The sequence below is a fragment of the Dermacentor variabilis genome, chromosome 1 (genome assembly GCF_050947875.1).
Source record: "Dermacentor variabilis isolate Ectoservices chromosome 1, ASM5094787v1, whole genome shotgun sequence".
In the NCBI taxonomy this organism is placed as follows: Eukaryota; Metazoa; Arthropoda; class Arachnida; order Ixodida; family Ixodidae; genus Dermacentor; species Dermacentor variabilis.
The window spans coordinates 115573681-115645769 of NC_134568.1; the positions used below are offsets into that span (position 1 = coordinate 115573681).

The 72089-nt window shown below is 45.7% G+C and overlaps 2 protein-coding genes across 5 annotated transcripts in view; both read right to left on the reverse strand.

Moving 5' to 3' along the window:
• Window positions 1–8680: 8680 nt before the first annotated feature.
• Window positions 8681–48127, reverse strand: LOC142583310 (cytochrome P450 4c3-like). 3 transcript variants are annotated; one of them, XM_075693734.1, is made up of 11 exons: window positions 47779–48127; window positions 22204–22316; window positions 16737–16822; window positions 13801–13991; window positions 13658–13727; window positions 13171–13297; window positions 12865–13059; window positions 12120–12293; window positions 11698–11764; window positions 11399–11578; window positions 8681–9523 (listed from the first exon to the last, which is right to left on the reverse strand). In XM_075693734.1, the coding sequence occupies exons 1-11, from the start codon at window positions 48002–48004 to the stop codon at window positions 9360–9362; spliced, it is 1593 nt and encodes a 530-aa protein (XP_075549849.1). In that variant the 5' UTR covers window positions 48005–48127; the 3' UTR covers window positions 8681–9359. The 3 variants fall into 3 exon arrangements, with proteins under 3 accessions (XP_075549849.1, XP_075549862.1, XP_075549856.1); XM_075693747.1 differs by having other exon boundaries at window positions 8683–9523; window positions 47984–48126; XM_075693741.1 differs by having other exon boundaries at window positions 8683–9523; window positions 47698–47871.
• A 20136-nt stretch (window positions 48128–68263) lies between these two features.
• LOC142583298 (cytochrome P450 4c3-like) overlaps window positions 68264–72089 on the reverse strand; it is a 199778-nt gene continuing 195952 nt past the window's right edge. For both annotated transcript variants that reach the window (XM_075693722.1, XM_075693714.1), the window contains exons 9-11: window positions 71839–71905; window positions 70243–70422; window positions 68264–69481 (exon numbers count right to left, since the gene is read on the reverse strand). In XM_075693722.1, the coding sequence (XP_075549837.1) occupies window positions 69324–69481; window positions 70243–70422; window positions 71839–71905 (405 nt within the window). In that variant the 3' untranslated portion in view covers window positions 68264–69323. The remainder of the gene's footprint in view (window positions 69482–70242; window positions 70423–71838; window positions 71906–72089) is intronic.

Here is a 72089-nt window from a genome sequence, read left to right on the forward strand (position 1 = left end):
GTTCGGCGGCCGTTCGATTGGCTTACAGCTGTGCTTCTTCCGTGCGTATCTCATCGGCCCGTCGCTTCGCCTCCCGCCTCGCCACTTCGGTACGCATCGCATACCTCTGTAGTCTGTGCAGGGCGTTTGCACTCCTCTTCCGCTCGATACTTAAGCGAGGGGATCATTTTTAAGTTTTAAGGATTTTTTCAAAAAATCGCCAGTTTAGCGTAATTAATGTTGTTGAGCTGTATTATTCGAAGAGGTGGACTTGCACGAGAAATGGAAACACTTAATCAATGCATTATCGAAATTGCACTAATTACTTTTTTAATTCTTAATTTAACGACTTTTCAATTTTTAATTAATTACCGTTTACAAATTGTAGACACTGAGCTTGCAAGACCTATTTTTTCGAAGTGAATTCCAAGATTGCACCAGTTGCGAGACATTATTTCCCAAATTGGGGACGAAATCCGCCGGAGTTTCAGTTATTATTGTGCTTCAACGCATAAAAGAGCGTTTTAATAAAAAAGTAAGTAGAACAGCAGTCCATTTTTACAGCAAAGTTCGATGGCGCATATCTCCAAACTGGTGTCCATTTGGAAATTCGTTCTAAGTTGATCGCCTTGCAAATTCACCGGTTACAGTTAGGTAATTACCATATATGCCGCAAGGTAAAAAAAGTTAAATAGTCAAACTTTGTTAATTGGCTCAACATCTGTTTCAATTTGTTGTGCATGTCCGCCTCTGTGAATAATCCAGCTCAATGACTAGAATTGTGTTATCTGTAACAGCCGATTTTCAAAATTTTCGTAAAACACAGAAAGTCGCAGTTTCACCCGGAAGGCGAAGCATCGATTTCGATAACCAATTATTAGACAGCTTTACTGAGTATGAATAGTAGTTGTATCGGCCGTGTAAACTTGCCAAAATTTGTTTAATAACAAAAATTAATAAGCATGGTGGCACTCGCCTACAGGCACACATAAACACATCTCACTCGATGACCGCTGAAACTGTCAAAACGCTGACGTCAAGAAGAGCGGCAGCAGCAGCGAGCGAATTGACCTTCGTGCTGCCTCTTGTTTTAACGCAAACTAAGCGGTGAGCACACAGCGCACACGGTGCTATCAGCCCACGACCCTGTACCCATCGCAGATCGCTTTCAAGATAGGGCGCGCATGGCTGCGCTCAGCCGCGCCATATGCAGTCGCCGCCGCACTTGGACTTCATATGTAACGTCACCGCGACGACGACGGTGGAAATGCGCCTGGAGTGTTCATATAATTGCTATCCCGGTAAAATGATCACCACGTATGCTCTTACTGCCAAAGCAGTAACAACGTTTACTCTAACAATAATGCAGACCGCGCCTCTTGGCTCAGCTTTTTATAGACACATCACTTGCAAATGTATTTCAGCCTAAGTGTTCGTAGTGTCAGAGAAGCTTCGCTCTACATGTTGATCTGGACAACTGATACATATTTACATCTGTAATACAGTGTTGCATTGATTAACACTTTAGTTGCATCGTTCGTGCTTTTACTATTTTTATTTTAATAAAGTTTGTATGTTTTGGTTCCGTTTCCACACAGGAGCAGTATTTTTTTTATTTAGCAATATTTTAAGCTTTTTTACAGGCTCATACAGTATCTTGATCCTTGCGAAATTAATATTGTCAAATCAACTCATGTGCCTATCGCTCCATTCGCGAGAATTATCACGAGGTCACATATACAGAATGTTCAGCAATGAATATTCAGCAATGAAGGAAACTATAGAACATCTACTGTGCTACTGCCCATCTTTTCAAGACGAAAGACATGACCTCTGCACAGCTCTCAATCAGCTAGATAGAACACCGTTCACCTTGAAGAAGATCTTGGGACCATGGCCTCGCATATCGCAGCTACAAAAGGCCACAAAAGCTCTGCTGCGATATTTGAAGGCTACTGGATTGAATCAGCGTCTGTGATCTGGGCTCAGTGACCGAACGATATAACCAGTAGACTTTCTTTTCTTCTTTTAATCTTTCCGTCCCCTTTTCCCTTTCCCCAGTGTAGGGTAGCCAACCGGGCTCAGTCCTGGTTAACCTCCCTATCTTTCCTTTATCATTTGCTCTCTCTCTCTCTCAGCAATGAATCTAAACAAGCTACTTTTTTACGCAGTCGTCGTCCGACTGGACTTACAATGTTTTTTTTTTTTTAAGGCGTAAGCTTTTAGTGGGGCTTTTAGTGTCAGGGCGCCGTCCGTGGTGGACGTATACAGGAAAGTGGTGATCAGCGGCGAGGGGAGCAACGAGAGGAGGTGCCATGCCAGTAGCGCTGTGCGAGTGGGCGCGTGGGGGTGCGCGCACATGGGTGACAAACCTTGCAGCCACATGGCTGTGAATGCATTCCATGCGCGCGGCCACGGTGGCGTCCGTTTGCAGAACAGTTCAGACAACAGCAACAGAGGTCGTCATAGATGGGCTTTCGCCTATGACAGTTTAGCTCAGCAAAGTGCCCATAGATTCTTCTTTCGCCTTGTTGCAAATTTACCGCCTAGGTGACAGCCTAGTTCATCGTCCATGGCATGCTAATTGTGCGCAGGTTTTCTTGAGGTCACTGAAGGTAAGGAGCGTTGGACACGGTCGTGTGAGAGCGAGTACCCGGGAACGCACAAGGGCTGCGTCTCAACCCGACGTTGGGTCGACTGCTTCGAGGACTGTTTCAGTGTTTCCGCTGGGGATTATTCTCCACTTTTAGCAAGTACACATATATGCTCCTCGCCTCCAACACCAGCTCCTTAGCCCGGCTTCCTGCTGCTGCCCGATTAAGCAAGCTGGAAATAAGAGCGCCCCTGATGTCGCCACGCACGGTGCATACCGATGTCACGGCGCGTGGCCGCGATGACATGAGGGGGCGCCTTGATCGAAGTCGTATTTCCCGCGTTCATTGTGATTCGCTATGTTTACATGAACCTGACGAGAGCGGGTCGAACAATGAATGGAGCTGACATAGCCCGATGTCACCGCGTTTTATAGCGATAGCAATTACACGGACACTCCAGTCGCATTTTTGCCGTTGCCGTCGCCGTGATGTTTCGTATAAAGTCCTAAGGCGATTACACCGTCGGCGCGCGTCGTACGCTGTATGTGCGAGTGAAAGCACGCGAGGGAAGCCGACGATCGTGGCTCAATCTGGCGCGCGCGAACGTAGAAAGCGGAGAGCTAACGCGCCGTCTTCTGTCCCGAGAAAGGCCGTGTGGGGATGGGAGGGAAGGAGGGGGGGGCGGCGTTGTGCTCCGGCACCAACTGCGCACTCCGCGACCGGGCGCAAGGGAAACTGATGGTCGCGACCATGGTCGCGGCTCAATCTCGCGCGCCATTTATGGAGGAAAGCGGGGAGGCAGCGCGGGAGGGAGAGGAGGGAACGGCTTCGACTCCACCAACAAGTGCGTTCTTTCCACGGTCGCGCACGCCGTATTAATGCGACAGCGTTAAGGAACCCGTGTCGCAGAAAATCCGGCGTCAGACGTCGCATTGGCAAAAAGATTATCGAACAACTTATACCCAGGCCTTACATATGATGCAAGTAATTGACTGAACTAATTGAATTTCTGAAGCTAAAATACGCAGAAGAGAGAGAGGAATATAGGAAAGCAGTGATGTTAACCAGTCAAGAGTCTGGTTGGCTACCCTACGCTGGGGGAAGGGAGCAGGGGAAGAGAGAGAAGGGAGAGAGAAGATGTAGAGACGAGTATGGACAGTACTTGAGTTAAAGCCGCTCGCGCAAACCAGACGTTCTGAGAAAGCACAAAAGTGCCTTCACTGCCTTCTAAGCCGATGATCGGTGGGGATTGTGCTCTCAGTACTGTCTGTTCAATCAGAGGACGTTCATCTAATTTCCTCAATGTGTTGGACAAAGATTGTCTTTGTGCTTGAAATTGAGGACAATGGCACAATAAGTGTTCAATGTTTTCCTCGCATCCGCAAACATCACATGCAGGACTATCAGCCATTCCAATTAGAGCTGAGTAGGCATTCGTGAAGGTAACTCGAAGTCACAACCGACACAGAAGAGACGCTTCGCGTCGGTGCAGACCCGCGAGAGGTCTGAGTTGCAGTCACGGGTTTAGTCTGTGCTGTCTTGTGCGCCTTGTATGTGAGGTATTCCACTCTGCTAAGGAGATCGTGCGTGCTAGAATGCGAAGGTGACTCGCGGCGTCGGTCCTTGAGAGAGGAATGGGGACGCAGAGGTGAAATCATAAACTGCGACTTACGCACAACCTACAAACGTGATAGCTCTCGGATTGTAATTTAGCTATCGAGAAAACATAATTCTGTCGCGCGAAAACTCAAAGAAATCCCTTCACCCACACAAACCAGCCGCGCCGTACACACACCGGCCGCGGCGTCTTCCATTTTTCGCGCGCCGGCGCGGTGGGTGTCTTGGGGGCCACGGAGCGGCGCGCCCGGTTCCTTCCATTAACTCCAGCTAGCGCTCGCCTCCGTCGCATCGCGGCCGACGTTTCCAGGTATCTCAAAAGGGATCTGCAGACAGCTCATACATTTCTGCGCGCTGTGTTCTCGCCGCTCTTGCGTTGAAGCGATAGACGGCACGGTCACTTCGTTCGCTGCTGCTGCCGCGTTTGCTCACACCAGCGTTTTGGCAGCGCGTGTACGCGCTGTGTTCATGTTTCCCTGTGCGCGGTGACACCATGCTTGTTAATTCAATTAGTAAGTGAACGTTTCGAAGTTTACACGCCTGATAAAACTACTATCCTTCCTTCGTATAGCTCTGTGCTAATTTACTATGGCAATCGATGCTTCGCCTTTCCGGCGAAACTTGACTCGCTTCGGACTGGTCCCGACAACCGCGGCACGCAGCGTAGAGACGAAACATCAACGCGTCCGAAACAGGGCTTCCTGTTCTCGCGGCCGTTTGGAACAGATACATTTCGTAGCTCTTATCGTTGCATGGATGAGATAGCAATGCACAGGTGCTTGCCCTTGCCTTGTCCTGATACCGTTGCCGCTGGCGGCACATACAACATCGATAGTTAAGTATCCCTAAGTGATCTGAATGCGTAAGCACTAGGAATTGTCCATGTTATCACCTTAAATTTAAACAACCTTAATCCACGTTGCTGTAATTTGTACCAACCTTAATCCACTTTAATCCACCTTAATCTACTTTTGAGAGTGATCCACGGCGTCCGTCTGATGCCGTTTCTGTTCACCGTGGGATTTCGCGGTGCGAGCCGCAGCAGTTGTAGCGCCGGGAACGTGACGTCATCACTTGGTCACATGGGCATTCTTGCCATCCGATGTTAGCGCCGGACGCTCGCCGGATTTTCCGTTTCATGGGGCATATAAGGCTGTCGCCTTAAATTGTGTATGAGTGGTCTCGCGCAAGCCTCAGCGCTGGCAGGTCCGCCTCGTTGTCGCTTACATGCGCGCTCAAAATAGGTCTGGCTGGGGCAACCTACACCATGAGACTCGGCGCAACTCGATACTCGGTCAACGCGACCCGATGGTGTTTACATGAACACGAGAGGCCGATTCCAGGCTGACAACCACACTCGACCGGCTTGTGTCTTGTTGACGTAAACACCCTCATTGTGACTCTCCCCGTTTCCCCCATTTCGTTAACTTATTTTCGTTTTGATCTCATTTATCATTACTAAGACGTAAGCTTTACTTACCCCCGTTTGAAAAGAGAAAATTATCATTACACCATCATTATAATCATAATCATCTAGTCATGCGGTAACAACTATTGACGGAGAGATCGAGCAGAGTCGCCGCCTCGCGGGCACTGGCTGAACCGCGGAAAGCACGGACTTCACCGTCTGTCGTCTGCAGGTGCTCCGTTTTTACATGTGCGTGTACGGCATGAATATATTTATAGACCGTTTCTTCCTCGGTTCTAGCACATTCGTAAATGCTATAGTCTGCTTTTTTTTTTACTGTGTACCTTGCTCTATAGTCCTTGTGTTGTAATATAATCAGTGACTGCCCATGTCGAGCACGCGATATGCGATTGCTAACACCCTCCGCTCGCCTCAGATTTATGAATTTTATTGATTGAGAAAACGTATCAACAAAATGGAAGCCAGAATAGGCTATTATGAGGATCACGTGTGAAACTGCAGTCTTTAGCCACAGGACGTCATAACACTGAGTTGAAAAGCGGCTATTACAACGTCAGTGCGCTCTCCATTGCGGCGATGTCGGCTTCACGCGCGAGATAGTGAGCACTAATAACTGCAATAAAATAACCTAATGATTTTCGCTCATCAAATGTTTAAAACTTTGAAGCATCGCTATCGTGCTCGTAACCGTGCAATGATGATAAAAACAATCGTGTCTGAAGCAACCTGATGATCATCCTAACGGGCTGTCACTCGCAGTGCCCTGGCTTACTTAAAATTTACATTTCGCACCGAATAAAGAAAAGAAGTGGAGGCGTATGCGTACAATTGGCATTGCAGAGTGTCCGCTAACTTGCTACATTACCTTCGTTGTGCAGAAATAGAAACTTTATTAAGCGGGTGCAAAATTTGCAAGGAATGAGGTGTTAACTTGCGCAACAATATCAACAAACCAGGCGCGGAACGCACGCGAAACATACACAAAAAGCCCTTAGAAAGTAGCGAAACAGAGACTGTGTGGCTGAGGTCCAGTCCGCCATAGAATGACAGTTTGCGTTTTTTTTTTTCAAGCAAATAGAAACGTTCTCCGCATTTCCGAGCAAAAGGTGCGCGAATTGAGGACGACACGTGATTATATCGATATAAGCGATATAAGGCAACGCGTTCCATTACCAGTACATCGAGGCAAATCGCTCGCAGTGGTATGGCGCCGTGTTACATTTCAATGCGAGCCGCCGACCGCCTATCCGCAATAACGCGTTGACTGTGCTGCCACCTGTGGTTAAATCTCGTGGCGAATAGTGGGCCTTCGCAGCGCTAGCAGCGCCTTCCTGTTCACACCGGTTCGCACTCGGCATGACCGCGAAGTACGTGATTCTCGAAATACATCCCGTTACCAGGAAGACGCCATTTCCGCACTTATCAGACTGCCACAGCCATTCCAGTTGCTATCGCCCGTCGTCGAAATCCTTCGTTCGAGCGTGTGGTGACATCGCAACGGTCCCTGCTATACTTCCTAGGTCGTATACGAGTGTTTAGTAAGCTGCAAGTAGTCTTCCTCCTTTTTCCCGCCTCTAATATTCGGTGTTAGCATTGTTTATCAGCAGTCTTGTTGTGGGACGTCTTCCAGAGGCAGAAGCAAAGTATGCGCGGTACACTGAGCGTTAGGGGCGTTTTCCACACCTGCCACGTCAGCGGTACATAGCGTCAAGGAAGCTTACGTCAATACAAAAATCTTGCAACTCACTTTGGACATATATTTCATGCGTGTAATTTATATACTGGGTTATAGAAGCCACGAATAATAACCAATTCTTTTCCGTGGATTAGACTTGTAAAGAATCAGGTAATTCTTGGTTGTGGTGCTAATGACTATGTGCAGAATGGCAAACGCACACACACAAACGCGGGAGCGTTCGCTCATTTCGATAACATATCAGGAACGTCGTAAGTTGGCATTAATAGCCACCGAAATTCCAGGCGAATTCTTCGCCGCCTCCCCGCGTGCATGTATCTCACATCACGTGGGGTCCTTTCCACGGTGGGTAGGTAGGCTGCGCTGAGAGGGATCAGCTGCAACGTTACATCCTTCCTGGGCTCCGCAGCGTCGACCGGCCTTCACCGTGACTTGTCCTTTCTGCCCTTGGTGGTGTTAGCGGTTGTGGTTGTCAAACTGTACTCGTATACACATGCCACATCCATTAACTCGGTACTCTTCAATGCGCGACTGCCTATCCAGATGGGAGTTATGCATCCAAGCCACCCATTAGCTAATGATATATTGTGAACCAGTGTTTTGCGGTGCACCTTAAAGCGAAGCTTTCTTTGCTTACTATGCTGAGATTCACGTCCTTCCGTGCTGTCTAACGGAGTAGGACACAGTAAACTGACTTATGTTGAATTCCAATGGCGGAGTCGGAGCAAGTTTTTCTGCTCGTTTCAGAGCAAGTTTGTTCCAATGACAGAGTGAGGGCGGGGGTAAGGTGTTCCAATGAGAGAGTCGGAGGGAATTCAGAGTGGGACTCACTCCGTGGAGCAAAAAAAGATGTTCCGCCAAAATCGGCGGAGTCGACCGGAACTCTGCGTGACGTATTTCCTTTACCATGTTTGTCTGTTGGGAGGCGCCACCGGTCACGACTCGTGAGGAAGCAAAAGCTGCTGCACGCTTGGCGAGTTATCCATTCCGCACTTTTAAAAAACAACAGGTAAACAGCGCTGAAGAGACAAGTGAGTGGTGCGGCGGTGCTGGGAGCAAACAGCGGAAAGAAATGACAACACGCAAGGTATCCTGGGTAACTCGGTGATACAACTTCCGCTTCCGCCTTGCTCCGGCGCCGCAGGTTGTGTTCCACTCGCGGATCTGGAGGCGTTGCTCTGCGCCAGAGTCGAGTGCTCGCTCGCGGAGTCCGTCGGCTGGTCCGACTCCGCCATTGGAATTCAACATCATATATAGAACGCCGCTGACTCCCAAAACAATGTCAGTGAGCTCATCTGTGTTCGGCGTAATAAATCATTAAATCACGACATAAAAGCTGTCCATGAAATGTCGCCTCAGGTATATCCAAAGCACACAGAACTTTTAAACGAAAGAACGCATCATGTTCAGCGCCATGTTGGGAACCACATTTCAACAACAGCAAAAATCTACATGACCCTACGCGGACTTCGCCTTGACCTACGCTCGGCGCTACGCACTAATATATAATTGAAATACTTCGCGACACGATTTCACCCAACATGAACGTTAATAAGAAATGACGGACTGTCGAAATAAATGACCGCAACAGTTAAATAATTGAATAGGCAACGTTCTTTAATAAATGAAGTTTTTGGAACTTGCGTCACACGTACATTTACCAAGCAGTATTTTATGATCTGCGCCTATTTGAGAACCTGCGTTCAGTTTTACTTGAACCCGATAGAAAACTGGAAGTTTAAAAGCTGGAGTATCTTCTTAGCTAGTGTTCTGCGAAGTACAGTGGTAGAAATTGCCATGATTACTTTCTCTGTATGCTAACAAAGCATAAGGCCTAATGAGTGATTATTATTTCTCACTTTTGAGCATCATGCTCTCTTGTATGGCTGTATTGGCATAGTTAGTCTGTCATGCCCATCAAGGAATTCACATACCAAATTATTCAAAATGATTTACATATCTACAATTCTGCATTGGGCGCAAGCAATGAGGACGCGTTGAACAAATTCGGGGACATGCTGACAAGAGGCAACTTTCGGCGCCATCAAAAAGACCTTGGCGTAAAAGAGAGCCTGATTCCACCAGCTGCTCTCAACACAAGATCACTGGAAAGCAGTAACTTGTCACGGTGATCCAATGCCACCACGTTGAAGTTCCATAGGATGGTGGCGAGAATAATCTTCAGCTCCATTGCTGCGAACCGTTGACCTGCATTAGAAGGCAGAAAAGTGTCTTCTGAGGCTTGAGCGTGCCATCTGAACGCCTTGATGAACTACATACCTCTAGCGGTTGAGGTAGTCGTATAAACAAACATAGCCTTAACAGTATTCAGATTTTTCCCTAACATTTACGACCTTAATACCTCTGTTGCTTCCAAATACAAGTACCTTTTTTTCTGTCTTTTGTGCTTGCCAGAAAATAACTTAGGCTAGTACTCTGTGAAGGGAAGGTAAGAGAAAAATGGTGAATACTTTCTACATAGAGTAATCGCACAGGATTGCAACATTTTCTAAATGTGTAAATATGGCAGGGATTCGGAAACAAGCCTGAGCACGCGCTTTCATTAAAGCTGGAACAATTGTTAAGCAAGGGAGAGAAGCAGTAACCGCATGTAGAACAAGCAACAGAAACGTGTCAATGATTTTGAAAATTACTACATCGGTATACCGCGTATTCGCAAAATGCATATATGGCGTACCCGCCGAAGTAGCTCAATGGCAATGGCGTTGCGCTACTGAGCACTGCTGAGCTGCGGCGGCCGCATTCCGATGGGGCGGAAAGCAAAAAACGCTCGGGTGCACAATATCGCGTATCGGGTGCACAATAAAAGGCCCCGTTATCAAAGTTGATCCCGAGTATCCCACTACAGGCGCTCCTCATAATCACATCCTGGTTTTGGGAAACGAAGGCTTAGATTAAAGAAATATATACCCATGGTTATAATAGGACGGCTACGTATATAATTAAGCCTCCAACACTGAGGAGAGAAAAATGAGCGGTGGTTTGCTTTCACGTGTGCCTTGCTTGATTTTGGTTCATGCTAAACACGACACAGGCGTAATAATACAAACGAGCCGCCACAACGCGCCGTTCGACATAGCGATGCGATGGTGGTATCTCGCAGGCTGCCCGGCGGATACGCGAGGTGATTTATGTCACTCATTCGAGCCGTGTGCTATTAATGGAAGACACTCAAGTGACTGGCGTGGTGCCCATGCATAACACCTTGCATTTCTTCTCGCACTCATCTTCTTGAACGGGTCGCATTCTTTAAGTGGTTCACTATGAGAAAACTTCCTTCACTTGACCGATGATTCTCAGGTAGACAGCGAAGTTCTCTGCTCTGCAAATTTATTTTCTAGAAGAGGAATAAGTAATGATCATTCATGTAAAACCAATACTTAAGACTATACGTCGTTATATTCTAAGCAGGTTTGACAGACTGGCGAAAACGCTAAAAATTAACGTCACGTTACCACAGCTATGGCACCCTGTGTGAGAGGTATATAATGTACATTTTGATCGGCGAAAGTACTCATTCTGGATCTCGAAGATACATAAACGTATTCGCTATCCCTACAGGCCACCGACGCATCACCACATGACGAGTGAACGAACGCAAGGAATGCTAGTGCGTGTAAACCCTTACAAAACGTGTCTGCTCACATCATGACACTCAGCTGTCTACTCTACTTGCCATATTCTTCTACAGGACTCTACGGGATCTGATCGAACTGCGTGTCCAGCTTTTTTCTTCTTCTTTCAGTTAAACTTTTCAAGTAAGCCATATGTCCTCGCATATGCCCCTAATTGAAGCTTTGCAGCTTTCTTTTCATTTTCTCTTATCTACTGCCTCCCTTTCCCCTTCTCTGGTGCATGGCAGCCAACCAGACACATCAGCCGGTTAACCACTCTGTATTTCCATGACCTTTCTCTCTCTCTCTCTCTCGCTCTCTTAGGAGCACCGCCAGTTAATGCGTGATGGATTTTCAATCTTTCTTTTTGCGCATTTCTTGTTAAATTCAAGAAGTTTCGTGGCCCGATACTGCAAGAAAACTTTTTTCGTGATCGAACCGCAATTACCTATGCAGTTTCTTGAGCCAGCCGAGAAGGGGATGAAAGCGTGTGAATGACGGTTGCTGATATTCTCCGGCAGGAAGCGACTGGGGTCAAATCTCTCTGGGTCGGGGAAAACTTCTGGATCTCGATGAAGCGCGTAAATAAAAACGTCGATCGTTGTGCCTTTCGGAATTATGTGGTCTCCTGAAACAGAAGGCACACAAGTTGTGAGATGACAACAAAGTGCATGCTTATTCTTCCCTTAAGGTGGAAGCTACCCGTAGGCTCATTCCCTATTTGAAGTTAGCCTTTAAGGTCTTTACCTAGCTTGAAGTCTTCCACGCTTTCACGGCCAATAATTGGTACCGATGGGAATAGTCGCTGACATTCCTAAAAGAAAATGAGATTGTAAAACTGCTCTCACCATTACATTTGTTAACAGTAAAGTACGCGTGCACACTGGCACAGAAAAGAATGAATAACTCCAGACCCCTGGCAAAAGTTCTCAAATCTTCAGATAGATTCGCATACCCAGTGCACTATACACAGAACAAGTACGACTACTGTAGTATCACATTAGAGATAAAGCTCTAACGCAGTATGTCAGCACTAGCATGAAAATGCAGGAAAGTAGCGCCGACGCTATCGATGCCTTTTTCGATAGCGATAACGTTTCGCACAATTATTCTGTCGCTGATTGGTGACAACGTTTGCTGATATCTAAGAACAAAGTTACTTTTCGAACCTTTATAACGCACTCTAAATATTTGAGCTCCTTCATGTGCTCAGTGGTGACGTCTTTTTCGGTGTCGTTGCCCAGAACAGAGTCCAGTTCCTTGTGAATATTCCTCTGGTGGTCTTGATGCAGTCCAATCATATACAGTGACCAGCATATTGCGACAGCCGTTGTATCGTGACCCTTGAAACGGTACAGAAAAAAGAGCAATTTGAGATGGTTGGGTATTATTCTGGCTCAAAAAAATTTCCGCAAACAGATGTTTTTACAACAGTTACTATCGCTTGCTGGAAGAAGAATTATCTGCAACGTAAAAATGGATAATAGCAAGAAATTTATAGAGCTTCATTTTAGTACAAGCATTGCACGCAGACTTAAAAATATGTGCGTTGTTTTTTTATTCCGAAAACGTAGCTTTAACTACGGAGCAAATATTATCCACCAATGTTGGCTTATTCTCTCTCTCTCAAGGTTAGCATAAATTAGACTGCACATCTCTAGCTACTACAAGTCGCCCTAGTAAAAATACAAAATTTCTGTGCCAGAAACTTAAGTCTAACAGACAGAGAGCGCTTTCGGTTATGAACTTGTCCTTGCTCCTCCCGTAGGGCGTTATCCTGTGTTGCCGTCGTTCTTTTCAAGTATGTATCCATTGCAACTAGCACAATTTTATAACACACAGCTTTCCTGAATATTATTCAGTGCCTAATCACTTGCGTTCCCGCCACTTTCTGCACCGAGAAGTAGTGGTTACCTCAAACATGAACGTGTCCACTTCTTCTCTGATATCATCGTCACTGATTGAGCCGTCGTTTTCAATACTGTAGCGCAGAAGAATATCTAAGAACGTGTGCAGTCGCTTTCTATTGTAGACCCCTTCGTCCTCCTCTTCCACCACATTGTTTTCATCGCAATTTTTCATGAGCTCTTTTCGGCGTTCTCTGATAACCTGAAATAAGTATAAGAGCAATGAAGTACCAAATATAAGGACTTATGGATGTTTGACACGAGGAATAACTAATAGCGTTTGCTGCCAAGGCATATAAATTGCGTTTCTTACCCTTCCTGTGAAGTTGTGAACTATTTCTGTGTTTTTCTGGTAGACTTTTCCGTAGGAAGTTCGGAAATAAATGGCATCTACGAGTAACCACGGTGACTGCACCCGAAAAGTGATCTGACTGGACAAACTGTAGAAGTGAAAAGGAAGACATTTACAGCAACACAACGTTTACAAGCACACGGTCAGGTTGCAGAAAAGTAAGGTAAGAACCCTGAATGACACATTTCTTTTCCCGGCAGCTAGGTGTACGCGCCTCAATCTGGCATCTTGGTATGAACAGATCACTTACATTACCCATTATATGTTGATAAGCACAGATCATTACGTAATCTCCATCGAATGGTCCCTTATGTGTTCACCGGTTTTCATTTTTATTGGTGCGTTATAACAGAAAAATCAGATTCCACGATGCTTTCCTATTAGCGTAAGGTTCGAGTATCTCGCCACCATTAGGGTTGAAGAGCATTAATAATGTTCGTATACTTACTAATGAACTGCTTGAACGTAAGAACGACAGAACTTCTCGTTTTCTTCAGGAGTCACCCCCATGATGGTCTCTGAATATTGATAAAAGTTCAATGACAGTATTGGCCCGCCTGTTGAACCTGCGAACAAACACGACGCACGTACCCAACAGAATGTCCAGCGTGCATTCAGCCACCAGTGGCACAATGTTGACCCAGGGTTCTCCGCAGCGCTGTCGCAGCTTCTCCACAGTATTTCGAGCACGTGCGTTCATTGGCTGAACGAATGATTCGAGAATGCGGAAGTGAAACGAGGGTGTCAACAAGCGCCTCCTCGTCTTCCATTTTGTGCCAGCGCTGAGAGAAAAAAAAATGGTTCACGCTAATGAAGCCTTGGCAATTGTGCATCGAACACACATTAGTCCCAATCGAAAAAGCTTTCTGGTATAGGAACTTTTATAAGTAGTATAACTCTTGATTAGAAATAAAAGTTTAACGGTAGTGAAGCCTTTAGCGGTTGATCTTGTTTTGTGCTTCACACTTAGGCATATTTGCGTGATGCTACTAGAGCAAAGGTTTCGTTTTCGGACGTCCGTCAAGTATCATCGTTTCTATAAATAGATGTAGATTTAAATAATAAAGGCTACCTACCTTACAAGGTAAGGGTGGTCTTTCCGGTCTAGAAATGTGTGTTCTATTCTAAGTATACCGCGTTCTTTATTGACCAACTTATATTACAATAACAACACTGCTACAGGAAGCAGCGGTATTCGGAAGAATTCCAGCTTACCTGAAATAATTGGTTCCAAAAGATCTGCTCACTCTCACTGGCTGTTTAATCGAACTTAAAGAAGGCTCGTCTAGATTTTTCCTGACTCCGCTCCACGCTTCCCATTCGCGGGTGCGTCGCAACCTACTTCTCGTTATCACTTTACAAAGCTGTACGTGCAATTAGGAGGCCGCTTGGACGCTACAGGTGTGACTGAGTCATGGGATTGAACGTCTGAAAGAGACATTGACTGTATGAGGGCCGACGCAGAATGGGTCTCCGGGTTAATTTAGGGCAGTTATGCTTCTTTATGCTGTGCCCAAAGTTCACTACTCATCAATTTACTGCGCTCTATACGGACTTCTGAGTAGCTAACGTTCCTGTCTTCCTTATATATAGCTTTCTGTAAACGCTGTTTGGCTATCACTGTAACATTACGACTACGTGGAACATCGCTGTGTAAGTCCTATATATATATATATATATATATATATATATATATATATATATATATATATATATATATATATATAGCTTCCTTTAAACGCTGTTTGGATATCACTGTAACATTACGACTGCTTGGAACATCACTGTGGAAGCCCTGAAAAACGAAAATAATGAAAAACATGTGAACAAACTTACCTGGGATTGAACTAAGAAGCCCACGACACTGAAATGGGTGTCCTACAACTACTACACTTTAGCACTGCTTTTGCGGTGAAAAGAATTTTCATTACAGGTTTAATATTCAAGTGTACAAAATTGATTTTATGATTCACATTAAAGACTGCACCTGAAAACACAAAATATAAAAAATAGCACTCCTCCTCGTCGTATTTACCGATTTGGAAAGAGAAAAATTTGTGCCATAGCCTTACTACGCTAAAAAAATGCTTTTATTGCGTCACATCAAAGGTAGCATGGAAATATTAAAGAGCATTATTTATTTGCATTATAGCTTCAACCCACAAAAACGCAGAATAATCAATAAAAAGCGCACCCTGGCGTCTTCCGCCCTGTCATCCTTTTGCCCATGACCACGGGCCTGCCAGGCAAGTGAGGAAAGAATGCAGAAGAGTACGCATTATGGCTGGCTTGTTCATGACTTGAGCAGAAATAGTACAAAAAAAAAACACGACGTAAGAAAAGGAGAGACGACGGCGTTTTCTGTCCCTTCTTGAGTCCTGTTCTTCTGCTCTGTTTCTGTTCAAGATTAAGACCGGCATACAATAGATGAAGTTGGAAGCTCCCCAAGATTGCCTAATATACGCGCAATTATTTTATACCTCCAAATTTACCTAAGCATTGCTAATACTCGTTCTTCTCTTCTCACTTCTCTTCTCATTAGGTGGTTCCCAAACAAGAAAGGCACGGTAGTCTTATTCCTACACCACACTGCGTTGCCCGCACGCGCTGCACTTTAGTTCCTTGATCACAAACTGGTTTAATAAGTCACATTTAAGGTAGCATCACAAAACGCGGAATCGTTGTGGTGATTGTAATTATACTTTATATGTTAAGTGAAATAAACAAGTGTGCAACGCCATCGAGCAGAGATAGCAGCTTTAGCGAATTGCATGGCTTTTGAAGTTTACGACACCGCACTGTGTGTATTGGCTCGATGCTCGCCTACAAGCTCCCGCATACCTGAAGCGTACACACATCGCATAATTCCTTTCAAACGGAAGACCCCGCAAAAAATCATCATAACAGAAAACAAACAAATACCGCGGCCGTAACAGTCCCTCCTGCGCGTTCCGTTGCCGCGGTGTACATCTTTGGTGGAGCTGTCCCCATGTGTCCGCCGTGGCGGAGAACTATACACATTTCGCCATGTCACCGAGCAGCGCCTAGTGCCGTTCAACTGGAAACCAATACTGAGCATTCATGATGCAAGCATTCGTTCGATTCTATGACTGGCGTTGCTATAAAGATCATGTGGAGGTATGCATTGCAGTGGAGCTCCTTAGTGCAGGTATTGACTCAGTCATCTGGGCGAGTCACTTGCATTCCGCCTTGATCAGAATACAATCGCGGCAGCCGTTAATCGAGCCCATGACGTCTCGCCCCGCCAGCCGTAGCACGCCATAATGCCGCGGCTGGTTGGAGCAACACCCATAGCTCGCGTTATGGCAGCACGACAAAAACATCACGTCTTCATGAGGAAACAGCAAAGCAAATTCACTTTATATATTTAAATCTACATGTGCTTGAATCTTTGCATATGTAGATCTAAACATAACATATACGGCTATTTGGCTCAATGTGATTGAGTCCTGATGCTTGAACGAAACAGAGCTTAAACGCATTGTGCAGCGTGGGCCTCACTTCACCTTGTTAGAAGACCAGTGCCTAGCCAGGAATGCAGGACTTCGTAATCAACCGACTTTTCGATTGTGCTTTGACCATTGAGCACTGTCTGAAAAATATAGACATAGCAGAATAAATATCAGGTAATTGGCAAGGACGATCCGCGATTGCTAAATTAAGCTGCAAATAGCGCGTGCGCAATACACGCAGAACGCGATACTTCCCTCGCTGTAATCGCTGGATAGGCAATGGCGTCGCTCAGACCCTGCCTTGATGTAATGCTGATAGCCGGACGACTCACTTGCATTCACCACAAAGATAACACGCAAAGCCAAGGTCACACGCCAACAACAACAAAAAGAGCAGTATTGCAATGCCCTTTCACCACTTGGCAGCCATGCCAGAATGCGCTTCAATATCTACGGTTTCTTTTTGTCCTCTTAACACGCTATTAAATCTAAGCGTCTAAAATTGGGGAAATGGTCTTTTTAAAAACACCAGAGCCAAAATGAATAGTCAAAATGAGTTTTCTGATAGTAATTTCTATCAACACTCATCACAATGATCACGCTCACGTAAAAACAGATCCGCAAACTTCGTTGCTGGGCTAGTTGGTTCATACTAATAAATGAATACTGGTAAGCACAGTTTCAAGATGGGACAACAATATATAAAGAAAATCAAAATTGAGGTAAATAAAACGAGGTTTGCAATTGTCAATATAAAGGACTATCGTATTCGCTGATCGAGCCAAGAACTACACTATTAAATAGGTTTGCACCCTTTGGGGCTTATCTTGTCCTGTAACAATAATCGTCATCTATCTTGCGTCATCATTGCGCATTATCGGCGTGACATAGCATTCTCGAAAGTAATGTAGCAAACGCGGAGTTTTCAAGAAAATAAACGCAAGCAAGGCAGATGACAGTCTGCTTTGGGATAAGATAAGCCCAAAAGGGTGCACACTTTTTGAGAGTGTAGGAATTTGAAAGAACGTAGACAGATGTAACAAACTAAACAAGGCTCACGGGCCAGTTAATAACATGACCGTACGGATTAGCTGTACCTGTCTGAGCGGCAACACCGGATTGCGATTCTTCCTAGTGATGCATTAGCGTAACATTTGCGCCACTGAATTCATTCGTTGGATTTTCAGCAGTATCAATATAAAAATGGTTTGGTTTAATTCCGTTAACACTACGCACGACAGTAGGGAGCTGATATAAGCGGCAATCCAGTTATGCATGGTAAATTGTTTGGACCATTATTATACTCCCAACTGGTGCTCGTGCCGTAAAGGTCATAGTATTGCACACATATCTGTCGCAAATCTATTACAGAAGCGTGAGCCCCACATGCCTGAAAATCGGAATTCACGCGTTCACATGTTTCAACTCTTGGGCCCTTGTTTGTGCGTCGTTTGTGCGGCGATATAGAAATGATTTTACGACTAACCATCGGTAAAACGTTTGCCTGGCTTGTCAGTTTTATAGGCGAAAAATCTTCAAACAGACAATTTATGGTGAAGATTGACTCATGATTTGTTAATTCAAGAAAATTCGCGAGACCCATAATTTTTTCGACAATGGGCAAATATTTTCACTCAGCGTTTTCTCAACAAGCTGTCAGTGCGGCAGTTTTTTTTTTTCGAACATACTTCCTTTCCTTTTAGTCATGTGGAGCTAAATACAGTGGCACAAAAGGAACAGCTTGAACTCTTTCCTAACGGGCTTCAACGAGCTAAGCCCAGATATTCTTGCTTTCTAGACATGGCGTTTTGCGGTATGCGATGTATAACTTTGCAATCTGTTGCCGTAAAACACCACATTAACGCTACAGCTGGCGAATTCTATCCTGTGACCAACTATAGCCAGTATACTGCTGCTGCTGTCACATATGCTGTCATCATCAAAATCTACATCGGCAGCAGAAAGAGACATGGTACAAGGAGTCAACTATTATTTGTTTGTTTCACTCGTGACCTTGAGCCAGACGTTTACATTCACTACTTGATGTCAAGGCTTCCACGTGACTAAATAAGGAACTAGCAGCAAACCAACGGCCAAACCACGACATCTGCAGTTGCACAGATGACATTGTACAGGGATTGGTGGGGTTTCTACGAGAGGCCCATGCCTGTAGTGGACGTTAACCAACCAATCAGGATGATCATGTTTTTTTACTATCACGTATTGCAGTGTAAGAGAGCGTCCCACATACAGTATGATGAAGTGGTTGCTAAAACATCCTCCCGGCAAGTTTAGCGGCCTTTACCAGTGTTATATAGAGTTGTCACTACCTTAAACCATGCAACTTTTTAAAGCGACGCTTTAACATGGCCTTGCAGGCTCCCTAGTGCAGAAAGTGGAAACGTCAGTGTAACCCGAAAGTAAGTAATAGAGCAGAAAGTAACTAAACGTTGAGCGCAACGTAATGAGTCTTATTAAATGGATTGAAAGCGTCAAAGATATTTATCTTTATTATTTCATGAGTATTGCCGGCCTCTCATATGAAACCTTAGGCAGGAGTGGGTCATACATAAAAAAAGAACAGATATGGTAATACAAAAGTAAAACTTGCGCAACGCAAGTCCACATATGCAGATGTCACGAAAAACTTCATCACTGAACACCAGTTCATCAAACTGAACATTTTGTTGCTTTAGAACAATTTTAACTATAACGATAGTACTTCTACATTTCACAAGTTTTGCGCGCATACGCAGAGAACAAAAAGAACAGAAAAAATAACATATGAAATATTAACGGTAACAAACATCTCCTAAGTGGAGCAAGATCACTAACCTTTCAAAATGCAAAGCCGTGTAAACACGCAATAATGCAACTGACGCCAATGAAATCTTTCAAACGTACAAAAAAGCACAAAAAAGTGGAACATAAATTGGAAGGTAGTACGAATGCGTTACGTCAGCCGAAATGATGGAAGGAAAAAGAATAAGGGAAAAAGAGAAATCAAGTGCGTTTTTGTCGTCGCAGTTTTGTCATAAACGATTGGACAGTTGTACAGTTTACTAAATCTACAGACAGAGCATTCCATGCAATGCGTGACTGTGCGCGGGGAAAAAAATGAATTTTTAGAAGTTTGTGTCTTGCAGGAATACTCTCTGTTCTTTTTTATTGCTTTTTTTAATGCTCGGATCGCGTTGATCGGCGTTGAAATGATTCTATAGACGCGTCTATATTTATGCGCAGCTTGTCATGGTAAAGTAAGAACAACTATTTCAATCAATCGTGCTGTCATCTTCTTGCTGTGTATCCAAGTGAGCGCTAGTAGAAGTATACTTGGTGATGATATGGGATGTATGAAGACTACAGTTGGCCGAACGCAACCTTTCGCCAGCAAGTCGCCGCAATTTTTGCAAAAAATCACCACGCGTCTCTTTCCTCATCTTACTCTTTCTTCTTTTACGTACGGCAGCTTTTGTGGACGATTAGGTAGTACTCGGACATTGCCATAGTGATCGGCGCTCTTAATGCTACGAATTGCTACGTTCAGGTTAAAACATAAAGAATCTAAAAATGCACATTAGGCAATTTCTACATCGGGACATCCATAAGGCGTATATAGTTACTCAGCAATACATTCTTCCGGATTAGTTAATAGCGTCAAAACATAAGATGCCCTTAAAACTACTGAGCACCTGTTTCGTAGTGAATTGTGTGTTACCTCTCGGGTGGATGCAATCTAGTTTGAGAAGTATCGTGCACGAGTGTCATTCCGTCATTTCTCGCCGTCTTTTGTTGCAAATGTCCCGATTACGCCTTAAATTGAGCGATGACTAGATTTGGCGAAATGTATGTGTCGTTCGCTCCTGTTAGACATTGTAGCTGTTGTAAATCAGGCTGGAACGTCTCTACACAGTGGTTTCACGGTGGCTGATTGCACTAATTTCATCGGGAATGGACATTAAGGTACAGGTGAACCGAGTTATAAAGAGCGCAGCTCAGCGCTAGGTAAAACAAACATTGCCCGATGGTGCTGTGCTAATGGCCGAAATACGTTTGCGAACATCCTACCACATAGCGCAAGATAAGGGTTCATCGGCTGCCCTAGTAACATCAAGGTAAGAATAAATAGCAGATTATTTGTTCCTTTTATTTATCCTAAGAATTTTTTTTCTGTGTAATGAATCTATGGTTGCTTACCGGTGGTGTTTCCTTTATCACATTTTATTCCCTTTAGCCCTTTCCCCAGCACGGGGTAGCCAGCCGGTACTTACACTGGCTAACCTCCCTGCCTTTCCTCCCCTTTTGTCTCTCTTTCTTGGCCAAAATGTTGGTCAATGGGAATGCGTTCAATCAGGAGTACAAATGCACCTATGGTCAGCCTAAATACGTATTAAACGTATACTAACTGAAAAAAGTATCAAAATGTCAATATGTTAAGATAATTCTCGGCGTGTCGTCTGTATGATGAACTCAGCTACGTTCCCTGAGAGCGACCTAAACCTAAACTCGAGCTTTGAAGACACCTCTGTAACGTAGTCACTGAAACTTGTTGAGCGATAAGTTGGTACAATGAACTAGAACATTCACCCACGAAACGAAAATAATAGCGCAAGATGTTACGCAGAAATAACAAACACGGCCTTAAAGTGACCCTCGTCTTTTTTCTTTCATTTTTTGCTATCTTAAAAGTAACTTCGTAAGATCGAAGCTGAAGAAATTATTTCTAGGAATCATGCGAAGCTGTCAACAAGTGCCTTCGGTCGGCTACACATATGAACACTGAACTTGTGTCCCTTTCGTACTTTCCGCTCCTGCCTACCTACAGCTGCCCACAGTCGCTGCACAGTCACTGCAGTCGCACAGTCACTGCAAACATGGCGTGCTAGGCGCACGCCATGTTTTTTTTTTTTTTGCCACTCACGTTCGCTTCTTTTTCCCTCCAGTACTGTAACGCCGTCTCTGGTTCGAAAGGGGCGCAGTGACGCAAGATAGAAACCAACTTAGCAAGATGATCTATGTCAAATCACAACTTGAATAGAAAAGCAACGAATGCCCAAGGTAACATAAACGTGCAATTCGAATTTAAGCAGAGTCAAGGACCGATGTTTAATAAAACGCAATAATTTCGCAGCCGTGCGTCGACACTATTGTGATTTCGTTTAAAGAAAAAATAAATTGTAGGGTTTTACGTGCCAAAACCACGATCCAATTATGAGGCACGCCGTAGTGGGGACTACAGAAATTTTTACCACCTGGGGTTCTTTAACGTGCACCTAAATCTATGTACACGGGTATTCTCGCATTTCACCGCCATCAAAATGTGCATGCCGTGGCCGGGATTTGTTCCCGCGACCTCCTGCTTAGCAGCCCAACACCACAGCCACTACGCAAACGCGGCGGGTCGATTTGCTTTCAATGACACTTGTTTGACCAATGGTATTTCAATGTGTTGCAACATGTGAGTCTCTGAAGGATAAACAAGCAATAAAAATGTGTTGAAACAAATAAAAGCAGCACATACCTCAATGTAGTCAGCCTTGAAAACTGCAACTGTAGGATGAGGTCCTATGTAAAACCTAAAGAGTCCATGCTTTTGGAACAAGTAGAAGTACGCCATCCGTATTTCGAGCATGGCTGCAAGAAGGACATGCACAGTTTGAAGCTGGTGTATTTGGGCATTCATCTTTGCTACATATTTTATGTGACATTGAAGACGTCCAAGTACTTTGAAAAAAACAATAGTATTGCCAGTACCTTGAACTACTATCCATAATCACACTCACATTGTTATCGTTGTTTATGGAGTGAATTTACATTGCGCGCATTGCAAATGCTGCGAGATGTCCTTATTCATTATTCATTCTTCATCGGAATGGCCAACAGTGCCGTATGTGAGTGTTCCGAATGAGGTAAGACAATAAAACCCATTATGTGCCAATGTCCAACCTACAATTCGTAACGACATGTTCAGCGTATAAATTTGAGCCGCTTAGACGACAAACCGTTCTCGGAAGATCCTAGGACCTTGGCTGCAGACCTGTAGTATGCACAAGGCCACCAAAGTGCTACTTATGCGCTTTTTGAAAACACGAACTGGATGATAGCTTGTCAATGAACACTCATCTGCGGGCGTGCGCACAATGAATATCCTTCTTCTCTCCTTCTTATTTCTATTCTCACTTCCCAACGTGTAGAGTGGTCAACTTGGCGAGAGTTTGGTTAGGCTATCTTCCTTTCCTTTTTATCTCTCTCTCTCTTTTCCAGCCACGCCTTTGTGCATAAGTGGAATTCGTTCTTTCGCTTGCGCCCCTGTAATTTAATATGCTCAAAGCCCCAAGAACAGTCGGGAGCAGCTCCAGACGGCACATTTTAACCCACATGGTGTCTTTGTTCTGCGCCACGTTACGTATCGACATTCGGCTCTATGTCTTGTACGTGCTCGCTGGAAGCGAAATGGTGTCCGGAAAATTGATAACCACGGATTCACGACCGCGATTTCGACTTTCCCTGACGCTGCCCCTATGATTCACTGCGCGAGTTCCGGCAGCATAGGCAACTACGCCCATTACATCTGTACTTCCTCAACGTGCCTGACCACGCTTTTTGTGGTCGAAGCCAGATGATAAACATAGTCAAAACTGAGAGCTGGGCAAGTTGGTGTGGTTCCATCTTCAGAGCACCCATGTTCTTCGTAACTTTGCTCGTCCACGTCTTTCCACGCAGTTTTTTGTTAGGATGATAAACATCGCCCGGTTCTCAAATTTTGAGCCATTCCGGGATAAGCCCAACGCCGCAGTGCCTTTTCACAAGGTAAGGGCTGCACATGCCGTGCGAAAGATACGTGATGACCGAAACTGGCAAGAGTAAGTACCTTGGGGGCAAGAAGGCCTGAACGCACACTCCTGCTGTCGCTTCTTGAAAAAACTTAGGGCTGAGCTCTGTACCAGGAGAAAGCCGACCAGTATGCGCAAGCTGCGCGCAAGCGCCCATGTAATTCTCGCCTTTGTGTTGAGCCACACATTGTAAATTCTCGACTGTATAAACGAATTCCGGCGCATTAAAAACTCTGATCGGCTGAGACTCTGTGTGAAGTGGAGCCAAGAACCCACTGTCTGCCTCGTAGATTTCGGCTGTAGACATACTTAATTTTCTTTTTAATAGAGAACCAAATGCCTGAAGGTATGTTGTGTTATGACAGCTTGCCAGGAATTATTGAGCTGAGAAGCCAAATTATCTTATGGGCAACCAGGAAGTGTAAGCAGTGCTTGACTCTCTGTAACCCGGACGCCGTTTACAATAGTCGGGACGAACCCGTGTTTGGAAGTCTAAGGGCTGTCTTACGCTCAAACCGCCTGAACTTCCGCCTGCCTTCAGCCGCGAGAAGACATGCGGAAAACTGCACGTGTCATACACAGGTGTGCAAATCTCGGTATACATTGGGTCCGCACGAGCAGTTAAAACTGAAATTTGTCCGTCTGCGTGCTGCGTGTGCAGTTGTCTGCACATCCATACGCGTGCGGAAGGGGTGCGGAGGGCGAACGGAAGTCCATGCCGACTGAGTGTACGTCTGCCCTTAATATTGCGGGTATCCCTTGTAAAATGGTGATGCTATATAACCGTACAAAACGGCATTCGGTAGGCCTTTATCTTTTCACTTTACCGTAAGATGCCGAGCAAACTCATGAACATTTCGAAAACAATACATGCTGTAAAATAGGAACTAGGGTTGTTGCTTAGGATATAGTTGGTAATTCATGATAAAAACGACATACAGCGCGAAGGACAAGGACTGCGAGAGACGACAAACACTGCGCTGTGTTTGTCGTCTCTCGCAGTCCTTGTCCTTCGCGCTGTACGTAGTTTTGATCATAAAATAGGAAGTCAGGCAAAAAATTGGAGGACGCTTAAGCTTCGCCTTCAAGAGTGGAACGCGACAGCGTTCCCGTCGACCCGCCAAGGGGTGTAAGACAATGCGCTACGGCGCAGCGCTCAGTTATGAGGCGCCCCGCATCGGACTTCGCGCCCACCTATCACGCGGTGAGCGTCGAGCAACGCAGCGTTCGGCGCGGCAACGAAACGTGCGCCTGAGCAAACGGAACGAACCAAAGAACTCGGTGTCTCGGAGGGGGAAACGATCTACGCCAGCCAAACGTCGTGATCGGCACGGGCAGAGAGATAGATAGATAGTAATCTAAAGAAAGGAACGGCGCTTGATTCTGCAACCCGTGTGGGAGCACGGCGAAGCGTCGTCAGGGGAGAGGGAGTGGGGGCCGCGACGCGCCTGGCATCGGTCCCCGCACAGCTCCAATGTGCTCGTGGCGTGCCACCTGTCGGGGCAGCGCCGTACATTGAGAGGAGGAGGTCTTCTGTGTTTGCCGCAAGATGGCTCTGCGTGTGCGGTAAGCGCAGAAGAAATGTAGCGGAAACGTACTTCGCTACTCGTGTAACTGCGACTTCTGTAAGTTACATGCTCATAATTACCGATATACACCGCAGTATAACTTTCTACGGCACGTTTCTAAGGCAAGACCGCATTCACTAGAAGCGCTATTGTACCACTTTCAAGCATCGAACTCGTGGCTGAGTGGTAGCGTCTCCGTCTCACACTCCGGAGACCCTAGTTCGATTCCCACCCAGCGCATCGTGGAAGTTGCTTTTTATTTATCAAGTGCCTGCCGTGATTTATCGCTCACGGCCAACGCCGCGGACGCCGGCACCGACGAAACCGGCTTTTCTGCGACACGAGCTCCTTAACGCTATCGCGTTAAGAGGAAGCTTTAGCTCGGGCCCAACTCCGACGCGGCCTATTCAAATACATGTAAAACGCAAAAACGTTTTTATGAAGTAACCCGTGGACCGATTTTAATAAAATTTGTTGCATTTGAAAGAGAAAGTTGAATTCTAGTGACTGTTGGAAGCGGAATTGCTATTTAGGGCTTGAATTTTCTTAGAAAGATTTTCAAATATTTGACCGTTTGAAAAAAATGGAAGCACAATTTTTAAACATTAATAGCTCTGTATCAAAAACGGATATCGCGGGTCTGTGAACGGCATCCATTAGATCAATGAAAGCGGACAAATTCTGTATGTCATTTTACATCTTACGTGAATTTGTTACGTTGTTTACAAGGGTTCTGCAAAAGCTGTATTTCCATCTTACTAAATTTTTTGAGATTCATGTGTAATATATCAATTTTGTCCGCTTTAGACGTACTATTAGATGCATTTCACAGAAGTGTATTATCGTTTTTATTTTAGGAGTTACGGAGTTGTAAACCTGACAGTTTCATTTTTTGAAAATTTCGGATTTTCGCTAGTTTTTAATAAAGGATTGACGACCTAACTCCAAAATTCGAAACCAACAGTCACTAGACTTTAAGTTTTTCTTTTAAATGCAACAAACCTCGTCAAAATTGGTGCAGTGGTTGCCGAGAAAAACGAATTCTCTTTTTACATGTATTTAGATAGGAGCACCCGAGCTAAAGCTTCCTCTTAAAACGAAAATTGGGCTGGAAAAGGCAATCTTCCACAGAATTTCTTCGTGAAGGAAGCGCCATCAATGTCACGCTCGCCACATCTTACTAGCTGGTCGCAACTCCCCGCATCTAATTGTTGTATGCGCGCCATCGATCCTTCGGTGACGCTGCTTCTACAGCGACATTCTTTCCGTCGCAATCTATCATCGTTGTCTTGGTCGTGGCAAGGTCACTGTAGCTTGTGGCTAGGAATGTCGTTTACAAAATCTTACTGCTTCCTTACTCGTATGTGTAATTCATCATCATGTGGCAGTTGGGAAATTGTTGAGCCCATCGGTACCCTCATCTGCAATTTAATAATCGAGGGTGTTAAGGTCCCGAAAGTGCACAGTGGGTTATGACTTCTGCGAGATCCCGTAGGGTGGAAAGCTCCAGATTAATTTTGTCCAGCCGTGGTTCTTTAACGTGCAGCCCATGCAACCCCAGTACACGGGCATCTTTGCATTCCGCTCCCGTTAGAATGCGGCCGCCGCGGCCGGTTTACAACCAGCGCAAGGTCACACAGCCACTGCACCACCACGGAGTGTCCTCTTATCTGTGTCCGCTACGATGACCAACAAATTTTACTCTAAAGCACATTTTATCACCTGGATTAGAGAACGTTCGAAGTAATCAAGATCGTTGGACAATCATTCGACAATGCTTCGCTGGCGCCGAAGGCCAGAGAGCATTGTTGCAATTTAAGGTGTCGACTTTCTCCATTTACTGTTCAGAGTGCATTACGCAGCTCTGTATCCGCAAGCAATCTTACTGCTTTCGTTATATAATACATGTAATACGTTAAACCATACTTTCCTGCAGTGGGTACCAAAGGGCCATTGTGCGCATGCATGAAGGAAGAGGGCGGTTGCATAGGCCACAAAGGAGTGGTAGTCCGGCTGTTTGCTAGTGGTGTGTGGTTTCCAATGATTTCGAGAAATTAACTATCTTTATATACGTTTTTGTGTTTCGGGGAGCTAGTGTGCATGATGACTTGCATACCTTTCTTCTATTCTGTGCGCTCGTCGCTTGCTCTTCCCTTTTGCCCATTGGGTATTTATGCAGTTCCTAGTTTTGGTAATTGAATAGGTGTGCCGCGGTGGCGTCCAAACGCACCAGGGTTTAAATTCAGGGATTATCAGGAGCAGGGTGCTGCGGCAAAATTTAGGAGGACTTCAGGCACTCGGCGGTCACTGTGCAAATACAAATGCACAATACACGCACAAAAAAAAACGCCTTTCTTCGAATATTTCGGGCAATTCATGTAATGGCGTCAGCCCTGTGTATATTAAAGAAGACAGCTTTCTTTTTTTTTGTTGCAGCCCATTCAGTGATTCCGGGGCCGTATGCACAAAGCTTTTCGTTCGTAAGCGCTGTTTGCCATCCGCTTTCGCCCATCCGGCCACCCGCTTTCGCTAATAATATGCTCAAAATCAAGATTGGCTGAAATTTTCTCTTATAGAGAATTCTAGCGTGAGAGCTTTTTTGCGAATGCAGACCCTCGTTCGCATTGAGTGTGTCCTTCATATGAACACTTGGAACGTTTTGCTTGCACTTCGAGGTGTCGAAGCGCAAGATCTCCTTCTATACAAGTTTTGCATCTGCTTCTTTTGTACGTATGCGCGGTGGCCGTATCATTTGATGCGCTCTTGCCTGCTTCAACTCGCTTACATTTCAATATCTTAAGTAAAGCCATGCCCAGAGGTTGGGCAAAGGGGCAATCGCTCTTCTTGCTTGAGGAGATGCGTGGCACAAATGTGGTGTACAGTTCTCATTCCATTCCTACAGCACAGCAGTAAGCAGGAAACAATACCGTAGCAGATACATCGAGATGTACAAAGACTGTAAAAAAGGCGGGGCGAAACATGGTCAACGAAGTTACGCTTCTTTACTACATGCCAATAGTACTTCGACCAGATGTCTCACGATTTATTTGAGAAACGTCATCAGTCCTTGTCATGAGTCGTGAACCTCGCTACAGAAGAAATAGCAGTAAAGCACTAGAAAGTAAAAGACATCAAGAAAAAAATAGCATGAGAATTATTTATATGCAAGTAACAATATAGTATTCATAATTACAAGTTATGCCCCGCTCTCTATGTGTTTTTAAGAGCACCAGCGGTTTAGTAAATAGATTTTCCTAATATAGCGGGACAACTTATTTATGTCTATATTATCATATTCTAGTAGTGTGGTTTGCTGGGCTAGTTGGTGCATGGTGAACGTATAAGGGGCTCCAGCAAGTACGGACGCAAGCTCAAGTAAGAAACGGACAGGACAACGCTGGCCTTACAACTGAAGTTTACAACTGAACTTTGCTTGACGAATGCTCTTAACAAGAGTTGAATCAAGTTATTGCAGGAGAGGTTTGAAGCCCGGAAGGCGAGGTTAATGTCGGCAGGGTACCCGGTCTCACTTTTGATGGCTGTGGCCGAATCCCTGTTTAGAAAGTTGACAAAAAAGAAACCGCTGGAAACCGCGAACGACAATGAATCTTCAAAAAGAAAAAGAAAGGTCGTAGTGATGCCGTATTTGCATGGCTTGTCTCATAATCTTAAGACGGTGGCCACTAGGAATGGCGTCACACTAGTGTTTTAGGCGCCGAACAAACTAGTTTGGTTGTGCAAAAGCATCACAGAAGAGAAGAAAGATGCGACTATTGGCTGTGGAAAAAAGCACACCACTTTTTTTCACGAAAGGTGTGCATCTTCGGTAGTATATCGCATACCTCTCTCATGCGGACTGTCCTATATTGGCCAGACAGGTCGTTGCATTAATGACCGCATGCGTGAGCATCGCTATTTGCTACCTACAGGTACAGGAGGGAACTTGCCATTGCATTGCAAAAAGCACAATTGCCGACCAGTGTTTGATAGTGTATCGATTGTGGGGAGAGAACGCAGTAAACTAGAAAGGAAAATAAGCGAAGTATTCCACATTAAAAAGATGGGCGCGCATACATGTGTGAGTGAACCTTCGGTCCACATGAATGATAAAGAACTTCAATTTTTAAATTTATCATGTTGATTCAAGTGTTATTGCCCTTGTCGTGAAGGGGTGTGACTTGGCTTTTGTGCACATGTATATCTTTTATTGATATTTGACTATAAACCTTGTTTTTGTTCTTGGGTGTATACGCATGCGTGGCGGAGATTTGTGGAATGTATTCCCTATAAACCTCAGTTGTAAGTCCAGCGTTGTCCTGTCCGTTTCTTTTTACTTATGCTCGCGGCCGTACTTGCTGGAACCCCTTATACGTTTATCATATTCTAGGTCACTTAAAAGAGTAGCTTTGCGCGATTTCAACCTGTTGCTTCCATATCATGTTCTTCACAAAGGAGACAGCCAAGAGCATCTATTTTTGAGTGTATAATATATGTCGAAGAGAGCGAGAGAGATGAAGAGGAAGGGCAGGGAGGTTAATCATATATTTAGTCTACGGTTTGTTACCATACACTGGGGTTGGGAGGTAGGGGTTAGAAAGGGGACAGCGAGGAAAGGGTTTAAAACATGCACACACAGAGAGACACACACGAAGGGCGTTCCAGGTAGAGACATTCACAAAGGCTGGTAGATCGCAAGAAGCGCAGTAGCACTTGCAAGGCCTTCTTCTGTGACGTTAGGTGCTGTCGATGGTGTAGAATTCCTTCTTCCTATAGTGGTCGGTCGTCCAACTGGTAGGTCGTCGCGAAGGGATTCCCTCTGTTGACTGTACTGTGGGCAGTAGCACAAAATATGGCCAATCGATTCATCGATTCTTCCTGGCTGCAGTGGTGACAGGTTGCGTTGTAGGACATCCCTATGCGGAACGCATAAGCTTTGGTAGAAACGATGCCCAACCACAGTCGATACAAAAGCGTGGCGTCTCTACGGCGAAGCTTTGATGGGACTTGAAGGCTTATGTGGTATCAATGGAGTATAGTTGAGAATTCCTGAAGTGTGGCTCATTCCATTGCGATGTGGTGCGCTAAAGTTCTACAAAGTGGCATTGGTACGTTGTAGTCCTCAGTATGGAAGGAACGGGTAGCTTGATCGGCCCGTTCATTGCCGATAATCCCGCAGTGACTTGGAAGCCAATGGAAAGTTATTTCATGGCTTGCATCGTTTATATGGTGCATCGTCTCTGTAACCTGAAATACTAGCTGTTCGTGTGGTCAGCGTCGTAAAGGTGACAGTAGAGACTGCCGTGCCACCTTTCAATCGCGGAAGATCGTCCACTTCTGTGGCGGTTCATCACCGATGTAATGAAGGGCGGTAAGGAGTGTTGCGAGCTCTGCCGCCGTCGATGATGTCGCGTGAGTCGCCTTAAATTTGATGGTTGTAACTTTCGCTGGTATCACGATTGCCGCAACGGAGTTTTTTGGCAGGACAGATCCATCAGTGTAGATATGATGATGATGATATGTGGTGTTTATTGGCGCAAGGGTCAAGTATGGCCAAAGAGTGCCATCACAAATGGTAATCTTAACGATGTATTGTTAATGACATGGACAGTGAATTCATCCTGGTAGATATGACATGGCTGTAAAAGGGCTTAAAAACTATCGCTGTAAACGGCGTAAAATATATAGGTACTAGAATAATGACACTGATTAGTTAGGGACGTGGACGATGGCAAATGTGCTTTGGTAAAAACATACGACAGTGAAACAACAGTGACACTACAGCTTCAAGAGTGCCCTCAAACACAATTGCTGCTCATCATGTGTTGGAGTTACCATGCCAAATTATTTTCAGGATGTCGGTTTCGGCTAAGAAATCTAAGGCTATTTGCAGATTATAAAGTGGTTCATTGATCAGGAAAAATGAAGGGTGAAGCAGTGTATTTTCGCGATATGCAGGAGGGAAATACTTTTTCCTCTCTGTTTATATTGCAGGGCACTAAATAAGAACGTGGAGGAGTGTCAGGCTATTGCCGTACTTACTACAAGTCGGAGGAGCGCCCCCACTCAGGAGGTAAGAGTGAGTACCGTAAGTGTGCCCTATTCTTAATCGGTAAAGAAGTACTTCCTTGTACCGTGCTGTTTTCTCACTTATCCAGTTCCCTAGTTTTGGTTTTATCATGTGTAGCTTATTCAATTTTTGTGTATCCCACTCTCCTTGCGAATGACTCCTCAGTTTACGACGTAGAAAAGACTCCAATTCTGTGGCAGGGATGGGAAGATTACCATCTGTGTGGCTAAAACTCACTGACGAAGCGTTCTCCTCAGCAGCTGCGTTGCCTTTTGTACCTTTATGGCCAGGTACCCAGCATAAGATAATCGCTTGGTTGAACATATATTCGGAGTATAACAAGCTATACAGCTCATTGAAAACAGAATTCTTATGTTTTCGTAAACTGTGTGTGTGTGTGTAGTGCTCTCACGACACTTAACGAGCCTGTGAAGACAACAGCCTTAGCGACATTTCTGAGCCTTAAGTTTTTAATAGCCGAAATCATCGCGTATGGTTCTGCTGTAAAATACCGGTGTCTGGATTTAGTGCCCCAGATGTTGAAAATGAGGGTCTGAGAGCTGCGTAAGCAACACCAGCAGGAGACTTCGAAGCATCTGTGTAAAATTCATCACAGGAATACTTCTCTTTAAGTTCAAGAAAATGTGACTAAGTGAGTCTCAGGTGCTCGTTTCGATATTTCTAAGAAAGAGATGTCATATTGGATAGTTTGCCACTCCCAAGGCAGCGGAAGCAGAGTAGGAACCATTAGGACATTCTTTAAAAGAGGGACCCCTGTTCTTTCGGAGAGTGCTTCCAACCGGAGGGACAGAGGAGGCCGGATACTTGGGTGGTTACGGAACAGCCTGGCCGTGGAGAAGTTGTGAATAATTGAATGACCTGGATGATCCACAGCTGATTTTACCTTCAAGGCATATGAAAAACTTAAATATGTCATTTGGTAGTATAGAGACCATTCATTAGATTCGACGTAAAGGCTTTGCACAGGACTAGTCCTAAAGGCGCCTGTAGCAAGGCGAATGCCTAAGTGGTGGATAGGATCTAGCATTTTCAGAGTACTAGGTCTAGGCCAGCCTTTCTGAGGTACTCTATCCCTGTTTACAAACTTTATACCACAGTGTGCTATTCCATCAGTCAGCCCCTTTTTTGATTTAGGTCTAGCAGAATTACACTATGGCTCCATAGTCAAAGCATGTTAATATTAGACTTTTGTACAACATTATAAGGCATATCCTGTCACTTCCCCAAGCTGTGCGTGACAATAGCTTCAGCAGATTCATAGTCTTGAGGCACTTTGCCTTAAGATACTTCAGGTACGTGTGGCACAAAAGTTAGCTTACAGTCTAGAAGGATCCCTAAAAATTGTGTTCACGGCACAAAAATAACCGTTCTTCATTGAGATCTATTACGGGGTCCGCGAGCATACATCTCCTGTGAGAGAACAGGACTCACGTACTTTTTTGAGGGTTTAGCTTAAAACCGTTTTCGTCCGCCCACTTAGTTTATTTATGCAAAGCTGTACTTGTTGCTCGTAAATACTTAGATTACATGACTTGTAACCTATCTGGATGTCGTCCCGGACCAGGATGAATTTTTTTACCCACCGTGGTTGCTCAGTGGCTATGGTGTTGGGCTGCTGAGCACGAGGTCGCGGGATCGAATCCCGGCCACGGCGGCCGCATTTCGATGGGGGCGAAATGCGAAAACACCCGTGTACTTAGATTTAGGTGCAGGTTAATTAACCCCAGGTGATCGAAATTTCCGGAGTCCTCCACTACGGCAGGCCTCATAGTCAGAAAGTGGTTATGGCACGTAAGACCCCATAATTAATTATCTGGATGTCATCCACACATACAAAATAAAACATAGTACGTGGTATGGGAGTCTGGATCGAGTTCATTTAGACAATAAAAAGAGTGCAGCTCAGCACACCACCTTGTGGAACACCTGCCTTTTGCGTAAATGGACGAGACAGAACGCTACCAACTCTAACACGGAACGTGCGATTGGAGAGATAACTCTGAATCACGTTCAGCAAGTTGCCTCGAACTCCATTTCAGACAGATCAGGGAGGATTCCAAAGTGCCAGGTTGTGATGTACGCCTTCTCGATATTTAAGAATACTGACAAGAAAAACTGTTTGTGGACAAAGGCATCACGTATATTTTTCTCGATGCGGACAAGGTGATCTGTTGTGGATCAACCCTCCCTAAAACTACACTCTAAGGGATCGAGTACCTTGTTGCTTTCAAGAAAATGGATGACGCGACGGTTAATAATTTTCTCAAGTAGTTTGCATAGACAACTTGCTAGAGCTAAATGCCTTTAACTGTTGGTTGAGGAAGGGTCCTTGCCTTCTTTGAGATTAGGGATTTCGATTTCTTCTATCAAGGCAAACGGAATGTAGCCGGCGGAAAACATGGAGTTGAAGAGTGACAGTAGTGTTTTTGAGTCTCGGGGTGTCTGATCATCTCATACATTATTGTGTCACTTCCTGGAGTGGACTTGTGGCAGCAATGAAGTGAGGCCTGGAAATTAGCCATTCTAAATGGACGATTGTATACTCCATTGGATGTACCTTTCCGACCAAAAGGCAGCTGTTCTGCTACTCGCTGGTGCTTTAGAAATGTATCTGTGTAATGAGCTGCACTGGAAATGTGCCCGGTCGTCAAGAGTATCTCCTTGCGTATTCACTAAAGGTAAAAAATGAGTTTCGCGGCCTTTTATTTTGTTCACCATGTTCCAGGCTTTTCGTTCGTATGTATAAGAATTGATGCTGCTTATGCATGTAGTTTTCCCAACTTTCCCGCTTAGCGCGGCGGCGCGTTCTTCTACCTTGCGACTTGATCGCCATGAAGTTAATTAGGTTCTCTGCGGTTGGGGAGTTACGGAGGAGATTCCAAGCCTTGTTTTGCTTTTTCCGGGCTTCCTTGCACTCCTCATTCCACCACTGAATACGTCGTTTCAAGGGCGACCCATTTGTTTAGGGGATACATACTGATGCAGCATCAATAATGAACGCTGTTATGTATGCTACTGCATCGTCTAGACTAAAGTCACAGATATCATCGCAGGGCAGCTGTGTTTGCGAAACTTCGTCCAGTCGGCTGAATCCACTTTCCATCGAGGAACATGTGGAGGACACTCAGTTTCCTTTTTAAGGTTTAGAACGATGGGGAAGTGATCCCTTACATAAAGGTTATTAATGACATCCCACTCTAGATATGGCGCAATTGTACTGGACGCTATGCTTAGGTCTATGGAAGGAAATGTTTTGTGTGTAGAGCTGTAAAATGTTGGCTTTTTCTTGTTAAGCAAGCATGAACTTGAAGAGAATAGGATGTTTTCTATAAGCCGTCCTCTCGCATCCAAGCGAGAGTTGCCCCACAGTGTACTATGCGCGTTTAGATCACTGACGATTATGCAAGGGTGATGGAGCTCATCAATAAAGCTTTGAAATGTTGTTCTAGAGAGTTGATAACTGGGGGGAATGTATGCAGACGAGATGGTAACTAGTTTATTGAATAGCACTGCTTCTTCAGCAACTGCCTCAAAAGGAGTTCGGCGTTGCAGTTGCCGACAAACAACGCCTCTGTCAACTGTTACTGCTACCCCGCCAGATGATGCAACAACACCGTCTCGGTCTTTCCGGAAAATAGCATATTGCCTGAGAAAGTTTGTTTGCGTAGATTTAAGATGTGTTTTCTGAACACACAGCACCTTTGGATTGTATTTGTATAAGAGTCCTTTGATACCATCTAGGTTGTGGATCAGACCTCTCACGTTCCAGTGTACTATTTGTGTATCCATACTCTTTGCGTTTATGTGCTGCGTGTTAAGAGGAGCCAGTTGACTTATATAGCCTTTCCAGGCCCTGTCATCCAGGTTTTGTCTTTGTTGGAGCGGTCACGAGAAACGCGCTGCTCACGAGGCGCTGAATGCGTCGCCTGGCTTGTGGTTGTGTCCATCGACTCCTGGGAGCCGCTGGACTTCCGCTCACTAGAGCGGGGTGTTTTCAAGGTAGGCCTTGCCTCGAAAAGCAGAGCCTTGGCGGCCACCAAGGTTGATGGTCAACACAGAGGTTGATGGGCCCTCCTTTAGAGAGGCGCAGCAGCGCTCGCGGCTGTCGCCTGGGGGGCTGGGGGCACTGCCGCGGCCACACTCTTTGTGAACTGTACTGATGCCCCAGTCTGCAGCGGTGTGGCCCCCTACGCGCCGGACCAGAATACCCTGCGGTATGGAGGAAAGAAATACGCTTTCGCGCTCTTTGAAAAGAAATGTTCTCCTTGACCTTGAGTGTAATTATTTCCTTTTCCCTCTTCCAAGAAGGACATGAGCGAGACTATTCAGGGTGGTCACCCTCGCAGTTTGCGCAGCGGTATGCCTCAGTACAATTATCGGCAGGATGTTCGTGCGACTCGCACTTTGCACACGTGGTACGGCCCCGGCAGCTCTGAGAGCCGTGACCAAACCGCTGGAACTTAAAGCAGCGGTGCGGGTTCGGAATGCAGGGTCTAATATGGATTTTCATATAGCCTGTTTCAATATATTCTGGTAAAGTGCGTGTGCAGAATTTCAAAATTAGGTGTTTAGTGGGGATCTTTTTGTCATACCGCCTGATCTTTATTCTTTGGACATTTGTCGCGTGCTGTTCCTTCCAGCCTTCAAGCAGCTCGGTTTCACTCAAGTCCAGGAGATCTTGTTCAAATACGACTCCGCGTGTACTGTTCAAAGAACGATGCGGGTTTATCGAGATGGGAGTATTATTAATTTCTTCAAGTCCCGATTGTTGTTCGTACTGTCTCTTGGCACTAACTTCGAGCAACAGATAACCGCTGGCCATTTTTGTGACCTTGTAGCCGGGACCTAGTTTCTCAGTAAGACACTTTGCGACAACAAATGGTGATACAGTTCTTGGGGATTTATCAGGATTTTCACAACTTATATGTTACTTTGGGTAAACTTTTTTGGTCTCGCCGAAAAGGTTCAGGGAGTCATCGGTGCGCCCTCTCTTGGAAAGAGGGCGATCAGGGAGTCGGCGGAATGATGAAAAAGCCATGAAAATAACTATCACTTCGGTAGCTATGCCAGCCGCCCAACATCGAGACCAACAAGGGGACTCTACGAAGCCCAAAAGCAACGAAGACCCCAGCTGTACATAGTCACTATATCCTAATATAACATACCCAAGGTTGGATAACTACACCAGATTAACCCTTGCCACCTGGAAATATGGAAGTAAGAAGAAGTGAAGCGAAGACAGGAAAGATTGAAAGCGAGAGAAAAAGACGAAGATTGATGAGAAGGACAGGAAAAGGCAACTGCCGATTTCCTCCAGGTGGGTAAGTCTGGAGGTGCCGTCTATGTGAAACAGAGGCCGAAGAGGTGTGTTGCCTCCGCCGGGGGGCCTTAAAGGTGCAAACACCCAGCATCGGCTCAACCCTCAGGGTCTCCCTTTCCTCAGATACGGCTAAGCCGCGCCCGGCTACACGCGGGAGGTGCCAACCTTCGTGTGCTCGGGTACGTGGTGTCTCAACACACCAAACGCCTGCTGACGCAGACGCCATCAGTGTAGATATGCGTAGAGTCACGGTAGTTCTCGTACAAAACTAGTAACATGAGTTGTTTAAGGGCTGGTGATGAGAGATCAGCTTTTTTCGTGATGCCAGGTATTGTGAGGTTGATTTTTGGCGGAGCGAGGCACCATGGAGGAACCGAAGGTCTTGCAGCAGGAGTGAAACAAGCTTGCAATGATTCACCACGTGCGGTTATCATTTGGCGGAAAGAGGTGCATGGTCTGGTGGCTGGTAGAGAGGCTAGGTGGCGGCGAGGAGTCCTCGCAAGATGCCTTATATTCGTCCTCAGCGCTTCAATTTCAATGTGGGTCTTGACAAGGTGGTCTCTAGCGATTGCTATAGTCGCCACTTCTGATACACTCCGAGACAGGCCTAGACAGATACAGAGCGCTTGAGTCTAAATACTTTGTATTGTGCGTAGATTCCTTTTGCCTGTGTTGGTTATTGCTGGCAAGCTGTACCGTACCACAGACATCTGAGAAAAAGTACCCTGTATAGTTGCAGCATAGGACTGGCGAACATCAGCGCGATCCGCTATGAAGGCGCTGCTGCGGTACTTGGGACCGGCTACGGTACTCGGGAAGACATGGGACTTTCCGACAAATTGTGACTGTACACTGTGAGACCTAGGATTCGACGGTGACACTGCGTAACACTAGAAACGCCTCCGCAGACTGCGTGACAGTGCCCACACACAGAAACAGCTCGTGTGTATAGTGTGTGTGTGCGTGTGTGCGTGTGCGTGTGCGTGTGCGTGTGCGTGTGCGCGTGCGTGCGTGCGTGTGTGTGTGTGTGTGTGTGTGTGTGTGTGTGTGTGTGTGTGTGTGTGTGTGTGTGTGTGTGTGTGTGTGTGTGTGTGTGTGTGTGTGTGTGTGTGTGCGTGTGTGTGTGCGTGTGTGCGTGCGTGTGTGTTGGGATTTTTTTTCTTTTTTCTTTTCTCTCTCTCACTTATCGCATCCCATTGATCCTCCCCCAGTACAGGGTAGCCAACGGGAGATAATCTCTGGTTAACCTCAGTGTCTTTCCTTTGCCTTTCTCTCTCTCTCTTGTCGACATTCCCCAAGTCTTGCGAGTGAAAAGCTTGAACAGGTGGCAGATGGGGGGGTGGGGGGGGGCTGTCAACCGTTTTCTCACGTATGATACGTGAGGGCTCCATGACAAGTCCTTGTCGATTATGACACCTAGAATATCGTACGATCGAACATATGGCATTCATTGGCCATTTATCATTACGCTGTAGTTTGCCATGGGTTTGCGCGTAAATGTGACTGGCGCGCATTTCCCGGAGGAAATTTCCAGGCCTCGATTACGGAGGTAGATAGCAGTTTGGGTGGCGGCTCTCTGATTTCTCGCTTGCATCTGTAGGCGTGTTACTGCAGACGCCCATATGCAAATTGCACCCACGTACGTTGACAGCTTGTGTGTGCTTAGCACGCGCTGAAGGAGAGCAATTAGGGTTAGATTAATTAACACAGAGCTAAGTACACCGCCCTGGGGGACGCCGCGGTAGCTATAATGCAGAGAGTTATGACTTTCCTCGTTGCTTACAAAAAAGGATCGTGTGGAGAGATAGCTGCGCATCCATTGAAACATCCAACCACCCACTCCTACCTCTCTAGTGCAGAGAGGATGGCTGCATGCGTAACGTTGTCATACGCCCCTTTGACGTGGAGGAGCATAGCGCAGAGACGCTTACGGCTTTTCTCATGCTGAGCGCAGGTGACCAGGTCGACGGCGTTATCAATCGATGATCGACCACGTCGAAAGCCCGCCATGGCATCCGGGTAGGTGTTTTGGGACTCCAAGTACCACTACAGGCGTCCAAGGACCACCCTCTCCATTACTTGCCACACAACTTGCCAAAGCGATCGGGTGACATGACGAGAGTTCCAACGGCGACTTGTCAGGCTTCAGCAGTGGAACATGGCGACTTGTCTTCCAGCTTATTGGTAGCATGCCATCTCTCCAGGATTTATTGTAGACCAATTGAGAACAATTCTCGCTCACTCACCTAGGTGACACAGAGCTCGGTCGGAAATTACATCAAGTCGTGACGCTGATGTACGGCCACACAAAGCTAATGCTGCCGTTTGGTTAAAGCTAAGCGTTCGTTCGGTGAACAAGGTCGGCTCCCGTCGGATGACGCCGGAAATGCATGCTGCTGGCCGAGCGGTACCGAGGAGATAAAGAGCGCCCTACCGCTTCACCGTCGTCAGTCACAATGCAGCCTACCTTGTTCACCGAACGCACGCTTGAGAGCAGCACGATACCACTGCGCAAGCGCTCCATCACGTGACTGTTTTTTTTTTCATATTTCGCGGGCTTTCATTGCAACCCGGAAAAAATGACTACGTGAGACGTATCGTAATGGAAACAACTTGATCGGTGGTTTCTGAATGTGCTCTACAAACCTGCGCATCATACTTGGGGTCCTGAGCCAATAATTATAGAGTTGGGTAATTAAACTTATTTAGTGAGTTATAGGGAAAATAAAAAAAAAAATGTCTGAGGTACTATGGGCTATTGCAAATAGTATGCGTTCGGTTCAATTCGCTTCCGACGCGCCTTTCATATTTAACTTCTTGGCTCAACTTATGTAGGACACCGTGTATGGCTCCTTATATTAGAGCATAGAGTGAATAATATGAGGTGCAAATTGAATGTTTACCGGCAGAACCTACGGGAGCTTAGAAAGCACAGCAGAGGCTCCTGATAACGCGCTCGAGAACCGTCACTTCGACGGTTCTCGAGCGCGCTCTTATTTCGAAAGGGAGAGCTCCTTGGAGAGCTCCCACTAACAGCCAGGCTGTCGGAAACGAACAGCTGTACGTTATGAGAGTGCCCGATATCGAGAAGATGAGCACGTGGTAGACTTTCGAAGCACTCTGAAGCGACCAGTTGAAGTTGGCGCATATAAATAATGTCCCGCACTGCTTAAAAATTGTGCCCCGAAGACTCCCGTGTATATGTACAAAGCTTGCAACACTAAGTTGCAGAGGGAAGGACAACCTATGTTAATTTTTATTTATAATATTTTTCCTTTTTTTTTCTTTTAGCCACGCATTATTAGTATGACGGGTGCACTATTCGTCTAAACCCTCCACTGTGGTTAGCTTAAGCTTGCACTCTAAAAACAAAGAGAGTTCCCGGCACTCTCTGAGGGAGTATCTGCTTGTCCCATATTTCACTCTCTTTTCTAGAGTAGATCGACCCTCTTTCAGAGAGACTAGGTCACCTCCTCCCGACAGAGTTTAGTTACTCCAACGCAGGGGAGTGCTAATACTCTCCCCACAGGGAGTGCTAGTACTCTTCCGCAGGGTGCTAATACTCTCCCCACAGGGGTAGTAGTGCTCCCTCAGACCGAGTGCTTCTACTCCTCCAAACCGAGTACTTCTACTCCTCCAAGCCGAGTGTTTCTACTCCCCCAGAGTACTTGTACTCGTTCAGAACAGAGTGCTAGTACTCTTCCCAATAGTGTGAAAGCACGATGTAGATCCATGGTCGCGTTAGAAATGATTCGCAATACTTGCATGTGGGGAATATTTGATTCCTTCATAAGCAGCTCCTGCACTTATGCTTGGTGAATGGGATGTAATCTGTAGTCGCCGAGTTACACAAATGAAACCTTTTCTCTTAAAAGGTAAAAATCTTTATTGATCACTCACAAGACAAACTGAATAATAATTTGACAAATATACTGGGAAACACATAAAATCAGATTACCTTGATGCGCATGACTAGAACAGATCTTGTAATAAAACATACGTATATTCTCTAAAGTTTCATCAGTATTACAGTGTAGAAATATCCTTTAATTTCAATTGGCTCCTTCTTTTCAAAAATAAAGTATACAATGGAAAGTTCAACATAGAACAAACATGTGCAAACTCGCATGTTGACGCTATGATTGAAGAGAAATATGTGCCACATTACTGGGAAGCAAACGCGTTTCTGGCACAAAACGCGTCCATGTATATGGCAGAGTTTACCAGTTGAGATGCTAAGCATGGGGCTGGCAATGTTGATAAATTTTGCAAGAAACTTTTTTTGTGTGCCATATTCTAAGACAGCAGCTCATTTGATAACGTTATGTACAGCGTATGGATGTTCCTTACCGAGAGTACAGTGCATTTAGATATGTGTTGTATATTCTCATGCGAGGCTGCAGGTATAGCTAGCTTTGCTTATATTTCACATAGTTATTCATGCATGGGCTGCACACCATTGTTTCTAAGTGTGTCTTGTTGTGGTTCTGCAGCAATATCCTGAGGGCCCGGTCTGAAACCCGTACAGAGGCGTATTATATTTCTTATTCGGTTGGCTTCCTCACGAAAGTAGTTTCCTGGTGCTGTTGGGATTCATTCGTTACATTTTCTCACAAATAAATAAAGTTTACATTATCTAGTGTGTAGCAAATGAGTTAAAACTGCAAGTAGCATTGGCATTAAAATCTTGCGCATCAAATTTCCTGTCATATATGGTAGCTTTGCATTCCCATTACGGTAAGAATGCTATACTTCTGACGAGCAGCTTGCATAAGTACATGATCAATTATTGTGACTCGTTGAATATGCGATCTAACTAAAGTATAGCATGGCTTCAGATGTGAACCAAAAATTAGACATGACGAATATGATGCATCAAAGACAACATAAGCATAAGTACAGGCAGGGAAGTGCACGAAAAAAAAAACAGTCAAACATAAATTTAGAATGGCACCATTCTGCTTCATATATCCCTTCCATGCACATGGATTTTGCATGCAACTATGCATATACTTGCACAATGAACCAACTACCTGAAAGCAAAGCTTTTTCCTACTGAATTAGTTAAGATGTGCTAAAGAAAGAAAAATTATCGCACGTCACAGAATCTTCGTCTCAATACAAGTACATATGTGTCTAGGAAGATTAATACATCACCTCACTGCGCACTCTATCTTAAGTCCAGAAGAATTATGTCTACAGAAGCCATGAAACTAAGGGGTTTTTGGTTAACACTACATGTTCACATCAGCCAATTGATGAACAAGTGTACTAATCAGATGCTCTCAGTTCTTTGCATTTAACGCATCTCTAATTAGCATACTTGGTTGGATAGTAATTAGACAAACCACAATTTTAAAAATAATTTTCAATTCCAAGTGACCCTCCGACTTCTAAGACGTAAGGTGTGCACCACGGTGTACACAGAGGCCTTAATTGCTCCTTGCTTTCGCTTCGGGAGCCACGAATGGTTCTAATGAACTGGATTCGGGAGCATGCACGTAAACGATAATAACTTCTTAAACATGGGATTGTCTTCCCGCAATGCTTCCCCTTTCTGGAACCTAAAAGGGAGCCATAATTCTAAAATTAAGTGCAAAAAAGAGATAAATAGGAAGACATGAAAATCTCCCTGCTTCATGTCAGCATTTACAATACGGAATCATAGTAGTTTTTATTTGCCCCCTTACATTCACATGCTGTTACATGTAAGCTATTAAAGCTGTTAAATGGGTGCAAGCACCTAACCAAGCATGAGCTGTTGCTTTTTACAGTGAACACAGGTACCGTGCTCATTGCAAGTATGTATCACGCCACTAAGCAAATATGCAATTTCATTGTACCACTATTTTTTATCACGTGGATATATCTGTTGAGAGGCAAGACAAAAAGCACTCACTTCTCAAAACTAATCAGCTTTTTTTTAAACACATCGCTAACTTTTCAATGACAATTGCTCCTATGTGTTTTGTCTACAGAGAGCACACTTGATTTTGACTTTCCCATCAGAGACTTTACATAAATATACCATGTTAAGATGACTGCCTAGAGCACGTGAGAATTTTCATCTTGGTGTGACATACTGTATTTTGATTTTGTTAACATTTAGTCAAATCGTACACCCAATATGCCCACATTCTACCTTTCTTGTCCAAATTGTATGACAATGTATATTGATTCCTTGGCATGCGCTCCGCTGCACTACGTGAAGTCACGCTGGGCTGGGTCTTTGACATCCTTGTGCCCTTGCAGCTGCCTTCTTGCGTTATATAAAGCGGGTGCCTGAAAAAATATTGTGTGCAAAAGTCAACACGAAGACATGGTGTAAAACAACATCAGTACAGTCGCGGTCATGGCACTAAAAGAAAGTCTTAGCTCTTAGTCTTCCTACTGAAATGCATGCGAAACATCTAAATGACTGCAACAGTCAACTGCTAAACTAAATTCCATTTTTAGATTTAAATAAATAAGAAATAACCGACAGTTCGTCCTCGTTCGGCACCAATGTTAAAATACTCTTGCTAATAAATAGAATATTGGTCATTGTCCGATGTCATAGGTCTGTCATTAGTCCGGTGTGTCATAAACACCACTTGTGACGCATCCTAAGCACGTGCCCAGTGTGGCCCCCGCGACATCTCTGGTTGTGACACAGCTCAAGCCATAATTTGAGGATCATATGTGCAAACATGATGTTCAGTAGGGATGAAAATATGGTCCTTCAGTTCAATGGATATGACTGGATGTGCCTATAAGAAAGGGCAACAAGGCTTGTTATGGCAAGCTTACCCACATTTCAATGATAACAAGAAAGTTCACTGCGGCCTGGATCTAAGCTTACTAAAAGGCATGAACTTATTTTCATTTATGAGGTGCGCAGTGGAGTTCATTTTAGACAGACTCGACTACTGCTGCAGATTGAAATCTAGCATTTTACATTCTTGAAGGCATGTAAAAGTTGCAGTTAAACCGCAGTTATTAGTATATTAGACCGACTCTTTGTTTTGTGTACGACAGACGACTGGTAACACGGAATTAAAGCAAGGTTTTATTTTGACACTAAAAATATTAAAGCGATAACCACATTTTGATCTGCCATGCAATAGCAAGATGCACACATTACGCTTGTAACCTCCAGAGGAAGGGTGATTTAGCTGTTCATATGACATAACTCCGAAACGCGAATTCATATTAGCAAATGCACAGGCATGTCCAAAACAATAAGCGTATGCAAAGCGCCCCTGCAATTGTAATTCCACTCACCAGCCGTTACATTCGATGCCTATGCATAACTCGCTGCTTGACAATCCACCGAGTTCGTAGACATAAGCACCCTTTCAGATTCGCACCGTGCTCGAAAACCGCAGCAGGAGACATAAAATCAAACACATAATCACACCATTTCAATACATGAGCAAAAACAGTTCAGTATTACAGCTAAGCACCATGAGAGCGATTTAGTGCGCGACGGCGACGAGCGACGGCTTCGAGCGAGAAAACGGGCCGTCGCTTGAACAGATCGCTCGGTTCTGGAAATCTAGAAATCGTCGCTCGTCTTCCGGAAGTGCTATGAGGGACTAGACGAGAGCGCGAAGCCGGAACTGGATGTACTACATCACTCAAATACTACCGACTGTCGCGCGGAACGAGCAAACGATTGAATTTTTATACGTGCAAGGATAAGAACTTACTGCAAGACCTTCGGAAATATTTTATGCTACTTTTTACAGTAAAATACATCAACTTAAATTACTAAAGCACGCTTCACGCTAGTTTCGACGCGTATTTACAGCCCTCATACCGGCAACACCGGGGAGCCGTCGCTCAAAATCGACCCTCGCACGGAGTACGACTCGTAGGCGACGAGCGAACGCGACAGCCATCTCCATCGCATCGCTTGTAGCTGTCGCGAGCAAGATCGCTTAATATGGGGTTTATACTTTATTCAGCATAAAACATGGATTCCACATCCGTTTTCAGTGAGTTCAAGATAACGCGCCCAATTGACCTCTTTTAGCATGCAGCTGAATGCCTGCGGCAAAGTTTCTACTAGCACTGGTGCTGCACGTAACTTCATTGGTCGCATATTACCGATGGGCGAGACACCGTCAAGCGCGCGGCTTATCTATAACGAAAGCATGCCGCCAGCAAAATGACGCCTACTGTTATGTGACTCCTTATTTCAAGAGCGTTCCGTACACAGTAGACTGCAAAACTGAATAAATTTAAACACACAAAACGTACGCTAAGCACGCTCCGCATAGGTTCGGAATCATGGGCTGGTGAACAAACCATTTTAAGCGTCCTCTCGGCTCACGTCTTATTGAACATAAAATGGTTCTGGCAGCGTTTGCGACTTTCAAAGCTCTTACGGATAGTGGCGAGTGATAAAATCACATGCAGTTATCGCGACGACTGACTTTTTCGATTGACATCGAGACACTGCGCGCTTTAGTCCGTTGTCAATCGCATCGGCTAAGCGCCGCGATGACTTCCTGGCGTTAGCATGTCATATACGAAGAATGTGCACCTATGACAGAATTCACTTACCGTGGAGGATTTGTTGTTATATCCAACGAATGACGAACGAGTGTCGTGTTTTCATGGCGACGCGAGATGGCTGACACACGATCTCCCGTGGGTGGCCTCCGTTGCTGCTCGCTGGACGGATCACCTTTCCCCGGTGCTGCGCTGTTCCGCGGGGTTGAGCGCGCGCGCGGTAGAGCAACTCCGAGTGAAAAACTAGAGCGCTCGCTCCGCGTTCCTTTGAACTGTGGCCGCCTGTTCTCTTAGAAGCAGAACGGTGTGCTCTTTGCTCAGCGTGCGTGAATGATACATTGCCATGTTCGGGACCAGCTTCCTACAGTTGAAATAGAATATTACGCTACGTTTTGTTCTCTATTGCCATAAGAGTAGAACGGGCATTCTACTCTTTCTCAGAAGGACAGAGTGAAAAGCACATTTCACTTTCTCCTTGGTGACGGAGTGAACAATGCATTTCACTCCACTGGACATTCTGCGAGAGTAAAACAACGCTTTGAAGAGTAAATCGGTCGCTTCACTACTGCGATACCCTCCCTAGTTTTTAGAGTGTGCCTGCACTGTTATACGATATAACGTGGGGCACCAAATTAGCAATGCCTTGCAGCAGTGTCATACTACGGAAACAGTTGACCAACACTACATGCAAGCAGAGTGTTGTTGGTAGCTCTCTCAAAACGCGTCACCGTTTGTTTTTCACCCGCAGCGGTAACCCAGTGACTATGGTGTTGCTCTGCTGAGCTCGACGTCGCGGGTTCAAACCCGGCTACGACAGCCGAATCTCGACGGCGGCAAAATACGAAAACGTTCTCGTATACTTAGACTGAGGTGCAGGTTACAGAACTCCAAGTTGTCAAAATTAATCCAGAGTCTTCCACTACCGCGCGCCTCAAAACCGCAATCATAGGATTCCGGTTTTGTCATTTAAAACTCCAGAATAAAAAAAAACAAGAACAGCACCAAAAAAGAATTTCCTTGTTCTCCGTAAAAACAAAACGTTGACCTGGGTAGAGATAATGTAAGCACAGCATTGCACTTATTTTCCTTGTAGCGCTTCGTCAGTGGTGTAAGCCAAAGAGTTTTCAACAATTACTAGAGGCAACTTTGGCGCTGCGATCCTTCAACCACAATAGCAATTAATTAATTAATTAATTACCTCACAGGCTTCCTAAGGAGTATTGCGTGAGGGGAGGATACAGGGAATTAGCAAAAAAATGGGTTGGTAGTACAGGGTTTTGTCTTATCTTCGTGCTTGGGGCTTCAGACATTCTTGTGGCTTCGTTTATTACACTTTATCAAGGCCTAAATTGGCCTAAATTTGGCCTAAATTGGCCTAAATCAGCACGCATAATCGCTGCTGATTGTTCCACTTGCCAATGCGTCCGTGGCGTAATGGTTTCACTCTCAGGCTTCTGAGCTAGAGGTCCTGTGCTCGAATCATGCCGTCGGAAAAATTTAATGATGTTTGCTTCATTGTTTATAATGCAGTACCTTCTTTAAAACGATAACCTTGCAAAGCCACCAAGCCATTTAAGTCCACAAGGACGAAGTTTAGGCAGATCCATGTAAAATCTATATATATATATATATATATAATTACCATGGTGGCTGAATTTACTGCCCTGCTTTCAGCTCCCGTAGACACTAGCGCCACAGTTCGCTCTAGTAATTGTATGAAAGTCTATAGTCCAAGGTACGCGCTGCCTACATTATCGCTACAATCGACAGTCAGGAGCAGTGGATGATAAGAAAGAACACAATCGAGACAAAAGTGTCGCTACGTTATACCAGCCAAGCTCGCTGATAGTTCGATGACAGCGTTACGCTCGCACTGTAAGATGCCGAGCACATGGAAGTTCCTCAGATGGATAACAGTGATCCCCTAAACGGCACTGCATTCAGTAAATATATCTCACGCAGCAATTCTTCAATCTTCAGGAACACTGCGTGGTTTTTCTGCCACAACTTTGTCAAAGGCAAAAAAGAAATTGAAAAATTTGGGGAAGGGAGCGACATATCAGCTGTTCAGATGAAGGCACCTGGTGTAAAGAAAGTCGTTTCCCCCCGCAACCATTTTGTTCTTATGCAGTGTAAAGTAGATAACAGGTACAAAACTAGCACGGCTAACAGCATGTCACAACAAACACTTCCAGTCTTCGTTACGCTAATTCGCAGGAGTAGTAACAATAGGCATATGACGCATTTTATCTCTATATATTTATACTCTCAGAAAATTTACATCACATTTAACTTGTCGGTTTTACGCGGCCAAACGAGGACTCGCTTATGAGATCACCGGAGTGGGGGACTCTGGATTAATTTTAAACATCTTGTTTTTTTTTTTCCGTGCACCTAAATATAAGCACACAAGCCTACTGACACTTCGCCCCCGCCGAAGTAGGGTCGCCACGGCCGGGATACGAATCGACGACTTCCTGCTCAGTAGGTACCGGCTAACACTGTGGGGATTTATACTTTCTCGAACTGCAGCACATCTGAATATAGGCGCGCATGTGCTTTCGTGCTCACGATAATTTTTGAGCGTTTACGCCAAATGTGACAGTGAAAATTTCAATGCTTTTTGTAATTCTTTCAGCATTTCGCTTTCTTCCAGTGACACATCACATTCTTAATAACCTGCAGTTCCGGACATGAGCGACGATACCTGAAAGTACCGGAAGTTAACGCCATTTGGGTGACAAGCAAGGTCGAAGCGGAGCGAAGCCGTCGTGTCGGAAGAACTCACACACGTTGTACGGCGTCCGGTGCTTCACGGAAGTGGCATGTGCGTGCTGCTGCACGACCCATCGGAGCGGTATATCCTCGTTGGGACCGGGTAAACTACAGAGCTTCTTCCACGTAGCCCGCCTCGCGACGTGAACTGCACCGAGGACAGCAACGACCACAGAGGCCAGCGCAACGAACGCGACAAAAGTAAACCAGAGAATCACCTGCACTGCAAGGGCAAACATCGCTCGCGCCGTCTCAATGGTCAGCCGCCGGCGAGACCGCCTGATTGCTAGTCAGTCGCTCGCCGCGGCCGGCACGGCAACTTTCGCGCGCATGCGCGTGTCGGTGGCGAGCGCGATCCATTGTCGGCTGATAGTGCGGCCTAGCTGCCGGACAAGCGCGTTTGTGTGGCGCTCTCGCGTCGTCGCCCGCCGCGAATTTTGAAGATCGGAACGACAGAGTCTCAGATGAGAGGGCGCCGCCTTCGAAGTATTCAGGTTTTTTCTCAACACTGTTTCGTGCACTGTGGGGACGGCTGAACAGGTGTGCGGAAAGGATACGCAACGACGATGCTAGTGCTACGCTACAGGCAAGCTTCTCTGAGCCAAGTGTTGCGGAATTTTCGGCAGCGAACAACTGGACTCGTTCACTATAGGTGCTTTGTACATGCAGCTTCTACTTAATCGTCTCTGACTTCATCCACAGGCTACGAAGGAAGTAATCTTTTTCGCTATACCCACTGTCCATGAGCGTCTGTCTTTGCTTGACTATACAGTTGCCAAGGGAGCTGGAACGGTGCCTTCCGAGGAGCATTTCCGGCACCTCCTGGGTTTACTGCAGCTTTATCCAACCCGAGCCGGTGCCAACTGTAAATTTTCTGTGCATCGTCAGTAAGGGGCTAGTATGAGCGTTCAGTCTTCATTAAAATCGGGCACGCATGACGGACGCGCCGGCGGTCGTAAGGTCACGGGACGTCCGGCTGCAGCATGCGTGCGCATGGCGAAGCAGATGAGCAGACGGCGGAGAATCCTGGCCCTTTGACACTGGTCCCTTAGGGCGGTCACATCTCTGTCACGCCAGAAATATCGTTTGAGCTGTAGATTCTTACGAAGTGTACATATATTTAGGGTTCCATGACAGGATTGATTGAACAGTGAAATTCGTGCGTTCCGCATATACTAGTGTTTCTATTCTGCACAAGACGCGAACTTAACGCGGATTCATAGAGGGCGCTTCTCCTGGTCTGTTTCGTCTTCGTTTTCTGAATTGTTTGCATTTACGCTTATCTTATGTAGACGTAGTACATTTCCTAGTTTTTCGTATGTGTGTGCGTGTTTATCAGCAAATGGGCAGTTTCAATTTCGTCAGAGTGTCTAGGGATAGCCGGATCTAATGTACAATGGCACACAAAATATTGCGGGGTGCGCGAGCGCGTGGCGAAACGACCCTCCTCCCCTTTTAGCGACAAACCCCTGGTGTCGAGACCGACGCCTGCACGCATGTGCGTCCCTCCGAGACTGCAAGTGTGCATGTTCCATCGTTTCCTCCTTGCGCGCTGTGGCGCAAGGAGGAGGCGCTGTGGCGGCTTCGACGGGCGGAACTTCGTTTATACAATGGAAATCAAGAGTTCATTTTCGTCTTGCCTGTCTCCTTCTATAGAGCGCGTTTTCTGCCAAGCTCTTCTGCGGGCGAACGCCCCGTTCGTAAAAGGAAAGAAACAACGAAGATTGGCCACGAAAAGGTGCAGCGCAGAAAAAAAAAATGACTTGTTGCGTTCGCCACCGGGCCCTATGCGTCAGCGCTCGTTACTCGACAAAAAGCGGCCGCAGTGGCGCGCGCAAGCTCACGCTTCTAAACACGCTTCACATAGTTTCGCCCGTCGAAACCTCCACAGCGCCAATCGCAAGAGGGGCACGTAACGGCTACATTCGCATATCGCCGGCGCCGTAAGGAGGAAGCGCGGAAACGTGCACACTTGCAGTCTCGGAGGAACGCACATGTGCGCAGGCGTCGGTCTCGATACCAGCGGTTCGCCGCTAAAAGGGGAGGAGGGTCGCTCGCCACGCACTCGCGCACCCCGCAATATTTTGTGGGCGAGCGTACCTCATCTTCCTAGTTGTCTGCAGCTATCAAACAACAAGAAATGCAAACCAGCAGCTCGTCAAAAGCCTAACGACACTCTAAAGTTATTTGTTCTTGTATGCTGACGATCTCCTTCAAGAGGGCAACTCGTTACAAAGGAAACGTGTTTGTTGTTGCATAACTTTAGATTTAGATTGAATTTCGCCAGGCCTAGGGGGCAGAGGAGGAGGTGTTGTCGGATGGGGGCGTACGTTTCACAGAGGCATCAGCGTTCTTTGAAGTCCGACGGCGTCGGGAGCGTCGCTTTCTTACGGCCGCAACAGCTTCCCGACGAGACGAATGGTCTCTCGCCATCTGCTTCAAGATCGCCTTTTCCTTATTCATTTTGGGGCAATCCTTCGAGGAAGCATCATGGGACCCAAGGAAAGTGGTGCACTTGAGAACCGTGGGTGCACAAGGGTCTGCAGCGTGGGGCTCACTGCAGCGTGAGCAAATTCTCGTGTGCTCGCACACGGCCCAGCCTCATACAATTGCGGCATTGCAGTGGCATTGGGATGAATGGTCGCACAGGGTGTCTAAAGTGGCCCACCTTGACGTGCGAAGGGAGAGTCTCGCCGTTGAAAATAATTTTCACACAGCGGGATGTGCCGAGGCGATGCACATGCGTTATGGTGATGCCATCAACGGCAGGCTTCACTAGAATCGGCAAGCCAGCGCTGGAGATGGAGACGTCCACCTCATGGATGACACCAGTAGTGGAACCACTGTTCAGGGGGATGTACGAACGCAGCTTAACGCCACCTAGTTCTATAACTTTAGTCAAATTTCTCAGCGCAGTCTCATGTATGACGTCGATAGCCAACACATTTTTTTGTGTGTAGACTTTACCGTCTGTTACCTGATTTGGCACCACCGCTTCAACTTGTACCGATACAGACTGTCTGAAGAATCGCCTCAGGTTGTCGGTAGCCAGTTCTGGTACAAATAGAATCGTACTGACTGCGGTATTCTGAGTTGGTTCTACAGTTGGCGTGCTCAAAGACATGGATGTCCTGGGGGTGTGTCTTCGTTTCGCCTTGCGGCTCCGCACAAGCTCGAAGGCGTCATCGGAGAAGTGCTCACTGCTGAGCCAGTAGGTGCTGGTGTCATCGCCGTCGTTGTCGCTCTGGAGGCCGGTCCACTTCCTAGACGCAGCCACCGATGAAGTCGCCATTTAGCGACAGAGGCACGTGGACGTTAACTTACATTCGCGCCACGAACCATGCCGGCTCTTCAAAGATGTACGCAGAAATAAAGAGAAAACAGCTGAGCTAGAGAAACAGCGCCCTGGCTCACAGACACTTCGTCTGCGTGTTATGATGTGTATAGTCGAAGCAGCTGTTGTTTACGAGTATAACTGCAGAAAAAATAAAGCTGCACACAAGGACTATATGGGGAGGCAAAGGCGAAATTATGAGCACGCTTCTGAAAGCAGAGAGAATGGCAATCACTTGCAACTTGCAAAAGTAGTCTGGAATATTGCGGTAAGTTGGGGGGGGGGGTTGCTAATGAAATGAATAAGCTTAAGAAGACACATTGTTGTTGGACGGCTGAGATTGGACAAGTAATTTGCGGCGGAAATGCGCAGTCCAATCACGCGCTTCATGTCTGTCACTAAAACAAAGCGTCTATTAGCAGTCAACGCCGTAGTGAGCGAGACTCCGGCAAAGCAGCTTATACAAAGAACTATCAGTTCGCATGTCTACATGATACATAGGAAAATGGAAGCGCCTATGCCCTGTAATAAATTTCCATGAATAAAAAAATTATGGGGTTTTACGTGCCAAAACCACTTTCTGATTATGAGGCACGCCATAGTGGAGGACTCCGGAAATTTTGACCGCCTGGGGTTCTTTAACGTGCACCTAAATCTAAATACACGGGTGTTTTCGCATCTTGCCCTCATCGAAATGCGACCTCGTGCTCAGCAGCCCAACACCATAGCCACTGAGCAACCACGGCGGGTGAATTTCCATGAATCCATAATAATCCATAAAAGAATAAATTTTCATGGAATGAAAATGGAAGAAAGGGAGACTATCATAGCGCGCGTCCTCCATCCATATGACTAGCACGACAAGCACTCAAGACGCAACCAACATAGTTACGGCAACTTCGTCAAACAAATACAGCCCAAGTTCTAGCGAGCGAATAAATTTGTAAACTATAAGTATGGCCTGGTTACACTACAAAGTTAATGACAGAAGCTAAACAGATCTGTTTACAGCATCAGCGATAAATATAGGAAGACTTCAGCAATTCCACTGCTCCGAACTCATTTACTATATATTATACGACAGCAGCAGGCTATCACGGTGGATGGACGGCCGGGCACAGCAAACCAAGCGGTTGCATTAGAACTCTTTTACGCTGCCGAAGTTTTCAGCGCGGCGAGGTTGAACCAGTAAGAAAAGTAACGCAGGAAAAAAAACGCACTGTGGAAACTGCCTGCGCGATTTCATGCGAAATATTTTAGAAGCCGTCACTCCTCAGCATGCATTAATGTGATAGAGACGCCGAAGCAGTGCGCATAGCATTGTTCCTGAAGATTCCATGGCTCGCGCTATCGAACGAAATGCGGTCTCTAAGGCAGAGTCGTAAGAAATGGATCTTGTCAGTCATGACAGTGAACATATCAGCGATGGTGGCCGGTGCATCTCTTGTGAACAAAAGCATTTTTTTCCAAATTCAGCTTGTGTTTATCGACTCTATATTTATATTTCTGCCACCCATACTCTACTTAACAGGCCCGTTACAGTATTATTACAATAGAGGCGTTTCTTTCCTGTTTTCACTTTACTCCTGAAATAACGCTGAAATAATCACTAAATGATGGGTCGTGCTCTGCGTTTGACCAGAGCCACTTATCTCCCAGTACCCACAAAAGCTGGAGTGATAGGCCTCCGCGGCACCTTCACAAGACTGTCAAACGGTGCTCTCAAAGTAAATGATAAAATTGGAGGACGCTTAAGCTTCGCCTTCAAGAGTGGAACGCGAGAGCGTTCCCGTCGACCCGCCAAGGGGTGTAAGACAATGGGCTACGGCGCAGCGATCACTTACGAGGCGCCCCGCATCGGACGCGGTGAGCGTCGAGCAACGCAGCGTTCGGCGCGGCAACGAAACGTGCGCCTGAGCAAGCGGAACGAACCAAAGAACTCGGTGTCTCGGAGGGAGAAACGATGCACGCCAGCCAAACGTCGTGATCGGCACGGGCAGAGAGATAGACAGATAGTGATCTAAAGAAAGGAAGGACGCTTGATTCTGCAACCCGTGAGGGAGCAAGGCGAAACGTCGTCAGGGGAGAGGGAGTCCGGGCCGCGACGCGCCTCGCACCGGTCCCCGCACAACCCCAATGCACGTGTGGCACGCCACCTGTCGGGGCAGCGCCGTACACTGAGAGGACGGGGTCTTCTGTGCTTGCCGCAAGATGGCTCTGCGTGTGCGGAAAGCGCAGAAGAAATGTAGCGGAAACGCACTTCGCTACTCGTGTAACTGCGACTTCTGTAAGTTACATGTTCATAATTACCGATATACACCGCAGTATAACTTTCTACGGCTCGTTTCTAAGGTAGCACCGCATTCACTAGAGGCGCTTTTGTACCGCCTTGAAACATTGAATTCATGGCTGAGTGGTAGCGTCTCCGTCTCACACTCCGGAGACCATGGTTCGATTCCCATCTTGCAAGTTATTTTTTATTCATGACGTGCCTGCCCGGATTTATCGCTCACGGTCAGCCGCGGACGCCGACGACACCGGCTTTTCTGCGACACGAGCTCCTTAACGCTGTCGCGTTAATATGTTCCCAGAAAACCATTCACATGAACACCAGTGTCATTCGCTAGCGGTTGCTCCACAGAGCAGGGTCAGCCAGTGATTAATGGTTTTCACGGAACGCAGATATTCCTCCCTGATATCCATTTTAAGTAAAGTCAGAAGCTGTTTCTCGTTGTTCTCACGGCGTTAATGAAGCTTGCCCCGCTTCCTCCCACCTTCTCGCTACGCCTCTGCGCCTCCTTTAAGATTTCAATCTTATTATTCATTTTCATTGGTAAATATTGCTACGTTGATCTAGTTTTTAGGACAATGACGCGTGCGTGATAAGTTATTAAATTAATTTCGTTATTCACTTTTGAGTGTGTCCATGAATTCGCTTTTCTTTCCTTTTCTCTGACTTCCTTAGTTCAAATTTCGATTTTTTTCTTTATTGATTTGGCTCTGTACTTAAGAGGAAGTCCGCAGTCCTGTTGTGCACTTGGACGATGCTTTCTAATACGAACGGCGAAGATGATTTCCACAAACTAAAACTTTCTCCCTATTTTTTTTTGTCTTTCTAATTTCATGCATCAACATTTTAAATAAAACGCGCACGCACAAACGTCTTGGCGCGGGGAAAGACAAACCGGAACGCAGACTCGCCTACTTTGCGATATAGTATATGTTTGGCACGGGCAACTGCAAGGCTCGAATCACTATGAACAAATTTGCGAGGCTTTCCCGCGTCGGGCCTACCTGTCTATGACACACGAAGAATTTACTGGCACCCTCACAACCGTAAGATACGCTATATTCAGAACGTGGCGCAACGCAGCCACATCCTGTCGTATGAAACGTTACAAAACGTGTGCGCAGGTTTGAAGTAAGCTTGCGCGCAAAGTACGCGCAAATTCCGCCAGAAGTGGTCTTACTATAACTGTCGATGTTAATGCATTTCGCATTCAAGTAATGTAGCCTTTTCTCTTAGCCTTAATAAGACACCTTATCAACGCACACCACGTTGCAGCGCGTAGTTTCCCAAAATGCCGTGTTCCAGCATGTGGTATCACGATTGTCATGGAGAGAGAGTCCTGACACACACACACACACACACACACACACACACACACACACACACACACACACACACACACACACACACACACACACACACACACACACACACACACACACACACACGCGCGCGCGCGCGCACGCACGCACGCACGCACGCACACACACACGCACGCACGCACAGGCACACGCCAAAAACTGGCGCGCACTTTGGAAAGATGTCACTTTTCAAATATTAGTCAAAGCCTAACTGATAACGGAGTGTTTTCGAGAGATTCAATTTCTTAACTGCGGTGCCCATCAGTTGCGCAGGGTCGAGGGGACGCCCACCTTGAGAGGGCTTTAGGCGTCTCGAGCTCAGATTGGCATAAACAGGCCTGGAGTGCGGCCTGATCCCGGTGACCAGAACCGGTATCGCACTCTCTGACCAGAGCAGGACTGCCCACCCTAGTGCAGTACTTGGCCACAACCTCCTATATGAATACATCAATCAAACCCCGGCCCTAAGTCTCCAGCAGCTGCGAAGCAACTGACCACGGCGGCGGTCAGACCTGTGAGGCAGCAGAGGATGCTAAGAATCTCTGGGTCCGGACAGGCCGCCATTGGAATCTGAACCTGGCAACGTTTAACGCTAGAACGTCATCTAGTGAGGCGAGTTCAGCAGTGCTATTGGAGGAATTAGCGGGCAGTAAATGGGATATAATAGGGCTCAGTGAGGTTAGGAGGACAAAAGAAGCATATACAGTGCTAAAAAGCGGGCACGTCCTGTGCTACCGGGGCTTAGCGGAGAGACGAGAACTAGGAGTCGGATTCCTGATTAATAAGGATATAGCTGGTAACATACAGGAATTACATAGCATTAACGAGAGAGTGGCAGGTCTTGTGAAACTTAATAAGAGATTCAAATTGAAGGTCGTACAGGTCTACGCCCCTAGATACAGTCATGATGACCAGGAAGTCTAAAGCTTTTATGAAGACGTGGAATCGGCGATGGGTAAAGTCAAAATAAAATACACTACACTGATGGGCGACTTCAATGCCAAGGTAGGCAAGAAGCAAGCTGGACACAAGTCAGTGGGGGAATATGGCATAGGGTCTAGGAATAGCAGGGGATTAGTATTAGTAGAGTTTGCAGAACACAATAATATGCGGATAATGAATACCTTCTTCCGCAAGCGAGGTAGCCGAAAGTGGACGTGGAGGAGCACGAATGGCGAGACTAGAAATGAAATAGACTTCATACTCTGCGCTAGCCCTGGCGCCGTACAAGATGTGGACGTGCTCGGCAAGGTGCGCTGCAGTGACCATAGGATGGCAAGAACTCGAATTAGCCTAAACTTGAAGAGGGAACGGAAGAAACTGGTACATAAGTAGCCAATCAATGAGTTAGCGGTAAGAGGGAGACTAGAGGAATTCCGCATCAAGCTACAGAACAGGTATTCGGCTTTAAGTCAGGAAGAGGACCTTAGTGTTGAAGCAATGAACAACAATCTTATGGGCATCATTAAGGAATGTGCAATAGAAGTCGGTGGTAACTCCGTTAGACAGGATACCATTAAGCTATCGCAAGAGACGAAAGATCTGATCAAGAAACGCCAATGTATGAAAGCCTCTAACCCTACAGCTAGAATAGAACTGGCAGAATTTCCTAAGTTTATCAACAAGCGTAAGACAGCTGACATAAAGAATTGTAATATGGATAGAATTTAACATGCTCTCAGGAACGGAGGAAGCCTAAAAGCAGTGAAGAAGAAACTAGGAATAGGCAAGAATCAGATGTATGCGTTAAGAGACAAAGCCGGCAATATCATTACTAATATGGATGAGATAGTTCAAGTGGCTGAGGAGTTCTATAGAAATTTATACAGTACCAGTGGCACCCACGAAGATAATGTGAGAGAGAATATCTTAGAGGAATTTCAAATCTCACAAGTAACGCTGGAAGAAGTAAAGAATGCCTTGGGAGCTATGCAAAGGGGGAAGGCAGCTGGGGAAGATCAGGTAACAGCAGATTTGTTGAAGGATGGTCGGCACATTGTTCTAGAAAAACTGGCCACCCTTTATACACAATGCCTCATGACCTCGAGCGTACCGGAATCTTGGGCGAACGATAACATAATCCTAACCCATAAGAAAGGGACGCCAAAGGCTTGAAAAATTATAGACCGATCAGATTACTGTCCGCTGCCTACAAAGTATTTACTAAGGTAATTACAAATACAATCAAGAACACCTTAGACTTCAGTCAAGCAAAGGACCAGGCAGGATTCCGTAAAGGCTACTCAACAATAGACCATATTCACACTATCAAGCAGGTGATCGAGAAATGCGCGGAATATAACCAACCCTTATATATATAGCTTTCATTGATTACGAAAAAGCGTTTGATTCAGTCGAAACCTCAGCAGTCATGGAGGTATTAGGAATCAGGGTGTAGAGGAGGCATTTGTAAATATACTGAAAGATATCTATAGCGGCTCCACAGCCACCGAAGTCCTCCATAAAGAAAGCAACAAAATCTCAATAAAGAAAGGCGTCAGGCAGGGAGATACGATCTCTCTAATGCTATTCACGGCGTGCTTACAGGAGGTATTCAGAGGCCTGGAGTGGGAAGAATTGGGGATAAGAGTTAATGGAGAATACCTCAGCAACTTGCGATTCGCTGATGATATTGCCTTGCTTAGTAACTCAGGGGACCAATTACAATGCATGCTCACTGACCTGGAGAGGCAAAGAAGAAGGGTGGGTTTAAAAATTAATCTGTAGAAAACTAAAGCAATGTTTAACAGTCTCGGAAGAAAACAGCAGTTTACTATAGGCAGCGAGGCACTGGAAGTGGTAAGGGAATACATCTACTTAGGGCAGATAGTGACCGCGGATCTGGATCATGAGACTGAAATAATTAGAAGAATAAGAATGGGCTGGGGTGCGTTTGGCAGGCATTCTCAGATCATGAACAGCCGGTTGCCATTATCCCTCAAGAGAAAAGTGCATAACAGCTGCGTCTTAGCAGTACTCACGTACGGGGCAGAAACCTGGAGGCTTACGGAAAGGGTTCTACTTAAATTGAGGACGACGCAACGGGCTATGGAAAGAAGAATTATGGGTGTAAAGTTAAGGGATAAAGTTAAATGACTACGCACAACGATTACACGGCGAAAACTACGATAAGACCAAGTTATGGCGGCGGCCTAGGTACGCATTGTTATTTTTAAAGACAATATCTTTCTTAGTAAGACACTCCTCTCCCCCTCCCCCGTCCCATCCACACACGCACCTATTTCGTATCGGATATGTGTATTTCTAGCCTTTATCGTCGTACGATCCCAGAGATTGTGCAGTCTAAAAATCTTGGCCGGTCCCGAAGGTAGCGCTGTCTGAGGCCGTTCTCGTGGTATGTGCAGTATAAAAGTGTGGGCCCTTCGCGTGGGTATTAAACATCTAGCCGTGTGGGCTGGTCACGAAGATAGCGGAGTAAAAAAATTTATTAATTAAGCAGCCCAACGCTCCTCCTATTCCCCTCATGCGGGGGGTGACGCGATAGTGACGTGCGGAGTCACCTCGTCACATCCTCACCCCGGGCCCAAGTCGTTCAGGATGGTATTGTTTTTGATCCACGTCAACTAGTGAATGAATCACCTTCGAACTTTTTTGTTAGGGTTACTTTGCACAAGCATGGTGATTTCTCAAGTTTCTCTGTGATTCATCTTGACGAAATATGTCTGCGTAAAACGTGACAAATTTACAACATCGGTAAATTATGTTATGTTCACTGTATACCTTTTAGCCTCCCTTTCAAAGTAAACAGGATCAAAAGCTACAGAAGCCGCTAGACAAAAGGACAAAAGATAGGCTGTACGGGCGAGATATAAATTTTAAAAAACGACTTCAGACGGACTTTGATGGGCATTTTGTTTGTGCGCAACGCTGCTAATATGTCCTGAAAACAATATGGCGCAAAACAGAGGGAATGTTACCATGAGTAGTATTTCACTAACTACTACTGCTAGTGATCCGCATAGTTTAGTTTCAATGAGACAAGGATTTTGGATGAAAACAAGCTCGTTCACGCTGCTCGTTCTAGGAGGCTGCAAACATGAGCACGTAGCTTCCAGAGCAGCCACCACGTGTGTTACTGATCCGTGTAGCAGTACCTGGACGCGAGTACCGTACCGGAACAGAGCGGGCAGGTAGGGCTTTTATACGGCAATTGTTTGCGACAAGCTTAGCGACCTATAATCTGAGAATGTGCCGAGTATTTCATCGCAAGGAATTGGTGACATAAAGATAAACTTTGCCGATGGTATGTGAAACTAACCATATCCCACGCTTACTGGACGATTCATCTACGCTGTTGCAACGTAGTGTGTTCGAAGCATGGGTCTATATAAGCACGCGATGCTTGCTTCGCCGAGAATCACCATTGCGAGCGGCAAGTGTTCATCATTATGCTCGAAATTACCAAAGTGACTATTTTGGACAGCAACAAAAGCAAGCCAACGGCCCTATAATTATCCAACTTTTCAACGTTTCCTTTCTTAGAAATCAATATTATATTTGCAATGCAAGTAATATTGCATTATTTCCAGTGTTTAGTACACTCGCCATCACAGGGCATTGCGTATATGCGGTGGCAAGGTTGTCGCGTGCGCTATCCCGGCCGTCTGTTATCCATCGACTTTTACTCGTTCTTCCCATACAGCGTTCCCTTGGACAAATTTTGCAGAGCTGTTCCTCGCAGAACTGGCGGTTTAGGATAAACGCTAACGCAAACCCGCCGCCTAGCCTTGTGCTCATCGCATGTGCAACTGTGACACACTGTTCGTGAGGGCATGAGAAGCTTGTGGTCCCCTATTCTGAAACTGCCTTCTATATTTAAGTGATTGACTCTACCAATCAGTTTGAAAATGGGCATTTTCTAACGGCGCAAAAATCTGATGGTTTTTTTACCTGAGCAAACAGAATGTTTTGCCCCGAATAGCTGTAGTTGGATACAAACATAAGAGGGAAACATTGCACCAGTGAGAGCACACAGGCACAAATACACAGCGTAAGTATACGTTTATTATCGAATTAATTCATTACGTAAAATCAATTATGCCATTTCGTTGTGTAAAACCATTTACGCACTTTTCGTTGCCAACTCACTTTGTTCCGCAGTTGCAATTTCTGTTGTTACCCAGTTAATATAAAACGGCTGACAGAACCATTCGTCATGTCTGCCACTTGCAGCACGCATAATTATCTTTATGCGTTCTGATTGTTGCCTGTTGGCTTGCATGTGAGACAGATGAACTAAGCGAAAAGTTTAAGACGACGTACAAAACTTTTCAATTAGAAGATGCTGTGACGGTCTTGTGTAAGCGTCCACAATTATTCTTCTAGAGGAAAATACCGTGGAGACAGTTTAATTTGTTAGAACATGACACTCTGTAAAAAGTTCTTATGCTCTCTGTAAAAAGTTCTTATGGAGATGAAATGTAAAAACGCCCGTGTCTCGTGCTTTCGGTGAACGTCAGAGAACTCCAGGTGCTCAAAATAATTCCGGAGTGTGCCTCATGATCATATCTTGGTTTTGGCACATAAAACCACAGAATTTTTAAGTTCTTATATGCGCGCAACATACAACAATTAAAGAGCATATTATTCCAGCGTGATAATCACTCATCAGGTCGGACGCGCCTTACTTCCCGGATTATTTCCCACATTTCAGCTCTTCCCAGATGTTGCAGCTGCGCTCTGTTTTCGACACCCCCTGCCCACTCTTCATTCCCGCTGCCTTTCCGTGTTCTCCGGTTGCGCGTTCCTTCAACGCGTATTTATTCGTATTTTACGCACGTGTTCCCAAGTCGTGTTGCGTTCATATGACCTTCAGTGCAAAACACGTTTTCTGTGAAGCCGTTTCCGTGCGGATCGTTCCTACTTTTGCACGCTCTTCGGGTCCACTTCTTCGGACGCTCGCTTTCTCTATTACTGTGCATTACAGAAAATGCCCTTTTTGTAACTATCTGGTGCTGCTTCGACTGAAATTGCTGTCCTGCAGCGCTTGTAACAGCAGGACTTGGATATAAATTAGTCATGGGTCCTACTTTTAGTGCATCGCAAGGCGATTATGAATAGAAATTGCACTTTCCCGCGATAGGAGAAGCACTGATAAGTAGTCCGACATTGCACGCAGCGCCAATAGCCGTAAACATCTGGGGCGACGCGCGGACAATCCGTGCATCGCTGTCCGTGTGATATCAGTCTCGGTATATAGGTCTTTTTTTTCTTTTTTAGCTGCACGAAATTTAAAAAAAATTGCCTGTGGCAGATAGCACGATTCTATACCCTGATCTAAATGGCTACACAAAATCAAGATTCTTAACTGAATGATTAACATAATTACGCTAATAAACTTTTCTTTAATTACACTGCGGCACTTATTTCAATCTGCGAAATATAAATGGTGACTCCGCAAGGCATCCACTTGTAACGAATTCCCTGTACTGCAACAGTTTCAATACATTCATTTTCCAAGTGTCCGACAAGATTAACTGGCGTTACAGTTCCTTATTTTGAGAAAACTCTGTTTAATGCATTGAAGCAGAAAACTAACTGCAACACCAATGCATTTTGTCGGACACTTTGAAAATTATCTTCAAACTGGTGGAGTCTAGACAAGTCTTTCCAACTAGATACGCCTTGCGAACTCACTAGCTACAATTCGTAGATAGAAGTGTGTGCCGTAAAATATTTCTTTAAAAGCATTTTTCATTTCTCGCATAAGGATTGATCGCCTCATCGAGTAATTTAGATCAAGGTTAAAAAGTGTGCCCTCTGCCAAAGGCAATTCTTCTATTTGCTTCAGCTAAAGAAAAAAGAACACCCTGTATATGATATCCTGCCATCCGTCAGGTGCTAGTGAATGCTAGAGGGTTCCGGACTGGCCCCAAGCTCGTTAAAGGGAAAGTATACAGCGGCCTGTAACCTGCTCGCGATTGGGTTAGTGTCAACCCGGGTATGCCCACAGTTGTGCAGCATATTCAGCGGGAAACGACCAAATGTAAGATGATGTGCCATACTCTCTAGGAATTCTCTGAATCCATTCTCCTTTCTGCTGCATGTGTGGAAGTGCAACGGCACGTCGCGGTGGCTTAGTGGCTATTTATTTACGTTGCTGCGCTCGAGGTGGCGGATTCGATTCCCGGCAGCCGCATTCAGACAGAGGCGGAATGACAAAAACGCTGGTGTACACAGACTCAGGCGCCCTTTAATGAACCCCAGTTGGCATTGCGCATCTCAGCCCTTTCACGTTGCTGATGTTCTTCTTGTGGAGCGCCTAATTACTTGGAACGTTACTTTGTGGAGGAAGGGCGCCCGCTTTGAAACCGGCTCAGGTGCTTTACATTTTTCTTTATTGCTTCTGCATCGATAGCTCGCTTGATGACGTGATGTCGATCATTACCACGACATTATCATCTTGGCACAGAGAATGCAACTCTAAAGTAACGTAACTGCTCTCCCTATGATGCATAAATTCATATTTACTTTTTGTTTGTGTGTGTGTTTGTGTGTGTGTGGGGGGGGGGGGGTCGGGTGTGCAGTAATTCGGAAAACTTCACATACTTTGTCGGATCCACCAGCACGCATCATCCCATCATCACCTTGATTAAGAAGTTAAAATTTTCGCCACGATGCAATCAGTGACTTATTGCCATCCGGCAAATTGATTCACTGAATAGTGATACATGGAACAAATAATTGACCGGGTGCTGGAGACCGAGCTAAGGAACTTGCGTTTAGCTGATTAAGTAGTCCTAACTTCATTGGGAAAAAGCGCTCGGCGGGAACGCTTTCTCACGAGCTGTGTTGTAATAGTCATGCGTGCATGCATCTGCCGTGCTGTACTAGGGCGCTATAACGTAAAACTATTCCAAACTTTTCTATTCCAATTCTGCAATCAGCCCTCCATGATTGGTCAAAAAATTTTCGGACCTACCCCACTTCATTTGCCTCACACGCGACGTCACGAAAACCGCGAAAACGCCCAATCTGATGTGGCGTGTGCACACTGATTATGCATGATTAAAGCGAACGAAATAGAAATAGTTATTTCTCATTCAATGCCTTTTTCGCCATAATATTCTGCTATAGATTAAACGTTTTAGGGCTGCACCCACTTCGCCTGCCTGTCACGCGAGGTCCAAAAACCGAGAGAACTCATAGCGTCACAGTGACGTCTACGCGTTAAAGACGTATCAATACGCCGAAAGAACAGCTTATTTTTTCTGAATAGCTGGAGGCTGCCCCATCACGAAAGGAACAGAAGATGGCTGCCCACCGATTGCTATGGCACTTGCTACTGGGGGCGACCGCGGAGCATGGATTTATTTTCGTATAACAAACATTTTTCCGTGGCACTATAACGGTATCGAGCCCTTTCGGCACGTATGCCACATCCCTCTGCCAACTCTTCTTTGCTGTGGATCCGTTTCAACGGCATTCTTAACCTTCCGTTGCAAGCCGCCGCGATTTTCGACGATCCACCACAAACCAAGCAAGAGAAAGCGGATCAATCACAGACGCTGGCACCATCCTCCTCAGCCGGTTATCTATTTTCACTGTTCTGGCTCGGCCCCAACGAATTCCTCTCCACATGACCGTGCTCCTCGCCTCTTGAAAGCCATATCGATAAGGAAATCTGCTGAATGTAGGCAATTCTATTCGCCTTGAAAGCAAAAAAAGTGGCGCCCTATAAACGAGGAGCGCGTTTCATTGGGCTTTTCAAAGAACGCTGCAGGTTACCGCCCGATGCTTGCGTCGGTGGTTACGTAAATTTGACGTCAGGAGATTGGAATAAAAACAGATTGGGAATAGCCTTACGTTATAGGGCCCCTGTTCTCTAAATTTTGTCCCCGTCATATTCGCCATATTGCTTGCTCTGAGTGCTCGCGTCCTCCGAAGCTGCCTCTAGAGAGTGAAAAGGTCCCGTATCTAACAAGAGTAAACACACCAGGATTGAATACTATGGTGGAATTCGACAGTGTACAGAATACCGTTCGGTGTTCTGAATGCGAGTCTTTTCTAATAACTGCCAAGTCGTTTCGAGAATCGAGGCTATTGCAGGCTAAATGCTTGAGCTTTGAGTGTGATAGTGTGACGGGCGTGCAGCAGCGTATATTCTCAGAATATTGCCTTCTTTCTGCGCCAAGATGCATGCCCATTTGGATGATAACCACGAACTCGCATTGTATGAATTTTTCAGCCCTGTTTACAGTCGAAAGAATAAAAAAAGAATAGTACTATTACATGTGTGACTTGCGTCTAGGCGTGAAAAATATATTAAGTGTAGAATTAGCCTGTTCTGCTCAATCGCCAATAACTACAATTGTCGTAAAACGGGGCTCACCGCACTCGTTTGCACGTCGCGGTGACAGGGGCGCTGACTGTTCTTGTCCCCAAATTTTTCAACCTGCGTACTCGGAATACCTAAGTAGAATAGTACGTACTTTTGGACAGAATCTATGCAGAAGGCAGTATATTTGAATATAGAGGCGGTGCATTGGTTGAACAAAAGTATTATTCTAGAGCTTGCTCATCGACCGGTTCCCTATTTCACAAGTCTCACTTCCAGTAGGGACCAACAATCAGCAAAATTTCCAATCGACGAGCAGCAATAATGATCCCCACTTGGGTTGTTTTTTCATCTTCATTTCATTTCCCTTTTCATTCGCCCCCCCCCCTTTTTTTACATCGTTTTTTTTATAGACCTGTATGCGTGAGCATTTGAGAAGCACCAAATTTACACTCACTTTCAAATCCACATTGTCAAACATTAGGGCGGTAAGATCAGGTAAAGTAGCGCAACAAACAGTAACTTCTCGAAGACTTATTGCTGACAGGGTAACCATATAAACAATAAAAATAATTTTACTATCGACTTGATTTTTTTTTCATGTTGCCCTATTCCCAGAACAGCGGGCGCACAAATGTGAATCCGTATACTTCGCTTATTAGGCGTGAATGACACCCCAGCTTAATGTTGGGAGTGCGTATCTTTTTTTTGTTGTTGTCTTTTCTGTTCTATTTAAATGCAGTTTATTTGTTCTTTTATTTTTCGTCTTCGTCTTTCTGACCTGAATTAGGTCTAACTAACAAAAACCTTCATCAAATTGCTCGACTTAGCAACCACATCAGATTCTGGTGCATGTAGCCGGTGTCCATACGGAAAGGAATTACAGCCGTTAGTTGTGAAGACTCTAGAACGAACCAAGAATATTATATTTCTTGGTTCGATCTAGAACGAGTACACCGTATAATTACAATTTATCCAATAAACACGGCGTCTTTTAAAGTGCGTCTATGGTGCTTTTTTGCGTCACCGTTGTCGCTGAAGCCGTCAAATTCATTTTGTAGAGTAGGCGCAAAGAGAGCCAGTGTTACCACGGTTGTCATTTGCACCGCAGCCGTTTTCCGTTACCTGTAACGAGCGCCAAGCCTGAAAAGTGGAGTCTTACCTTTTCGCAGAGGGTTTCTTCTGAGCCTGCATTCACCGAACCTATCTTACGTAAGAGCGTGTCCTCACCGCGTTCGGGCACCAGCCACTCATGACAGCGGTCAACGTGGTGACGAGACGATCACTGCGACGATTGCGGCCAATGGCGGACGGCGCTTACGTAAGATAAGTGTCGTGAACACGGGCCCAGGAACCTTTTGTGTGCTTCGTCATTCCTCCGATCCACAAACTCTGGAAACACTGGACATTGTGAATCTAGCCGTAGCTGTTCCTGAACGCAGACGACAACGAAGCTTTGTTGGTAGTTACATAAATACTCACGCCACAATTTATTAAACGCAACTTATTTTACATATCAGGGCACGCCCGATCACGCGGGACAATCTACGAACACAGCACCGTGGCTCAGGTCGGATTAGCCTGCGCTGGGACGCCCCCCGATAAAACTCACATGTAGATATATACACGAGCGGCCCCACAGGTATCCACTTGTTGAATGCAAAACTAGCTCTCATCCACCGGGTGGGTGTCCCCTTGCGTCGCTTTCTTTTAAGACTATACCGGTTTTGTGTTCATGGAGACAGGAACGAAGCGCCTAGTAACCTTGTCTATGTACAGCAGACTAGTAGTCATTATGAGCACCGCCGATCCCACTCGACAACAGTGTTCAGCTGTAGAAGGGACAGCGCTCTTTAGGATTATGTGTGATTACTAAACACTCGATTATGATTTAGAACAAAAACAAACCAATGTTCGTAAGTAACCCACACTGTACTGGCACTTCGGGTTAGATCACCAGCGTTGTTGGAGAGCGTAAGATTTCCGCGCCAATCGTAATATGTCCGTTAGAAAGCGTGCACAAAGCGTTTTCGTGGAGCCTATCCGCACTCTGCACATCGGCGTCAGCCAAGCATCACCGTCTCTCTTTACACGGGCACGATGCTTTTCTTCGCTCTTTGGTAAGGCCAGTAAGGAAAGTATTCTTAAATCGAGGCGAGCTGGTGAAAATACAAGTGAGGTAAGGGGCTAATCATAGGTGCAATTTTTAGCCCTGATTTCATGCACCTTTTTGCAACCAATCACAATCAAATAAACCTACTTTCCCCTCCCGACAAGCGTCTTCGGTATTACAATACACGAGTCTGCGGTAGCAAACTTTCGGAAGCTTGAATTCGTCCCCATTCATATTACCTAGGTGGCGTCGAGACCATTTAGCCTCCTTGAAAATGCAGGTGATAATTGTCCGGTTTCACTGCTCTTTGCCAGTGCGGCCCACGAGCTCACCTTCCAACGTGTCGGACGCGTATGCGGCTCACGTATGCTTTTCTTGTGCTCGCTCTATGTGTAAGTGGCCCGAATAGATTTTAGCCTCACTGAATTTCTTCCTACTTAATAAAAATATTGAATAGAAGGAGCCGATGCTTTTGCTCAGGTAATTTTTTTGGCTAATCTGTCGTTTATAGGGTCGAAGAATTAGCATCTAGCTTTATTTCTATGCGGCGTCACTACAGAAGCGGAAGATGCACAGGAAAGTTCAACGTATACCTAATGTCCTGCCTCTAAAATTAAATATATATTTTCTTACAGTTGAAATGCCCTGCGTTTTTATACAAGAAAGAAGAGTAAAGGTGGGGGGTAGGGGGGAGCACCCTCTAGTCTGGTTTATTGCGAAGGAAACCACAAAAATGTTGCTTCAACCACTACTCATTTGATATCTAACTACGTAAGAGGGCGTGGAGTTCCTCCTTGTGGCTGTGCACAAGGATCAAAGCAAATATATTGCGAGGGCTAAGCTAGCTATGATTCTCCAAGGGGGACGAGTTATCATAGGCGCTGGATTATACACGTTCTTTTCTTCGCAGGGTATGAAGCTCTCAAAGGTCTGTCGCATATAGCTTGCCACAAACAACTAATTCCCCTTAGTTTTACGTAATAGAAGAGCTAAATAAAAGAGCGAATACTATCTATGTTATCACCGCAAATTGCTGGGGTTATTTTCTTGTCTTTATTTTGCTTTTTGTAAGTGTCGCGCAGGGACCCAAGTTTTGTCAACAAATGCATTATTGAGTGACAGCTGCTATGGCATTCTACGGACACCGTGCAGAGACGTCTTTTGACCCCGTCAAGTATGCGCAAAGCCCCCACTTGTTCGCTCTTACCTCCACGCGATGCATTTAGTTCGTTGAATCGCGCTGGCTACCCACCTATTCTCGACCCGCAGTGACCTCCTCTACCCAACCTAAGCTACGCATTTAGATACTGCGTGCCGGCGTGTCGTGATTGTTCTTTTTTTTATTATTATTTTCGTTCACAACAGCAGCGGAGCACTTTCTTGTCTTCATTCAGCCAAAGAGAGGGACGTTTTGACGCACCACCATATAACAAAATAAATAGACAGACAAGCACACCTTTGACTGGAACATTGTCTAGGAAGAAGATAACAAGAAACAAGTAGTCAGTTAAATAGGCGCGAAGATTACTGTTTGCGGGTGCTTAGCGAATTAGTCCGTTCTCGGGAGGTAAACGTGCGGCACATGCATCGGTTGATGTGGAGACGTGCACTTTTAGAAAAATAGAAAGGGCCGAAATAGGAAGGAAAAAAAACTACTTGGGTCAGTGAGCTTGGTAGCGCAATGGTCATAGTTTGTCATGGCGATAGCTGCAAGGTTATAATCCCCCAAAGAACATAGAGAAAGTCCACAGCGAGAAAGTTGCGTTTCGTTCTTACTCTTGAGAGCTTCCAGGCTGGCTCCGGTTATCTTTGGTAGTCAAAGTATTGTGTGTGTGCAAAACAAAAAGTCCCATGTCAAGAAGTTTGCGCAGGGTCTCTAGAGCAAGTAGTCCGTATTCCGCTTACGGCGCTGCGACTTGCTATAAGGATGTGCCTGGTCTCAGGAGCGCCTGCGGTCTAGCGCTGGGTCACTTTCCGCAACGCCGAGCTGACGTTCGGAAACGCGACCTGCGCTGCGCACAAGTTGCTCGTCTGACTTCTTTTTGTTTTTTATGATGTCATTGCCTTTCGCAAACTTTAAGAACCACACCGCGCAGAAAAAATCAACAAAAAGAAAATATTTCATTAACAAAAGTGGACTAGTATATAGACAAAGGTGCAACGCGTAAGTCGTTTCTCCTTGAACGCTGAAGTGTGGTTATTGGTGTTAAACAGGTAAGGTGTGCACGTTTTCTTTTTTTTTCATTTGTGGAGTTGCTTTGAGGGTGAGGGGCTGATCCTCAAACGAGCCGAGTCGATGTGTTGGCACACTGTGGAGAGAAAACTCATCTGACGAGAAATCTTGGCTGATCAAATGCTGCCTTTGTGTCCCAGTTGGAAGACGTGCGGTGTCACTTAGCACTATGCGCACCGGAGAGGGATGTCTTTTTTGCTTTTGTTTAGATACATGAGGAATCTGGGAGACGCTGCCAGAATCGTCAGCCACCCACAAGGAAATTGAAGGCACTCCCCACCAGAGACGCTGGTTCTTGAGGTCTCGTGGTACAGGCATCCACACACATTCGCGCGCGCATGCACTCCCTAATTCGCATACACACCGGGACGGGTCCTAGTTTCGAGGGTTAGTCTACGTACACGCACACAGACTGCGTAAAATAACTTTCCCGCTTGAAGGAGTGAGAAAGCGGCTCCATGCCGATGGCGGGTTGGCGAGGCAATCAGTCCGAGGGAGGGCGGGTGAACATATTTACAAGGGGAACGAGGAAGAGTTCCAGGCAAGAGGCGGAGGCACATCTCGGTTGAGGTTTTCTGCGTCACACCCCACACAGTCGCGATCACTTGATGACCGACCAAACACGAATCGGCCACCTGAATTAAAAAAAAGCGAAAACAGGCACGGAAGAGGTGCTTGTTTTCTTTCGAGCTCCGATGCGACTGGGGAAGAGCCGTCCAGGACTTTGGGCCGGTGCTGTCTTTACCGTGGCTATCACACGTTCCCCGGTGATCCGAAAGCTCTGCATGCTGGCTGCCTTACTTGGGGGCGCTTGGAAGAAAGCATGGACACTGCCTTCGCCATTTCGTGACTCGATGCGATGGAGGTCTGCTTTTCCGCGTTCCGCCCAGGAGGTCGTTGCGTTGCACAGCGAGAAAAATACGCACTTCTTAGCGCGGCCTTAACCGGATTTTTAGGCCATGTTTTGACCGCGTCACCAGTTCCGCGACGAGGTGAATTTTATCCCTGAAGTCAACGGATTGGATGCAAAAGTTCCGCAGTACAGAGCACAAGACCACCTTCTCTTCCATGAGGGCGAACTTCTGACCTGCGAATAGACAAACTGGTGAGCCGTTTGCCTGGTCTCTGTGGTGACGGCACATGCACATGGCAAGTGACGCTTGATCACAATGCACGTCATACCACCCACAGTTTCGTTTCCTAACTCACCATCGGCCTTGAGATACGTAAGCAATATGGCAACTGCCAACTTTGACACCGAGCAACTAGAGAAAATGACTATCGGGCGTAGAAATTAGAAAGATTGAAAAAGAAAACTGTTCTTTGTGACTAGAAAACCGCTTACATCTAAGAATAACATCATACACAAAAATTTCATGCATGCTAAGGCTATTTGATTGATATATGCGTCTCTTTCGCGCATGCTTTAGCGATTAGCGCGCCACTTGGGCGCTTTGTTTCATCTTTCACGGTACGACCCAAAGCAGCGCTCTAAACTTCTGACTGCGCTAATACCTCTACTTTCAATTTAATTTCGCAACTATATTCAGAAATAGATTTCATTAGCTAGACAAGATACGTCCATTCTTTCTTATGCACTTGTGCTCTTGTGAATGCGTCGCGTAGAAAATCCCATGATAGTCGTCACAGGCCACAGTGATAAAAAAAAAATATCAGTGCTTTACATCCCCAGACGTCTGGAGACTGTAAATACAAGATGGAACACACCTATTTAAATCTGATGAAAGTAATCCTTATGCGCGACGTCCAACGGATAATATATGTGCTTGCTCGCTTTTGTTTTCCTCAATGCTGTTAGTTATATGCGTCGCCCCATTATTTACTTACCTATGCAGTTGCGCGGTCCGGCCGAGAACGGTACATAGGCGAACGGATGCCTTCCAACACAGTTCTCGGGCCGGAATCTGTCTGGGTCGAACACCTCTGGGTTGGGAAATATCTCCTTGTCTCGATGGAGCATGAATGTGAAGAGGAAACACGTCGTGCCCCGGGGGACCGTGTAGCCGTCTGGTGGGGAGCGAGCGAAGAGAAATTATCAAAATCATTTTATACGAAGAACGCAATGTTTGCAATCAGTTTCCTGCGACTGATAGAGCTATGAATCACTGGCTACTGCGACAGGCTGAAAATATAGTTGGTATATCATAATCGGGCCCTCAATGCAGTGCTCAACTTTATATATCACCAGCTCCTCTGAACTTCGTTGTCGATTTCATTTGGTTTAACCAAAATAACACAAACGGAACAGATTATCTTCACGAATGGCACTATATTGTACCAGACGCAGCTGGGACGTTTGCGGCACCCGCTGGAGTGCACCGTTGCCTTAGTACTTGCATATCAACAGGTGTTTTGAAGTCGGCTCTTGACCGACCACACGGCTTTGACTCCGTACATATTACAAATCGTAAATATAAGCCAGCTCCTTTGACACACTCAGTTCTTGCGCTATATCTTTCATTTGTCTGTAGAAAGCCGTGGCGTCCGCCGCATGCCAAAAATATGGCGTCCAAGTCTGCATCAGGCTAGGTATACGAACAACGGCATCCACAGGTCAGGGGGCCATAAAACGTTGTTGAATTTCTCGTTAATTGCCACGGCGTTACGCAGCTGCACAGCAATTAATAAAACCCGATTATATAAGGTGGCTTCCAGCCCTTTTTTACTACAATGGGCATGTCACGGCGTAACACAGAGTAATGTACTTTTATTTACTTTACCTTACGTTCTATGCTTCGTGCTATAGGCGGATGCTGCTCGGTTCAACTTGAGTACTGCACAATACTACGCGTAACGTTTTAATTTCAAACACGAGTGCTCGTTAAGTATGCAGATTTCAAGCATATCTGCGGAATGACAGTAAACTTCGTCTTATAGGAATACCCCTCAATAACTACAGATAGTGAGTCGGTGACCACAGACTTTTATTAGAGCACTCTAGCAGAAATTATGACCTATTTAAGGATGGATAAGGCTCTATCACTGTTAAAAACCTCTATTTTTTTTCTTTTGAAATTTGAAGTAGCACTTGGAGACGTTAAGAGCGCACAAGAAGGGCTAACGGAAGAGCCTCCTCTGAACCAACTTTCTACTGTCATATTGGCACGCGGAAATAACAGAAGAAAGCTCTGATTCGTCATCAACAATGTACCGTTCCTCAACTTGCAGGAGTCGCAGAGTGTCACGTCAGCCTCACACGGAATGCCTCCTCTCCGAGAAGAGGCCTCTCAAGGAGGTTCTCCCCCATCGCCGATCGTAGCTGCCCTCACTCTTATTCAAGCATGTGTTCTGACAAGAGGTACTTTTCTGCTGCATTTTACACAACCTGCGAACTTTCACGGAGAACAGCTGTGAACATATGAGTAGCGCAAATGCCAGGCCTTCACTGTCTTTATAGGCTTAAAAGAAAAATCTTCTACTTACTCACTACCACGTCTTCCATTAGCTCCCTTCCAATGAATGGCACTGACGGAAATAGTCGCTGTGATTCCTGAAAGAGGAAAGAAATTGGCACAAAACCCTTTAATTAGCAACTCAATTAAGAAGAAAATCAGAGGCTCATAAGTAATTTGTTCTTTACTTCGTGCAAACAGGGCTGTTTAATAAAACTTTGTTTTTCTAGTTTCCTTTTCACGGCTTCCCAGGTGAAGGAGAGCGTCAGGAAGCTACGGCGT

Bases quoted from the DNA above. Each gene is read 5' to 3' on its own strand.
- LOC142583310 (XM_075693734.1), bottom strand. From the start codon at position 48,004: ATGTTTGCCCTTGCAGTGCAGGTGATTCTCTGGTTTACTTTTGTCGCG. The intron at 13,992-16,736 runs GTGAAGTGAGGC...TTTTTCTCTCAG, and splicing joins GGCACTGGTCTTCTAACAAG to CGCTGGCACAAAATGGAAGA. The intron at 9,524-11,398 runs GTAATTGCGGTT...CTTCTAATGCAG, and splicing joins TGGCTCAAGAAACTGCATAG to GTCAACGGTTCGCAGCAATG.